This window comes from Neoarius graeffei, chromosome 3 (assembly GCF_027579695.1).
Source record: "Neoarius graeffei isolate fNeoGra1 chromosome 3, fNeoGra1.pri, whole genome shotgun sequence".
NCBI classification, from domain to species: domain Eukaryota; kingdom Metazoa; phylum Chordata; class Actinopteri; order Siluriformes; family Ariidae; genus Neoarius; species Neoarius graeffei.
The window spans coordinates 109,754,350-109,826,438 of NC_083571.1; the positions used below are offsets into that span (position 1 = coordinate 109,754,350).

The following is a 72,089-nucleotide window of genomic DNA, read 5'->3' on the forward strand; positions in this document are numbered from 1 at the left end:
TGCTCCTCGCTACATTGGCCCCTTCAAGGTGGTGCGCAGGGTGAACCCTGTCTCCTACCGGCTCCAGTTGCCCCGGACTCTGAGGATCAACCCCACTTTCCATGTTTCCCTGTTACGGCCCGTACTGACGTCTACGTATGCCCCTGCCCCTAGGAACCCCCCACCCCCCCGCATCTTCCAGGGGCAGACTGTGTTCACTGTGAATCGCCTGCTTGACTCCCACCGGGTCCGCGGCGGGTTGCAATATCTGGTGGACTGGGAGGGCTATGGTCCTGAGGAGCGCTGCTGGGTTCCTGCTCGGGATGTCCTTGATAAAGAACTATGTCGGGACTTCCATTCGGCCCATCCGGATCGCCCTGGGAACGTCAGGAGACGCTCCTAGAGGGGGGGGTCCTGTTAGGACTAGGACTGTTTTGGCCTCTAGAGGCCGCTGTTATTTCCTTTTCATGTCGTGTTTATTTTGGCCTCTAGAGGCCGCCACTGTTCCTGTGTTTTGTGTTTGTGTTAATTGCCTAATTATCTTCACCTGTGTCCTTAATTAGTTTGTCTATTTATACCCCTGAGTTCAGTCCTCTTGTCACGGAGTCTTTGTGCTGTTATGTTTATCTCCAGTTTCCTTTGTACTGTGTTTTTTGATCTTCTTAGCTTTTGAATTTTTGCACTTTGCTTTTCTTTTGGATTATACTCTTTGGTTTTTTTTTGTCTTTTGTTTTGCCCTGTATATAGTGTATATAGTTTAAATAAACCTTTTGATTATTTTTCTACTTCCGCCTCACGCCTCTGCATTTGAGTCATCCCCCTGGTGGCCTAGTGGGGGTTTGCTGGATTATCACACCAATGAACCAGGTTCGAATCCCAGCAAAACCCTAACACCGGCGAGGGCCTTTCTGTGTGGAGTTTGCATGTTCTCCCCGTGTCCGTGTGGGTTTCCTCCGGGTGCTCCGGTTTCCCCCACAGTCCAAAGTCATGCAGGTTAGGTTAATTGGTGACTCTAAATTGACCGTAGGTGTGAATGTGAGTGTGAATGGTTGTCTGTGTCTATGTGTCAGCCCTGTGATGACCTGGCGACTTGTCCAGGGTGTACCCCACCTTTCCCCCGTAGTCAGCTGGGATAGGCTCCAGCTTGCCTGCGACCCTGTAGAAGGATAAAGCGGCTAGAGATAATGAGATGAGATGTTATTTCATAGTTTTCAGTCTTCAGTCTTATTCTACGTTGTAGAAAACCTAACAACCTGTTTCCCCCCAAATCTGTCACTCTGAGTTACATGTCGGTCCTGGGATCGAGATGCTGACGTCTTCTGCTCCTCGGACCTGCCTGATCCATCCTGGTGCCCTGTGTCTGGTTGGAGTCTCATCGCATCGCTCCTGTGGAGGACAGCCCCATGTGGACAGTTGGGGGTCACGCTTGGAGGACGCTCTGGACTCTTGCAGTGATGCTTTTGTGGCTGGGGACTGCAGTTGACTTGCTGACTTTGGGACTGCGGTTGTCGTGAACGGTTTTGTGCTTGTGTTTCCGTTGGTGGGGGGTTTATAGCATCAACGAAGCTGTTATGTTAGGACTGTTAATGTTATAATCATGTTGTCTGTTGTTGCCCAAATGAGGATGGGTTCCCTTTTGAGTCTGGTTCCTCTCGAGGTTTCTTCCTCATGTCGTCTGAGGGAGTTTTTCCTTGCCACCCTCGCCACAGGCTTGCTCACTGGGGATAGATTAGGGATAAAATTAGCTCATATTTAAAGTCATTCAAATTTTGTAAAGCTGCTTTGTGACATTGTTTATTGTTAAAAGTGCTATACAAATAAACTTGGCTAGAAAAGAGTCAAAATACAGAAAAATCTACTGTATGAATGAGTAGAGTAGGGGTGTACAAACTTTTGACTGGTTTATATGTGTGTGTGTGTGTGTGTGTGTGTGTGTGTGATTAGCAGTTATTCCACTCAGTCTCATCGTACATGAGCTGACAGCCGATGAGGCGCATAGCTATAATCCATGAACGACGAGGTTGCAACTAGGGGAGAGAACACTCTTGACCAGGTCTACACAAACATTAAACAGGCATTCAGAGCTGTTCCCCACCCCCACCTGGGAAACTCGGGCCATCTCTCTGTTATGCTAATTCCAGCTTCACCACAAGGGCCAACAAAAAACCCTGGTTCACCAGGGAGGTACGTGAGCTCCTGAGAGCACGGAATACTGCTTTCAAGTCCGGGGACAAAGAAGCTCTTAGAACTGCTAGGGCCAACTTGAACCGGGGCGTGAGAGCAGCCAAGCATGCCTATGGACTGAAAATCCAATCACACTTCACTAACATAAAAGACCCCAGACGCCTATGGCAAGGCATCCAGTCAGTAACCGATGACAGGCCAACACCCCCACCGTGTGAGGACAGCACAGACTTCCTAAACTCACTTAACACCTTCAGCTGGTTTGAAGAAAACAACACCACCACACTAACAAAAGCCCCTCACTGCTCGGACAATGTAACACTTCACCTGGACCCTGCTGACGTGCGGAGGACCCTTCAATAGGTGAACCCCAGAAAAGCTGCTGGTCCTGACAATATACCTGGGCATGTGCTTAGAGACTGTGCTGATTCACTTAGAGATGTTCTCACAGATATCTTCAACACCTCTCTGAGCCAAGCCATCATACCAGCATGCTTCAAAGCCACCACCATCATACCGCTACCCAAGAAATCCCCAGCCACAACACTGAATGACTACCGGCCCATAGCACTCACTCCCATCATGATGAAGTGCTTTGAAAGGCTGGTCAAGGCCCATATAACATCCAGCCTACCCACCACATTTGACCCATTCCAGTTTGCATACCGTCCCAAACGCTCAACTGATGACGCCATAGCAACAGCACTTCACATCAGCCTGGCTCATCTGGAAAACAAAAGCAGTTACGTGCGGATGCTGTTCATCAACTTCAGCTCCGCCTTCAACACAGTCATCCCACAACACCTGGTGAATAAACACAGTGCTATAGGCATCAGCACCCCGCTATGCAACTGGCTACTGGACTTTCTCACCAACAGACCACAGACAGTAAGAATTGGCAAAAACTCCTCAGAGACCACCATCATGAACACTGGGGTCCCCCAGGGATGTGTGCTGAGTCCTCTGCTGTTCACACTGATGACCCATGACTGTTGTGCCAGACACAACTCGAACCACATCATCAAGTTTGCAGATGACACAACAGTGGTGGGCCTCATCAGCAACGACGACGACTCAGCCTACAGAGAGGAGGTACACCAACTCATCAACTGGTGTGACATCAACAATCTACACCTCAATGTCAATAAAATAAAGGAAATAACTGTGGAGTTCAGGAAAAATCACGTCTCACACACACCCCTCACCATCAATGGCAGTGCTGTGGAATCAGTGAAAAGCACCAAGTTTCTGGGGGTGCACATCACAGATGACCTGACATGGACAACTAACACCACCTCCCTTGTCAAGAAAGCACAGCAACGCCTCCACTTCTTATGCAGGATGAGGAGACCCGACCTGCCCCCTTCTGCACTCACCACCTTCTACAGGGGTGCCATTGAGAGCATCCTCACCAGCAGTCTGTCAGTCTGGTACGGCAGCTGCCCTGTTGCTGACCAGAAGGCCCTACAGAGGGTGGTGAGGACAGCAGAGAAGATCACCAGATCAGCCCAACCATCCATCCAGGACCTATACCCATCCCGCTGCCGCAAAAGAGCCATCAACATCATCAAAGACCCCACCCACCCTGCACACGAACTGTTTACCCTCTAGCGCTACAGCAGCATGTGTTGCAGGACTACCAGACTCAGCAACAGCTTTTTCCCACAGGCCATCAGACTGCTCAACTCACTCATGAAAACTCCAAGAACATCACCCCCCACACACACACACACGAAAGACCAGCAAACTGTCAAAACAGTAAACTCAGTGTCTACACAATGTTCTTTATATGCACATATGCCAATATTCTTTTTTGCACAAGAACATACCGGTACAAGTTTACAATATTTATTTATCTCCATGCTGCTATTCTGCACTTTGCACTTTACCATACTGCACCTTGTATTTTTGTACCCTTGTACTATTGCACTCCAGTAACATACCTCAAACTTGACTATATTTCTGGAACACTGTGAATATTCTGGGAACTGTATGCCCACTGTCTGTCTATATGATGTGTTAATTTGCTTATATGTTGATGTCTGTGTGCACTTTTATGTTTAGTTGTGTGTCAAATTTTTAATACTGCACATTTGGAGTTTGGGGAAATGCAATTTCAATCCTCTGTGTAATTAACTGTTACATGGTCTGATCAACAATAAAGTTCACTTTGACTTTGATTGAGTGGAATAACCATTTTATTCCATCCACATTCACTGGATTTTGAGAAACGGAGCATTTTAAAGATTTTTTTTTTCAAATTCAATAAATAAAAACTTCATACAAAACGTCCGACAAAATTATTTCCGCTTAGAATGTAAACAAACCGGTGAAAAGACAGGAGCAATTTGTGAAAAATGCAATAATAATAATAATTCTTGAAAAATAAAATAACAAGTGCTGCCAGGCAAAACAAACCTCACTCAGTAGCACTTATGATGAATATGAAGGAAGATATCGTGAAAAAATAGGTACCTTATGGATACATGTGGCTACTGCTTATAAATAAAATAGTTTTCTGATCTGGTGCGGCACGGTGGTGTAGTGGTTAGCGCTGTCGCCTCACAGCAAGAAGGTCCGGGTTCGAGCCCCGTGGCCGACGAGGGTCTTTCTGTGCAGAGTTTGCATGTTGTCCGCGTGGGTTTCCCCCACAGTCCAAAGACATGCAGGTTAGGTTAACCGGTGACTCTAAATTGACTGTAGATGTGAGTGCCACTGGTTGTCTGTGTCTATGTGTCAGCCCTGTGATGACCTGGCGACTTGTCCAGGGTGTACCCCGCCTTTCGCCCGTAGTCAGCTGGGATAGGATCCAGCTTGCCTGTGACCCTGTAGAACAGGATAAAGCGGCTAGAGATAATGAGATGAGTTTTCTGATCCCATGTCTATACAGCATATATATATTTACTCTATGAGGCAGTAGCCACAAAAATGAAGCGCAATCCAAAAATGAATGATTTAAAAATCACAGAAGTAAAATATACCAAGTGTCTGTACTTGATATTATTCTACTCTTACAGTTTTCAAAACCGAAACCTCCGAACCGAGGCTGACACACGCACGCTGTTGCCATGACCCAAACTCTTATTTCCCGGAAATGGCCCGGCGCTAGAGCTCAGTGGAACGCACTTTCCCTCTGTAACAAGCATAAACATGTCTGAAAGCGATTTCTTTAGTCTAGTCCATTTATTTTGAATGGTGAACCGAATTGTATACACTCACCGGCTATTTTAATCAGAACACGTCTATGCACATGCGCAGTGCGCGATCATTACACTCTTACAGCACGATGACATAGTGGTTAGCGCCTCTATATGAGGCAGTAGCCACAACAAAACCGATTTTGACTTTTTTGGTGACCTTGACCGGATGACCCTCAAAATGTTGGAGGTTCTATGTGAGACCAATGCCCATCTATCCTGAACGTTTCATGAAGATTGATCCAGCCGTTTTCCCATAATATTGTTAACAAAAAAACCCGACCAAAAGCGATACCTCACCCCCTGGTGGACTCTGTCCTGGGTGAGGTAAAGATACCTACTATACTTTTTTCATATTTTGTTGGGGTTTTGTTTTCAAGTAGAGTTTTTATTTCATCCTCCATTGGTTCAGCAACACGCGCTGCCATTTTTTTTCTCTACTGATGGTATATGAGCTGATAGCCTAGTAGTAGAGTAGCCAATCAGAGCACACGATTGCTCATATCCAGTGAATGTGGATAGAAAAATATGTGTACACACACACACACACACACACACACACACACACACACTCGCTCAGTGTTACCTCACCAGGCCCATTAGTAACCACTCAATCTGACTCAAGTAAGGATTATTTAAATGTGATAGTAAAACCTTGAATTAAAATAACATTACTATGTTTGAAAATAATATACATCTTTATCTGATGTACACAAGTAAATTGCTCTGCTCATGTACCCAGTATTTTTATTTTATTTATTTATTAGTTTAGGGCGGCACGGTGGTGTAGTGGTTAGCGCTGTCGCCTCACAGCAAGAAGGTCCTGGGTTCGAGCCCTGGGGCCGGCGAGGGCCTTTCTGTGTGGAGTTTGCATGTTCTCCCCGTGTCCGCGTGGGTTTCCTCCGGGTGCTCCGGTTTCCCCCACAGTCCAAAGACATGCAGGTTAGGTTAACTGGTGACTCTAAATTGACCGTAGGTGTGAATGTGAGTGTGAATGGTTGTCTGTGTCTATGTGTCAGCCCTGTGATGACCTGGCGACTTGTCCAGGGTGTACCCCGCCTTTCGCCCGTAGTCAGTTGGGATAGGCTCCAGCTTGCCTGCGACCCTATAGAAGGATAAAGCGGCTAGAGATAATGAGATGAGATGAGATGAGATGAGATTTATTAGTTTATTTGTCAGGGACAATGCAGCGCACATTATTACATACATAATATCACAGTCAATGCCATAACAACATTTGTAGATGTGTTGCGTAAAAGGTTTCTAGCCAATTGGCTAATTTGCAACCCCAGTCCCTGGTCAGGCCTTTCTAAAAAAAAATAGTCCAAATATAATTTTTAAAAGTGCAGCATAATGTGAGTTACACAGTAGCAGCAGATATATTGGATACCAATACATTACATCAACATCTCACAGAATCATGACCATATCACAAGAGCAGCGCACCGTATGCATGTGTGCAGTTGCCGTTGCTTTTTTTCTTTCTCCTTTCTTAATATAAACATATAACATTAAGAACGTCACAAAAACAGCACATCACACAACAACATAAACCCCAAACACCCAGCCGCTCACACCTGCTCACCCACACTCACCCCGACAGTGAGGGGCCCGGGCCGCTACGTATTTAGCTCCCATACCCAGACTCCACCCCACAGGGCGAGCCCCAGCAGCCATGCACGAACAGCCAGGCATCCAGCACAGATAACACACCACAACAAGAGCAACAGTGTGTATGCATGCACATGCACGCGCCTCTGCCCCTGCACCCATGGTCCTGCAGTGATTACATGTTTGGTTTTCTTTCAGCCAGTATTTCACCTTTCTATCAAATGTTTTCAGTTCAGTTTGTGTTTTTATTTCAGTTGGTAAATCATTCCAGAAATGGGTCCCTATCACTGAGAAACATGACTGGCCGAAAGTGGTTTTGCGCCTCTCTGCTATGCAGCCGCCTCCCACTGCTCCCCTTGTGGCCACTCTCCTTGTATTTGTTTTTGTCACAAAAGGACAGAGTACAGCGGGAGCTACATTCTCATCTCATCTCATCATCTCTAGCCACTTTATCCTGTTCTACAGGGTCGCAGGCAAGCTGGAGCCTATCCCAGCTGACTACGGGCGAAAGGTGGGGTACACCCTGGACAAGTCACCAGGTCATCACAGGGCTGACACATAGACACAGACAACCATTCACACTCACATTCACACCTACGGTCAATTTAGAGTCACCAGTTAACCTAACCTGCATGTCTTTGGACTGTGGGGGAAACCGGAGCACCCGGAGGAAACCCACGCGGACAGAACATGCAAACTCCACACAGAAAGGCCCTCGCCGGCCACGGGGCTTGAACCCAGACCTTCTTGCTGTGAGGTGACAGTGCTAACCACTACACCATTTTAAATTTGCACATTTAAAAATCAATTTAAGAAAAGAAAACTTAATAAAACTGTCAAAACTTAAAAGCTTGTATTTCTGTACAATCAGACAGTGGTGCCACATTGTTGGTTTCTGATCCATTATTTTCAGTGCCTGTTTGTATAATGATAAGATGCACAGCAAATTCCTCAGTGTTGAATTAACACTTTCAGAGTTAATTTGTGTCCAACTGGACCTATATAAACACAGTAAGGTGTTAAATCAACACTCTGGGTATTAATTCAACACTGGGGATTTTGCTGTGTGGGTTTGATTGTTGTCTGAGAGGCTTGGCCCCATGCAGTAACACAATAGGATAAGTGAGAAAGTATCATAACCAGGGCTTTGAACCGGTTCAAGGAACGAAAACGAAAACCGGGAACTTTTTCCATTTCACATGGAACAGAAACGAAACCAGAAACTTTATTATTTTTTATGTTCCGGAACAGAAACGCTTATTAAAAATAATGGTAACCGGTTAATACCGGTTTTTATTTCGTTCCTCAAAGTTTCTGTAGCCTACAAATAAAAAAGTCATTCTTCTCCTGCGCAAGTTTCTATGACCCGCTGGGGTTCACTTCCTGTGTGACGTTCGCTGACTGAATGGAGAGAGCGGGAGGGTGGACTACTATCACGTCTCCACATCTTAAATAAGAGGTAAATATTGCAGTCTATCGTTATTCAAAAACGTCAATTTCAAACACGATATCAATATATTTGTCCACGTTAATGAGAGGCTCGCGAACATTAAATGACGTTAACCTCTGTTAGCCTATCAATGCATAGGGCCTGACTAGCCTTTGGTAACACACTAAACGAATTATCTTTCATTTTTGGCACTTTTTCTGTTTGTGTAGATGGGAAGACATACTGAGAATCCAAATCGCCAACATTTGAAATAATAATTGTTTTGAATTATTTCTTGTCTTATTTAATGAAGGTTGTAATAGAATTAGCCTACATTTGGCTTAAGCTGGATGAGACAGAGACATAATTTTATAGCCATTTGTTAAACAGCTGACAGGGAACGTAATTAACCGTTCCTGGAACGAAATTTTTTTGTTCTAACCGGTTCGGGAATGTCTATTTAATGGTGGAACCCAAAACCGGAAATGTTAAAATTCCGTTTCTGTTCAGAACGAACCAATAGGAAAAAAATTCTGGTTCAAAGCCCTGATCATAACATGAAAAAACAGCAGAGCTGCCTTGACAGGTATGTGATGCCTTATCATTCTGAAACAGTTCAGGTTTGTCCGAACAGTCTTACAGAGTTTATTAAAGTGTTTATTGAATTTGAGTGGAGAATCCAAAATAATACCTAAAAATTTTAATTTGTCAACTTCCTCTATGGCCTCTTGGTCTATTTTGATAGTACATTTGGCTTTCCCTCTTATGGAGAAGAACATAGATACAGTCTTTTTGAATTTAAGTGTCAGATGGTTGTCTTTGGGCCACTGGGGATACATGATGCATAAATTACTGTGTCATCAGCATACATTTGACAGTTAGCTGACTGGCAGCATGTTGGTAAATCGTTTATATATAAACTAAAGAGCAGAGGCCCCAAGATGGAGCCCTGTGGGATACCCATTGTGGATTGTAGTGGCGTTGAGAGTTCAGTGTTTATTTTAACTCGTTGCTCTCTGTGCTCCAGATATGATGTGAACCAGCCAATAGCATGCTCAGAGAAGTTGAAGGTGATGAGTTTATTCAGGAGTATATTGTGGTTCACGGTATCAAAGGCCTTTTTGAGGTCTATAAACACAGTTCCCACAACATTACCCTTGTCCAGCTTACTCTTGATGTTCTCGGTAAGGTAGCAGTTAGCCATTTATGTAGAATACCCTGGTCTAAATCCAAACTGTTTGGAGTTGATAAGTTTGCTTTCAAGATGCTCAACAAGGTGTTCTATGATAATCTTTTCTAGAATTTTGGAAAGAGCAGGCAATGTTGATATTGGCCTATAGTTACATGCTTGATCCTTTGCACCTGCCTTGAAAATTGGGGTAATAAAAGACCCACCTAAAAATACAATATCAAGATGACCTACAGTGGTGCTTGAAAGTTTGTGAAACCTTTAGAATTTTCTATATTTCTGCATAAATATGACCTAAAACATCATCAGATTTTCACACAAGTCCTAAAAGTAGATAAAGAGAACCCAGTTAAACAAATGAGACAAAAATATTATACTTGGACATTTATTTATTGAGGAAAATGATCCAATATTACATATCTGTGAGTGGCAAAAGCATGTGAACCTCTAGGATTAGCAGTTAATTTGAAGGTGAAATTAGAGTCAGGTGTTTTCAATCAATGGGATGACAATCAGGTGTGAGTGGGCACCCTGTTTTATTTAAAGAACAGGGATCTATCAAAGTCTGATCGACCAAGAAAGATCACTCTAAGAGCAAGGCGTGTAATAGTCAGCAAGGTCACAAAGGACCCCAGGGTAACTTCTAAACAACTGGCTACGTTTACATTACGTCGAATCAGCGGATCATCAGATTAACGTTCTTAAAACGATTCGCGTTTACACTAAAACCGTTAGCCGTGCACACAGCAACACCAATACACGGATACGCTCGGCTCCGCAGGCATCCTGCGCTCCAAATCACTCCGCCCTGAACAGCGAGTGCCCTCTGGAGGGTGCGCACTCCGGCCCTGCGCAGCTCACACAGCGCGCGAGTGAAGTGCACAAGCCACGATTCGGGACTGAGCCGCTGTGTGTGTGATCCCAGCGCATATCACTTACTACTTGCAAGTGGAAGGATGGCAAGCCTAAAGACAATCATAACTACACAATGGGCAGTATTTGCATCAGTATTTGCAGTATTTTCATACTTTTATACTCTTTAATGAAAGGTGATACAAGGCGGAAGTCCGCGCCGTTTTTCAGCAGTCGCGTCACATGACCAACGCCAGCGAATCAGGAAGGTGGATGTCACAGTGACGTTGTCCAATGAGGACGCCAGCTAGAGCTCAGCACAGCGTATTCGCATATCTCAATGTTTACACAGCACCGGACCAGATATGATCTGGATTGAATACGTGGACGCTGGCGGATTCCCGTTTCCCGGCTTTTCCAGGTGGTTTAATGTAAACGGACAGTGCATCCGCAAAGAAAACGAGACAGATACGGTCTAATGTAAACGTAGCCTGAAGGCCTCTCTCACATTGGCTAATGTTAATGTTCATGACTCCCCCATTAGGAGAACACTGAACAACAATGGTGTGCATGGCAGGGTTGCAAGGAGAAAGCCACTGCTCTCCAAAAAGAACATGGCTGCTCGTCTGCAGTTTGCTGAAGATCACGTGGACAAGCCAGAAGGCTATTGGAAAAATGTTTTGTGGACGGATGAAACCAAAATAGAACTTTTTGGTTTAAATGAGAAGCGTCATGTTTGGAGAAAGGAAAGCACTGCATTCCGGCATAAGAACCTTATCCCATCTGTGAAACATGGTGGTGGTAGTATCATGGTTTGGGCATGTTTTGCTTCATCTGGGCCAGGATGGCTTGCCAACATTAATGGAACAATCAATTCTGAATTCTACCAGCGAATTCTAAAGGAAAATATCAGGACATCTGTCCATGAACTGAATCTCAAGAGAAGGTGGGTCATGCAGCAAGACAACGACCCTAAGCACACAAGTCGTTCTACCAAAGAATGGTTAAAGAAGAATAAAGTTAATGTTTTGAAATGGCCAAGTCAAAGTCCTGACCTTAATCCAGTGGAAATGTTGTGGAAGGACCTGAAGCGAGCAGTTCATGTGAGGAAACCCAACAACATCCCAGAGTTGAAGCTGTTCTGTACGGAGGAACAGGCTAAAATTCCTCCAAGCCAGTGTGCAGGACTGATCAACAGTTACCGCAAACGTTTAGTTGCAGTTATTGCTGCACAAGGGGGTCACACCAGATACTGAAAGCAAAGGTTCACATACTTTTGCCACTCACAGATATGTAATATTGGATCATTTTCCTCAATAAATAAATGACCAAGTATAATATTTTTGTCTCATTTGTTTAACTGGGTTCTCTTTATCTACTTTTAGGACTTGTGTGAAAATCTCATGATGTTTTAGGTCATATTTATGCAGAAATATTGAAAATTCTAAAGGGTTCACAAACTTTCAAGCACCACTGTATAATTTAATTCAAACAAACAAACCCAGATCAGTTCCCTGCGGAAACATCTAAACTACTACCAGCTGCCAAAACACACGCTGAGCTGGTCCAGCTGGGAGAGAACCTTTTCCAACTGGTTCAACTGCATAACAAAAGGAGCTTAATGGATAACACCAGCACAAATATCTAAAAACAACCCAACAAAAATCCTTTCCCAGCAATCCTAAAAAAGGTTTGATTACACTGATCAAATAGTATAGTGGTTTATGATTTTTATTTTGGGGCGGCACCGTGGTGTAGTGGTTAGCGCTGTCGCCTCACAGCAAGAAGGTCCGGGTTCGAGCCCCGTGGCCGGCGAGGGCCTTTCTGTGCGGAGTTTGCATGTTCTCCCCGTGTCCGCGTGGGTTTCCTCCGGGTGCTCCGGTTTCCCCCACAGTCCAAAGACATGCAGGTTAGGTTAACTGGTGACTCTAATGCCGCTTTTCCACTACCAACGCGGCTGAGTTGGGCTGAGTCGAGCTGAGTGGGGCTGTTGGAGTTGCATTTCGACTACAACCGCGCTGAACCGTGCTGGGTGGACACATTGGGTGGAGTTAGCGAAAGTGGGTGGACGTCAGGTGATGTCATTAGGCGGCGCAAACAGTGACATCAGTGATCTTTTAAGCAGTAGTCTCACGACCCGGATAGTAAACAATAAACATGGAGCACATGGAGTCGTTAGTGTTGCTGGTCTTGGTGCTGTGGTTTGTTGTCACCGACAACGCCAACAGATACTGGCAAGAGCGTATAGATGAGGCGAGGCGCATAAGGCTTCAGAAATTCTCGTAATTCGTAATTATTATTCTTCCGGGTTTACAGTGTTTACAGATCCCAGCGTGCTCGCGGGGCATGTGTGGGCATGTGAGGACACTCCTCCTCACCAATCAGTGCACAGGGGAGTGTCTGCTCACTCCCCTAGCCCCACTCGGCTCGGTTTGGCTCGCTTCAGCCCCACTCCAAAACTGTGCGAGTTTTGGGGGCTGAGCAGGGCTGAAGCGAGCTGAGTCGTGCTGTTCTTAGATAGTCGAAACGCGAGCCGTGCCGGGCTGAAGTGAGCTGAAGTGAGCTGAAAAAGGGTAGTGGAAAAGGGTCATAAATTGACCATAGGTGTGAATGTGAGTGTGAATGGTTGTCTGTGTCTATGTGTCAGCCCTGTGATGACCTGGCGACTTGTCCAGGGTGTACCCCGCCTTTCGCCCGTAGTCAGCTGGGATAGGCTCCAGCTTGCCTGCGACCCTGTAGAACAGGATAAAGCAGCTAGAGATAATGAGATGAGAGATTTTTATTTTGTTCACTTTTACACTTTAGATTGGTTTGTTTTAACTGCTGTAGATTGAATATACACTCAGTGTTATATTTATTATAAGAACAATAGTAATATTTTGCACCAATGCCATTCAGTTAGTTCAGAGATGCGACCCAAAACAAAACGAGGTCAAAAATGTTCCTGATCAAGAAACTATAACATTTATAACTTGTCCTTTCAGTCGGCACGTTTTAATGGGCTTTTAATAAATAACACACATCATGAAGCATGAAAGCATTGTAAAAGCCACCATGAGTGTAAAGTGTCCTTTCCAGAGATGAAACCACTTCCATATTGCTTGTGTTTCACTACTTTGCATATGAAACATCTAGAAAAAGGTGAGAAGGGAAATGAACTGAAAGCTCATACACATCCTGTGAATTGCACACAGTTAGTTCAAAAGGGCTGCCGTGTTAAAAATAACCTAACAGGATTAAAGTGTGAGCTGCGGTTTTCTGCCGTGTCAGGTGATTTTCACACGACTTCTCTCCCAGGTTTTTTGCTTCACTTGTGGGTTTTTATATGACAGACATTTCCGCACCTTTATAGTTGGGGTTTTTTCCCCCCCAGAAGCATGAAAAAAAATCACGTGGAGCCTTTTGAAAGATTTTCCATCACACTATTGTACAAAAAATACCCCTAAATAAATGCTGTTTGACATCCTGGACACTAGCAGTGTTCATCTGCTCATTAATTTAATTTTACTACTTGATTGCACTGCACTTTGAGCTACTATATGTAAGAAAAGTGCTTTATGAATCAAGTGCATCATCATCATCATCATCATCAAACCATTAAAGTCAGCATTTTCATTCAAGTGATAGTTCAAAGAAAAAATAATGAAATCTGATTTTTTTCCCTAACCACAAAAATTCAAGCAACCATGTATAAAGTTAGCGTATATCGTTTTTTATTCTATCCACATTCACTGAATATGAGCAATCGCACACTCTGATTGGCTACTCTACTACTAGGATATCAGCTCATATACCGTCTGTTAGGTTTATATAAGTATTATTCTTTATTTATTTATTTATTTATTTAATTTATTAAAATGGTGACAAAATTAAGGATTAATTTCTGTTCAGTTAAAATGACCTTCTGTCTCGGCTGGACAATGTTTGGGAACATTTTGCTTGTTTTGATATGAGATTTGCTTGTCTTTGTTTAGGTTTGTTCTTATTTTTGTTTACTTTCTTATAACATATCTTTGTTGAAAAATTCCGTATGTGCGTAAGCAATGACCTTTAAAATCTGTTTGTACCTTGCTATCATGTCATATGATCAGAAATATGTTATGTTATGATTATTTGACCTGCCCCAAGATCAAGCTGCTCACTTGCTCGCAAGTCAACCACACACACATACATCTGAACATTCCATCAAAACAGTGATGTAATTAAAATGTGACCTGCTCACACACACACACATACACATAGACACAGATATTAAAATGATGTCACTTACTCACACCCTCCCATAGAGACACACACACCCCTCTCTGAGGTCACATACAAAACACACACACACACACATTCAACAGACACAATAGCCGTTTAGAGAGATTATAATTTGTTATAAAAGGTGTTTGTAATCTTTCATCTTTGGCGAGAATACTGTGAATAAACAGCAGTTAAACCGATCTCTGGTTCTCTGTTTTTTTGTGGTGTTCCGTCCCAGACGTCTGGGTGGTACAAGGGCGGGGGTCCCGAGAAGTAAGTTGACCGATTGACCGTTTCCGACTGGGTGGACCCTAACACCGTCAGTAGAGAACATCTTTTTTTCAAGAATTATCGCATTTTTCACAAATTGCTACTGTTATTTCACCAGCTTGCTTACATTCTAAGCGGAAATGATTTTGTTGGACATTTTGTATAAAGTTTTTATTTATTGAGTTTGCAAAAAATAAAAATACTCCATTTCTCAAAATCCAGTGAATGTGGATAGAATAAAATGGTTATTCCACTCAATCTCATTGTACATGGCTTACAGTGGTGCTTGAAAGTTTGCGAACCCTTTAGAATTTTCTATATTTCTGCATAAATATGACCTAAAACATCAGATTTTCACACAAGTCCTAAAAGTAGATAAAGAGAACCCAGTTAAACAAATGAGACAAAAATATTATACTTGGTCATTTATTTATTGAGGAAAATGATCCAATATTACATGCGAGTCACGATATAAGGTTACTAAAACCGAAAACGTAATTGTATAACACGTTAATTAAGAAATAAAGCAAGTTTAAAAATGACTTCAGCTCACCTTTAACATCACAACATAATTCACTCTGTAAAAAATGTTAGATACTGAAATTAATTTCTGTTAATAAAAAAAAAAAGTTAGTGGCTAGGAACAACCACACCAACTGTGGTCAAATTCCTTCTCTCACTCTGTGTTCTCCAATCCTGGGGTTACGTTTGTGCCTATAGTCAGGTCATATACACGAAGGATGGCTACATCAAAGAAATTAATCTGCTGCCCCCTAGTGTTAGACAAATATAATTCAATTATAGTCACAGGAACAGGTTTGCCAGTCAATTTTTTCATGGAACCTATAACCTGTTGGGTTGTTGACTCCCAAAACCCCACCCCAGCCTAATGCCTACACATCCTTGCCATGAACAGATTACAGGGAGAGTGGTGAAATACGGGCCTAATAACTGTATTGCTGAGCATCAGCACATGAGTAGGTGCAATATTCCAGAACAATAAAGAACTGACTGACCAAACAAATACACGTGTGAGAGGTAAAAAACATTTGATGACATCACCAGTTATCCAAAGTGGAATATCTGAGTGATAATCTAATAAAGCTTATTTATTGTTCAACAGAAAGAAAAAAAACCCTCACAAGTAAGACAATTATCTACAAAACAGCAACAAACTCATAGCTGTACATTTCACATTCATCTTATCGTTCATACACACTGATACTACTGAGTCACAGAGGGCTTCACCAGGTTGCCTTTGCCGTGTTGGATGGTTGAACCGATGGATCACAACCAGTCCGACAGAAGGTGCTTTGCGCCGACCTGTGAAAACCCAGACAGACAAAGTCTTTTACACTATTGTTTATATTTTAGCATATCTGAATTACACTGTAGGTATATTTGGACAGAAGTAGCTTCGTATGAGTTGCTGGGGTTTAACATCCAGAAATCAATGAACAATTGCAGATTTTTAATCTTGTTAAATGGAGTCTAAAATCATGGCAATCATGGGCATCTGTGAGCTCATGTACAGTGGTGCTTGAAAGTTTGGGAACGCTTTAGAATTTTCCATATTTCTGCATAAATACGACCTAAAACAACATCAGATTTTCACACAAGTCCTAAAAGTAGATAAAGAGAACCCAGTTAAACAAATGAGACAAAAATATTGTACTTGGTCATTTATTTATTGAGGAAAATGATCCAATATTACATATCTGTGAGTGGCAAAAGTATGTGAACCTTTGCTTTCAGTATCTGGTGTGACCCCCTTGTGCAGCAATAACTGCAACTAAACGTTTGCGGTAACTGTTGATCAGTCCTGCACACCGGCTTGGAGGAATTTTAGCCTGTTCCTCCGTACAGAACAGCTTCAACTCTGGGATGTTGGTGGGTTTCCTGATATGAACTGCTCGCTTCAGGTCCTTCCACAACATTTCCATTGGATTAATGTCAGGACTTTGACTTGGCCATTCCAAAACATTAACTTTATTCTTCTTTAACCATTCTTTGGTAGAACGACTTGTGTGCTTAGGGTCGTTGTCTTGCTGCATGACCCACCTTCTCTTGAGATTCAGTTCATGGACAGAGGTCCTGACATTTTCTTTTAGAATTCGCTGGTATAATTCACAATTCATTGTTCCATCAATGACAGCAAGCCGTCCTGGCCCAGATGCAGCAAAACAGGCCCAAACCATGATACTACCACCATAATTTTTTAAAATTGTTTATTTTCATTCTACTTTTATATTTTGCATTGCATATGCACTTTATATAAATTTCTTTTTATATTAGTAAGCATAGTTTTGGTCGGGTAGTTGCAAAATAAGAATTTCATTACCCAATAATAATAAACCGCTGTGTCTGTTACTGTGTATATGACAAATAAACATCTTGAATCTTGAATCATGTTTCACAGATGGGATAAGGTTCTTATGCTGGAATGCAGTGTTTTCCTTTCTCCAAACGTAACGCTTGTCATTTAAACCAAAAAGTTCTATTTTGGTCTCATCCGTCCACAAAACATTTTTCCAATAGCCTTCTGGCTTGTCCACGTGATCTTTAGCAAACTGCAGACCAGCAGCAATGTTCTTTTTGGAGAGCAGTGGCTTTCTCCTTGCAACCCTGCCATGCACACCATTGTTGTTCAGTGTTCTCCTGATGGTGGACTCATGAACATTAGCCAATGTGAGAAAGGCCTTCAGTTGCTTAGAAGTTACCCTGGGGTCCTTTGTGACCTCGCTGACTATTACACGCCTTGCTCTTGGAGCGATCTTTTTTGGTCGACCACTCCTGGGGAGGGTAACAATGGTCTTGAATTTCCTCCATTTGTACACAATCTGTGACTGTGGATTGGTGGAGTCCAAACTCTTTAGAGATAGTTTTGTAACCTTTTCCAGCCTGATGAGCATCAACAACGCTTTTTCTGAGGTCCTCAGAAATCTCCTTTGTTCGTGCCATGATACACTTCCACAAACGTGTTGGTCGATCAGACTTTGATAGATCCCTGTTCTTTAAATAAAACAGGGTGCCCACTCACACCTGACTGTCGTCCCATTGATTGAAAACACCTGACTCTAAATTCACCTTCAAATTAACTGCTAACCCTAGAGGTTCACATACTTTTGCCACTCACAGATATGTAATATTGGATCATTTTCTTCAATAAATAAATGACCAAGTGTAATATTTTTCTCTCATCTCTGTAACTGGGATCTCTTTTAGGACTTGTGTGAAAATCTGATGATGTTTTAGGTCATATTTATGCAGAAATATAGAAAATTCTAAAGGGTTCACAAACTCTCAAGCACCACTGTATAGCCGATGAGGCACATAACACTGAGTTGGCAATCAGCTCATGTACAACTGGATTTTGTGGAATAATTGTTAAATCGCCTTCAGTTCAGGATCATGCATGCTACATGCTTAAATCATCACATGTTTACCTTCAATGTCATGTTGCGTTTCGTGTGCATGTACAGTGGGTGTTCAACACTTCAGGGTTCCTGGTTTGATCCTGAGCTACTGGCAGGGAGTTTTGGACATTCTCCCAGCGTCAGTGTGAGTTTCCTCCAGGTTCTTGGGTTTCCTCGAAACTCCTACCAGGAGGTGGTTTGGTGACACAGAATTGTGAATATGTGCATGATGCTTTGTGTCCCATTCAGGGTGTATTCCTGACTAGTGCCCAGTGTTCCGAGGATACCGTACCAAATATTTACCAAGTCAGTCAGAAGAAGAAAAATAAAATAGAAAAAGATCACCCAATATCATCACTGTATCTGTACCTGAGAGAGAACAAGTCCCAACCGTCAACAAGACCGATAACATGCATTATGTATCCCCTATCCCAGGCCTAATCATTTTTACAACACCTTTACAACATATCTAAAAGTCTAGATTGATATTAGGTTAATACCAACTATACGTAAGATCATGTCAATGCAACCTGTTGGAGTTGTAGCCTTGATTTGGTGCTGGTTTGTTCCAGTTGGAAACCTTTCCTGGTAGTTCTTACAGACCACACATTATAGAATATTATTTTTATCATAAAATTCATATGCATTCACGTCAATACAGTAATAATTAGAGAGAAAAAAAATTGGCAGCTTTTAACCCGTTTTAGCAAAAACCCATGAAGCTAAACTTGGCTATTCATATGATCTTAATTTCTTGATGACAATATTTTCGTTCTATGCCATGCGATTCTGTACCATTGTGACTCTATGCCATGCCATTTCCCCCCATTTCTGTGGAAGTACACCACCAAGACGGCTTCTACACTCTAAAAGTTGTTCTGAGTGATGACATGGTCATCAAGGATGACATTCTGAGAATTTTTTCTGATGAATTTGTTAAAAAAAAAAAATCAACATTTCAAGCATTAGAGAGGGCAGAGGTAGACGGCCTTTCAGATTTTAAGTATAGGTCATAAAAAGAATTTTCCCCCAACACCCAATTATTTTTGTTTAGTGGACCGAAAGCTACTAAAATCGAATCACAGACTTCCAATTTTATTTTTTTAAATAGAACAATGAATTGAGGGCCACGTGACCCTAAATTCTCCGCTATTTTTTCTGCTTCACCATGATCCAATTCAAGATACTACAACATGCATGACGTGGTGGGCTTTCCCTGTTCGCGCAAGGCATTGTGGGATACAAATTTGAAACAGGAGAGAAAAACGGAGGACGCGAGTGTGCGAATGAAATGTGAAAGACCGACTACAGTAACGGAAAGCAGGAAGAAAAAGACATTGTTATATACGAAAGAAAGGAAACATGGGACCAAACTAATAAATATCGGCGGTCAGCGAGCACCTCGGTGTGATCAGCTGTTCGTTTAGTGACAGAATGATTGAGCGTGCACTGACAGTTCCAAGGTAAACCTGTAGATGGCAGTAATGCAACACTGTGGATGCCAGCTGCTGTAAAACCCAAAAGGAGGTGGTAAATCCACGCATGCGCACACGGACTGACAGCATGAAGCGAGCGATTTCATGCACATTATATTGATCAAATTTCAGAGGGAACTAAATTTCACCGATTTTATGAAATCGAAAGGCCGTCTAGCTTTACAGGAGAACTGAAGGCAAATTTATCAAAATTCTATTTCTCATTTTACTAAACATAGGAATGCATTTTTGATCGCTATTTTGTCACTGCTACAGCAAGTTGAGTGTTTGAAATATGCTCTGTAATAAATATATATATCAGTCCATATGTCAGAGTAATAGCCGTAAATGAAAATTCGTTGAGACCTGTGTGATACATCGTAGGACAGAAGTAAAACATACAGCAGAAATCAAAAGTGACCGACGTCTGCCAACGTTGTCAAAAGACGCGCGCGCCCTCTTTCGAATGCTGATGTGATCAAGCCAGATGTTTTGTTTGTTTTGATAGCAACCAGGAAAGTTTGAAAAAAGTAGGCAGTAATCGTCATTTAAACTCGTTTTTGTGCAATATTTCATTTAGAAAACAGTTTTCAAAATGGCGGCACGGACACCTGGCTGACACGTCACGTTTCGAAGTCTCGCACAAGTCTTGTGAAGATCGCGCGGATAAGTGACGCCTGCCATGGACCAAACGAACTAAATTCAACACGGCTAAAAACCGAACAGGCCGATAAGTATAATATTTAATTGAAATTAGTTGTCAATACAAGTCACAATATAAGGTTACTAAAACCGAAAACATAATTGAATAACACGTTAATTAAGAAATAAAGCAAGTTTAAAAATGACTTCAGCTCTCCTTTAACATCACAACATAATTCATTCTGTAAAAAATGTTAGATAATGAAATTAATTTCTGTTAATTAAAAAAAAAAAGCTAGTGGCGAGGAACAACCACAACAACTGTGGTCAAATTCCTTCTCTCACTCCGTGTTCTCCAATCCTGGGGTTATGTTTGTGCCTATAGTCAGGTCATATACTAGTGCATCTCAAAAAATTAGAATATTGTGAAAAAGTTAAATATTTTCCATCAGTTATTTAAGAAAGTGAAAATGTTATATATTATAGACTCATTACACAAACTAAAATGTTTCAAGCATTTTTCTATTTTAATCAGTATGGCATACAGTACAAAAAAAAAACATCTCAAAATATTAGAATATTTCATTTCGAGTTTGAGTAAAACAGCATGAACACAGTGTATCTCTCGGTCTAATTCAGTACACACAACCACAATCATGAGGAAGACTGCTGACTTGACTGTTGTCCAGAAGATGATCACTGATGTCCTCCACAAGGAGGGTAAGCCACAAAAGGTCATTGCTGAAAAGGGTGGCTGGAAAAGGCGCACAAGCAACAGGGATGGCCGCAGTCTTGAGAGGATTGTCAAGAAAAGTTGATTCAAGAACTTGGGAGAGCTTCACGAGGAGTGGACTGAGGCTGGTGCCAGTGTATCAAGACCCATCACGAACAGACATCTTCAAGAAAGGGGATACAACTTTTGCATTCCTAATATCAAGCTACTCCTGAGCCAGAGACAATGTCAGAAGTGTCTTATCTGGGCTAAGGAGAGAAAGAAATGGACTGTTCCAAAGTCCTCTTTTCAGATGAAAGTACATTTTGCATTTAATTTGGAAATCACGGTTCTAGAGTCTGGAGGAAGAGTAGAGAGGCACAGAATCCAAGGTGTTTGAAGCCCAGTGTGAAGTTTCCACAGTCTGTGATGATTTGGGGTGCCATGTCATCTGCTGGTGTTGGTCCACTGTATTTTATCAAGTCCAAAGTCAACACAGCCATCTACCAGGAGATTTTAGAGCACTTCATGCTTCCATCTGCTGGCGAGCTTTTTGGAGATGCTGATTTCCTTTTCCAGCAGGACTTAGCACCTACCTACAGTGCCAAAACTACTACCAAATGGTTTGCTGATCATGGTATTACTGTGTTTGATTGGCCAGCCAACTTGCCTGACCTGAACCCCATAGAGAATCTATGGGGTATTGTCAAGAGGAAGATGAGAAACACCCGACCCAAAAATTCAGATATGCTGAAGGCCATTATCAAAGCAACCTGGGCTTCAATAACACCTCAGCAGTGCCACAGACTGATCACCTCCCTGCCACACTGCATTGATGCAGTAATTCATGGTAAAGGAGCCTCGACCAAGTATTGAGTGTATAAATGAATATACTTTTCAGAAGTTGGACATTTCTGTATTGTAAATCATTTTTTTGATTGATCTTCGGGAATATTCTAATAATTTGAGATACTGGATTTCTGATTTTCATGAGCTATAAGCCATAATCATCAAAATTAAAACAAAAAAGGCTTTAAATATTTCACTTTACATGTAATGAATATAGAATATATGAAAGTTTACCTTTATGAATTAAATTATGAAAAAAAAGGAACTTTTTCATGGTATTCTAATTTTTTTGAGATGCACTAGTACATGAAGGATGGCTACGTCAAAGAAATGAATCTGCTGCCCCCTAGTGTTAGACAAATATAATTCAATTATAGTCACAGGAACAGGTTTGCCAGTCAATTTTTTCATGGAACCTATAACCTGTTGGGTTGTTGTCTCCCAAAACCCCACCCCAGCCCAGCCTAATGCCTACACATCCTTGCCATGAACAGATTACAGGGAGAATGGTGAAATAAGGGCCTAATAACTGTATTGCTGAGCATCAGCACATGAGTAGGTGCAATATTCCAGAACAATAAAGAACTGACCGACCAAACAAATACACGTGTGAGATAAAAACCATTCGATGACATCACCAGTTATCCAAAGTGGAATATCTGAGTGATAATCTAATAAATCTTATTTATTGTTCAACAGAAAGAAAAAAAAAAAAAACTCACAAGTAAGACAATTATCTACAAAACAGCAACAAACTCATAGCTGTACATTTCACATTCATCTTATCGTTCATACACACTGATACTACTGAGTCACAGAGGGCTTCACCAGGTTGCCTTTGCCGTGTTGGATGGTTGAACCGATGGATCGCTGTCACTATCGTCCTGGATCACAACCAGTCCGACAGAAGGTGCTTTGCGCCGACCTGTGAAAACCCAGACAGACAAAGTCTTTTACACTATTGTTTATATTTTAGCATATCTGAATTACACTGTAGGTATATTTGGACAGAAGTAGCTTCGTATGAGTTGCTGGGGTCTAACATCCAGAAATCAATGAACAATTGCAGATTTTTAATCTTGTTAAATGGAGTCTAAAATCATGGCAATCATGGGCATCTGTGAGCTCATGTACAGTGGTGCTTGAAAGTTTAGGAACGCTTTAGAATTTTCTACATTTCTGCATAAATGTGACCTAAAACATCAGATTTTCACACAAGATCTAGGAGTAGATAAAGAGAACCCAGTTAAACAAATGAGACAAAAATATTATACTTGGTCATTTATTTATTGAGGAAAATGATCCAATATTACATATCTGTGAGTGGCAAAAGTATGTGAACCTTTGCTTTCAGTATCTGGTGTGACCCCCTTGTGCAGCAATAACTGCAACTAAACGTTTGCGGTTCCTGTTGCTCCGTCCTGCACACCGGCTTGGAGGAATTTTAGCCCGTTCCTCCGTACAGAACAACTTCAACTCTGGGATGTTGGTGGGTTTCATGACATGAACTGCTCGCTTCAGGTCCTTCCACAACATTTCCACTGGATTAAGGTCAGGACTTTGACTTAGCCATTCCAAAATTTTATTCTTCTTTAACCATTCTTTGGTAGAACGACTTGTGTGCTTAGGGTCGTTGTTTTGCTGCATGACCCACCTTCTCTTGAGATTCAGTTCATGGACAGATGTCCTGACATTTTCCTTTAGAATTCGCTGGTATAATTCAGAATTCATTGTTCCATCAATGATGGCAAGCCGTCCTGGCCCAGATGCAGCAAAACAGGCCCAAACCATGATACTACCACCACCATGTTTCACAGATGGGATAAGGTTCTTATGCTGGAATGCAGCGTTTTCATTTCTCCAAACATAACGCTAATCATTTAAACCAAAAAGTTCTATTTTGGTTTCATCCGTCCATAAAACATTTTTCCAATAGCCTTCTGGCTTGTCCACGTGATCTTTAGCAAACTGCAGACCAGCAGCAATGTTCTTTTTGGAGAGCAGCGGCTTTCTCCTTGCAACCCTGCCATGCACACCATTGTTGTTCAGTGTTCTCCTGATGGTGGACTCATGAACATTAGCCAATGTGAGAGAGGCCTTCAGTTGCTTAGAAGTTACCCTGGGGTCCTTTGTGACCTCACCGACTCTTACACGCCTTGCTCTTGGAGTGATCTTTGTTGGTCGACCACTCCTGGGGAGGGTAACAATGGTATTGAATTTCCTCCATTTGTACAAAATCTGTCTGACTGTGGATTGGTGGAGTCCAAACTCTTTAGAGGTGGTTTTATAACCTTTTCCAACCTGATGAGCAACAGCAACACTTTTCCTGAGGTCCTCAGAAATCTCCTTTGTTCATGCCATGATACACTTCCACAAACATGTGGTGTGAAGATCAGACTTTGATAGATCCCTGTTCTTTAAATAAAACAGGGTGCCCACGCACACCTGATTGTCATCCCATTGATTGAAAACACCTGACTCTAATTTCACCTTCAAATTAACTGCTAATCCTAGAGGTTCACATACTTTTGCCACTCACAGATATGTAATATTGGATCATTTTCCTCAATAAATAAATGACCAAGTATAATATTTTTGTCTCATTTGTTTAACTGGGTTCTCTTTATCTACTTTTAGGACTCGTGCAAAAATCTGATGTTTTACGTCATATTTATGCAGAAATATTGAAAATTCTAAGGGGTTCACAAACTTTCAAGCACCACTGTACAATGTTCGTATGTGGAAGAGGGCAGTTAGCACTTTTCTTCAAGTGTGTTGTCCTGCCCTGTGACACAGCAGTTCAAAAAGATGGAGAATATTTATATACACAGTCACAGACTGCTTTATTATGAATACCTGTTCATCTACTTATTCATGCAATTATCCAAATCAGCCAATCATGTGGCAGCAGTGCAATGCATAAACTCATGTAGATACAGGCCAGTAGCTTTGGGTTACGTTTACGTCAACCGTCAGAATGTGGAAAAGTGAGACGTCAGAAAGAGATCTTTGGTGCCAGATGAGCTGAACTGAATATTTCTATAACTGGTGTTCTCCTGGAATTTTCACACACACAGTCAGTACGTTTACATGCACGTCCAAATCGAGCTGCTGTCGGTAATCGAGCAAAGGGTCCCAGCAGGGGTGCCAGAGAAATCCAATCCTACATGCACAAGTGAAATCGGGCTATTGTGCAAGGTGCATTGTGCACCTGAGCCACACGTGACGCTACACGCCCCATCGTGTTGGTACACTTCCGGTTGTCGTCATGAAGAAGAGCTATAGTGTTGCCAGATACTGCTGACGTATTCCAGCCCAAAACATGTTCAAATCCGCTAAAATGCACTTAAAACCCCCAATCTGGCAACACTGGCAGTTCCGTGTTCAAGCTGTTAGGCTTGCTCTAACAGACTGTATGGCTACAAACTGTCCGGCGCAGACCACTGTTTTGTAAGACAACTTATTTTGCACAATAATATTTTTCTAAAGTCCATTTTTTGCTTACAAAAAAATATTTTTTTTTTGCTTACAATTTAACTTATGTCTTAATAAACACACAAAGTTCAACTGTTTTGCTTTTATTGACATTCTTCAGATGTTGGACACACACACAAATACAGTGACTTGTTTATGTACACAATTCACAGCTATGCAACAGCTGTACAGATGTATTTGGTGATACAGTAAGTGAGCTAAATTTTAACAGTGCAAACAATGCCACAAAAAGAAAAGATTCATGCCGTTGTCATGATTCGTTGTCATGCCGACCGAGGCTGTTGTGTTTCCCTTGTGGTCTCGTCACTCCCGGAAGGGGCAGTGCTGAAGTAAGTAGCTCGAATACGTAGCTCAATAGGGTATACATGCACTAAGTAGCTCGGCAGAAATCGCATAATCTAGGTCGTGTAGCTCGATTCCGAGAAATCAAGTTCGGTTCAATTTCAGCCGAATTAAGGTGTATACATGGCATTTTGAACTTCGATTTCAGTCGAGCAACGGCAGAAATTCGATTCTCTCTATGTGCATGTAAACGCACTGAGTGACACCAATGACCCAGTTCCACTGGCAGCCATACATGCCTATGTCCACCATGTTTGACAGATGAGGTATACTTTTGATCATAAGCGCTTCCTTTCCTTCTCCCCATCATCCTGGTACAAGTTAATCTTGGCTTCATCTGTCCAAAGAATTTTGTTCTGGGCCTGGGCAGGCTTCTAGAAAAGCCGAAGCTCATCTTTCTGTTCTTGAGTGTTACTCAAGGTTTCCATCTTGAGGTAAACCCTCTGCATTTACATTCAATAAAGGCGTCTTAGATTAGAGACTTGGACAATTATATCCCTCCCTCCTCGAGAGTGTTCTTGACTTGAAGAGATTTGTGAAGGGGTTCTCTTTTTCCCCACCAAGGAAATACTACAATGATCATCCACTTTAGCTGTCTTCTGTGGTCTTCCAGGCCTTTTGGTGTTGCCGAACTCACCAGTTTATTCCTTCTTTGTAAAATTATATTAAATGGTTGATCTGGCCACTCCTATGGTTTCTGCAATCTCTCCGATAGATCGGTTGTTTTTTTTTCACCCTAACGATTGCTTCCTTCACTTGCATGGACACCTTTTTGGACTGCATATTGAAATGAAAGTTCTCATTCTCATTATCTCTAGCCGCTTTATCCTTCTACAGGGTCGCAGGCAAGCTGGAGCCTATCCCAGCTGACTACGGGCGAAAGGCGGGGTACACCCTGGACAAGTCGCCAAGTCATCACAGGGCTGACACATAGACACAGACAACCATTCACACTCACATTCACACCTACGGTCAATTTAGAGTCACCAGTTAACCTAACCTGCATGTCTTTGGACTGTGGGGGAAACCGGAGCACCCGGAGGAAACCCACGCGGACACGGGGAGAACATGCAAACTCCGCACAGAAAGGCCCTCGCCGGCCACGGGGCTCGAACCCGGACCTTCTTGCTGTGAGGCGACAGCGCTAACCACTACACCACCGTGCCGCCCTGAAATGAAAGTTCCTTATGAAAACTGCTAAATGCAAATTCAACACTTGGAATGAACTCCAGACCTTTTCTCTCCTTTATTTATAATGAAAGAGGAAACAGGCCATAACTGGCCATGAAGCTGCACGTCAGACGATTGTCCAGTTACTTTTGAACCTGTGAAAATGGAGGTGCTATGTGTAAATAAAAAATGGCTGCAATTCCTAAACAGTTGAGGTGATATTTATGTTGCACACCATGAAGTGTAGAATTTCAGCTTTAATGCAATCACATCTTGATTGATTGATTTCAAATCAATTGTGGTGGTATACGGAGTTTAGCTATAAACAAACAAACGTAGGTTCTAAGCAGACTTGTAGCACTCGAGTCCGACTCGTACCCTAATTTTAAGGACTCGTAACTTGACTTGAGCACCGATGACTCAGATTCGTAAATTGGAGACGAGGACGCGGATTTTTTCTTTATTTTTTTGTAACATGCCATAATAATTTGGCATAAGATATTTATATCTATGATAATTTTTTATACTAATTTCATGCAAGAGAATGCACATTCACCAGTTCATACGTCATGTTCAGGAATAAACTAACGTTAATGGCGCTAAAATGGCCGGACAGAACGCCCCTAGGATTGTCCGCTTTGCTGATACAGACTTCTCGCGCAGTGGGAAAAAAACGCAGTTATGTGTTCCATAAGTAGAAGAACTATCGAGGAGACGACGGGGACGACCTCGAACTTCAATCGCCATTTGGCGAGACTCCACCCAGAGAAGGAAGTGACACGCCATGTTCATTGCTCTGTTGATAGTGGGCGGGGCTTGCTGAGCGATGAACAAGCTTTTTATCTGTAGCCTGTTAACTAAAATGGGGCAGTCGAGCAGAAACGTTAGTCCGACACAATAGCAGAGACGCTTTCACATAAAGGCAGCAACAGCCACTGTCACATGGTGCGGGCGGAGTCCTGTTCTCGGACCCGACTCGAAATTCTCTTTAAATGACTTGGACTTGAAAACTGGGGACTCGAGACTGGACTTGGACTTGAGGTTTACTGACTCAACTACAACATTGGTTCTAAGTCACATCACCCATTAGAGAAAGAGAGAAAAAAAGTCCATCAGAAGAGAAGAGTGCAATCCCACAGTCTAAATAAACGGGCTGTTAATGATCGATGTTATAAAAAAGCCTAATTTTATAGAAAGACAAACACACAGAATGACAGACATGCAGCCTTAAAAAAAACCTGCTATTCCCAAAAGAACATTTTCCAAATTTTTGACTGCCACCTTATTATTGTTGTTATTATTATTATTATCTCATCTCATCTCTCATTCTCATCTCATTATCTCTAGCCGCTTTATCCTTCTACAGGGTCGCAGGCAAGCTGGAGCCTATCCCAGCTGACTACGGGCGAAAGTACGGGGTATTATTATTATTATTATTATTTTTATTTATTGGTGAGTAGGCAACTTTCCTTTCTGTAGCTAATGTTGGATGGGGGATGCCACTCCTACCCATCCACCATGGTCTTCCAGACCTTATGGTGTTGCCGAGCTCACTAGTGCGTTCTTTCTTTTTAAGAAGCGTACCAAATGGTTGATCTGGCCACTCCTACAGTTTCTGTGGCAACCTTAATCTTAGTACCCGAATATCTCCTTTGGTACTGTTAAAGTTTCAAACAGAAGTGAAGCTACATGTTTGTTATCTATAAATTTTTTTTCCCGCCCTTCATGGGGACCAGCCAAATGTTCCACTTGTGTACAAGCTTCACAGAACTAGTAGAATTGCTTTTCATGCTTAAAGCTAGACTGCCTTTCAGATTTCTCAAGTGTAGGTTATAAAAAGATTTTTCCCCGACACCCAATTATTTTTCTTTAGTGGACTGAAAGCTACTGAATTCGAATCACAGACTTCCAACTGTATTAGGTTTTTATGCCTCCGTCACCGTAAGGTGCAGGAGGCATTATGTTTTCGGGTTGTCCGTCTGTCCGTGCGTCCATCCGTCCCGAAACCTTGTGAACACGATATCTCAAAGGCTAATGAAAGGAATTTCGCCAAACTTTCACCATTTGTGCGCTTTGGGACAAACATGAACTGATTAGATTTTGAGATCAAAAGGTCTAAGGTCAAGGTCACTGTGAGGTCAAATCAGGGATGAGAGTGGCTTGTGATGAAAAAATCTGAAAAATTAGCCAGGGGTCTGGGGGCCATAGGCCCCCGGTGGGGGCCCAGGGGGCGAAGCCCCCGGGAACTCATGGATTTTAGAGATTTTTTACCCTAAAAACCATTTATTTTATCATCAAAATTTTACAAATGTTGTTGAAATACCATACCCTGTTTGCTTACAAAATTGACACTTGTACAAAAGTAGAACTCTCTTTCAAGTACATACATTACTTAAACTTTCATTTGATAAAGATCAACTACACCTATGTAAAGGAAACATTGACATAGGCCTTTTGGGATAAATTCTGCATATACATTCCAGGTGAGCACCAACATGATACTTCAAATTTGCTGCTCTAAATCCAAACTAAGGTAACACATTCACTGCTATATTAAATAATGGTTTATCACTAGTATTTATATAAAATGTGCAAATTTGATAGAAGCTGTAGATTCTTACCTCATACATGTACAAGTCCCAAACTGTTTATATGATTTATGAATACATTTTTCCTTTGGTTCTATAAAGTGTTTGTCTATTTACAATATATACAACTATTTACAGTTTCATGGTGCAGAAAATTTCTTCTTTATTTTGAGCTTTTCAGCAAGAGCTAAAAGCTTGTTGGTCCTCTCCCTCTTTTTAGCCAACTCCTCTTGATTTTTCACATGCTCCAGCCTTGCTTTCTTTTGCTCCCTGTCTAACTCCTCCTTGGCCTTTCTCTTACTCTGCATGCTTCCATCGAAACTTGTTTTTCAGATCCGCATCTCTCTCACGCACTTTAGCTTCGTCGCGAGTCTCGATAACATTCGGCATTTTGATTGATACAAAACTGCATGCACGAGTATTGCTGCAGTGCTCCACACGTGCAAAGAACCAATCATGTAGCGCGGGAAGGCGGTTTAAGAAGGTGAATACGGATTGGTTGTCATTCAGCAAATGCCGATACAGGGGCCAATCACAACACATGAGACATTGGTTATACACCAAATACAAACTAACGGCAAACTAACGTCTTACGAGAAAGTACGATTATTCTGCCCCCGCTCGTGCCTGTGCTTCCCTGGTTGCGTGGCAACGAGCTACGCAGATAGCTAACAACTTCTTCAATAAACTTTCAGAGTCCGTTGGTGGATTTATGAAGAATTTACTGAAGATTTATCTGTAAAACTGACATACAAAGTGTATCTGGATTGAGCTATGTTTGGATTATAATCACACAACACAAGAAAGAGTAGGCTATGTACAGGACAAATGAAAGATGAGCAGTTAGCTTAAGGCTAACATCTATGGGAAACGTCATTTAGAAGCTAACGATTACCATTTGATACATTAACTGTAAAAAGATATTCTCGCTTATGTAGGAAGATTCATGTCAGATAATTTCTTCTTCTTATTATTATTATTATTATTACTACTGAGAGGCAGATTAACATAAATTACTTACAGGCAAATGCTTTCTGGCCATAAACACAGATCACAAAACCATTGGCCGTTCAGCTTCTGAGTAATGTAAATACCGTAAAATACCAAATAATAGCCCGGGCGATTATTTGTCTCAATCACGTAAGAGACCCGGCGCGTATTAGAGACTAGGCGGCTATTTGGAACAGGCGATTAATTCCTTCTTCACAAATACCTTCCCCAAAATCTACCTCAAAACGGGGAAAAAAAAAATCATTCTCAGATAGGCCTACTTTTAACCAGTATAACTTACAGTTTGTTTAGAGTTAGATTACAGATAGCACGGTGCCGACTTCGGGGAATTTTGAAGACGCAGAATGCATCTTCGCATGGCACAGTCGGGGTGGATAAAGGATAAATCACACACCTTTTCCTGTTAATGACTAGTTAAGCGCATGCTTTACAAAATAATCAAGAAACCACACCATTGTCTGTGCGCAGCACTGTGATTTAATTACTCTGCAAAGTTATGGTCACTTGCTATCACCCTCACCCATGCAGCCTCCACCCTTTGCGCTTCGCGATGTCTGTCAATCTGAAATTGTATGGAGGGCGCGACGTTGAAGCAACATAATTAGGGTGCGAAGTGTCAAACCAAAGGGTTTTTTCTTATGCTGAAAAATAAGTGACCTGCAGTGGCTACATACTGTCATCTTGCATCACATTTCTCTCCAAGACGTCTCCCTATTTGGCCGATATGAGCCTATTCCCCGAGTGAGTTGGTACGGTGGCTCGACCCCGTAGAAAACTTAAAGTTCGGATGAAAGTTAGTTGAATAGGTTACTGACTTGTAGGCCTACATGTTGCCTGCCTGACGCGTGCTTCTGCCCAACTTGCACGACAGATTACTTGTTGAAAAGGCCCCTTGGATTAGATTGGCCGCGAGCAGACTGAAATGCATGTTAGAACGCTCTCACCTTTTTTGTAAAGCGTCTTCCAGATCCGAATGGGTAAGGGCAAGTGAAATGGTATAAGGTCTTTAATAAAACTCAGTGTGTGCTTTGACGCATGCATTCGGCAATTTAGGTCGTTTAACAGAAGCAGCAGTCCAACCTTGGAAACCCACAGTCCTCAATGTCACCACACACGCTGGCTTTCGTTGGGTATACCCAAAGGGGTGGCTAAGACATCTGTCAAAAGTTACGGAGTTGCATTCCTCAAGAAATATTACGGTAGACCAAGATTATAACATTGAAATGGCATGTTTATTATCACGTAACAAAATGTTGTAAACAGTATTATAGAAATAATTTCATTCATTCATTCATTCATATTGTTTCGGTAGAAAACCATGCAATGCAAAATCGTTTAAACACCAGAAAACCAGAAAAGTGCTGGGCCTCAAGATTCTAGATAGAACATTCGGACGCTTTTTTTTTTTTTTTTAGACCCCGGCGAGTATTCGGAACCGGCCTTTATTTGTCACAACACACGCGTACATCCGGCCGTTAAAGGGAACTCGGCGGTTAATTGGAACTCGGCTATTATTTGGTATTTTACGGTAACTGAATACGTCTGAGTACGGCAACACCAAAGGCCCAAAAGGAATAGAAAACTGCGTTGCTATGGAAAAATATGACCACTAGAGGTCTCCCTTGGCAAGATACAAACATTTCTGGCCGCCCAGAAATAGTACCAGACCCGACCCCCCTAAAATTTTCTCAACGGATTTGCAACAATATAAAAGAGGTCCATTTTGACTGAAAAAAAAGCGGAATTCCGCCAAAAAGCGGAAAACTCTCATCCCTGTCAAATGTCTGTCCAAAAACCTTGTGAACACAATATCGCCAAGGCAGATGAAAGGAATTTCACCAAACTTTCACCATTTGTGCATTTGGGGACAAAGATAAACTGATTAGATTTTGAGGTCTAAGGTCAAGGTCACCGTAAGGTCAAATGTCTGTCCGAAAACCTTGTGAACACAATATCTCCAAGGCTAATACAAGTAATTTTACCAGGTCATGATTACTGTGAGGTCAAATGTCCATCCCCAAATCACAACTTAATAAGGTGTGTAGTCTACCGGGCGGAGGCATCCCCATCGACGCCGTTGGCGTCGAGTTCTATCTATTTTTTTTTTAAATAGAACAATTAAAAGAATTTATCTTCATGCGGCCCTAAATTCTCCGCTATTTTTTCCTGCTTCACCATGACGCAATTTAAGATACTACATCATGCATGACGTGGTGGGCTTTTCCTGTTCGCGCAAGGCATTGTGGGATACAAATTTGAAACATGAGAGAAAAACGGAGGACGCGAGTGTGCGAATGAAACGTGAAAAACCGACTACAGTAACGGAAAGCGAGAAGAAGAAAAGACGTGATGTTATATACGAAGAAAAGGAAACGCAAAAAATATCAAACTAATAAAAATCGGCGCTCAGCGAGCACCTCGGTGTGATCAGCTGTTCATTTAGCGACAGAATGATGGAACTGTCAGTGCACGCTCAAAGGTAAACCTGTAGATGGCAGTAATGCGACACTGTGGATGCCAGCTGCCGTAAAACCCAAAAAATGAAGGTAAACTTGCGCATGCGCACACGGACTTCCTCTGTCTGCTTGACTGCGTGAAGCGAGCAATTTCATGCACATTATTTGCTTTAATCCCCTCAAATTAAATAACTTCCCAGCCACAGAATGGCGTAGTTTTTTTTTTTTAGATGTTACAGAAATAAACATCTATCACAATGACCACATTTCAGAGAGAACTAAATTTCACCGATTTTATGAAATCGAAAGGCCGTCTAGCTTTTACTATTTAGTAATGACTAATGTAGTGTCGAGGCTGAATGGACTCCTCAGTAAAGGTGGACGTAAGTGTTGGATAACGTCGCTAAACAGCGTTTGCAGCATCGTGGGTGGAGAGGACGCACCTCTCACCTTTCCTCTGGCCGATAAGTGCTGTTCTCCTCTCCCTCATCACAGTGCTCAGGTTTTCCACCATACGGTCAATGCAGTTATCCAGCACCAGAGAGCGAGCCTGCGACACAATGGGCTGCCTGCAGATGGGACACTCGTCTCTGCGTCTCCGCCAGTCTTCGATACAGTGCTGACAGAAACTGTGAGCGCAACTCAGCGTCACTGCCTGAGAAAGGAGGAAAAATATACGCTGCTTAACATTTAATTGTACACAAGCTCTAAACACCATTGGGAAGTTTTTCAAGAGGACACGAGTGACGTGATTGACTCACTACGAATGGATATTTTAAAATCTGGATGACTAAACGCATTTACAGACAGACAGTCAGACAATCTATTCATGCGTGGACATAACACGCACATTTTAAAAGTATAGTACCCCATGATGGCCGTACCTCGATGAAGAGCTCTGAGCAGATGATGCATTGCAGTTCATTCTCCAGCACTTCCGTCATCTGTGTGACCACCTCTTCCTTCTGAGCTCTCGCCCGCTCTTTCTCTTCCTGCAGCATGCACAATCATTTATCAAACACGCTAAACTGCTGTACACCAAGCAGTAATGAGATTTGTAATGCACGCTGTTTAGAAATATTTATTTACATCTCCAGCAAATGATTGGCAGAAAAATAGCGAAGACAAATCAGATAGACAAATAAAATTAAATAAATATTTTGCTGTGTTTGGGAGGACTAGCACGACTACAACAGCGTTTAAAAAGAGGGAAAAAAAATTAAACAAACTCAGATACATGAGAAAGAAGTGATAACCATGAGCTTTCACTGTTAGATACAAAAAACAAAAAAGAGCTTCTTTTTTTGTCACATGAAATTTTTCAGGGATGTTAAAATCATACCACAAAGCTCGACATTAAGGACTGCCCGATTAGACCCCGAAGCCGCCGCCAGGCGCCGCTAAAACCGCCATTTAGAATTTGAGCCGCCGCCAGCCAATAATTTTGTAAGCCAATTTGAGCCGCTATCTAATAAAATTTGGCTGAGCCACTAAGAATTGTGTACATCAAATAATGGGTTTATCCACATCATGAGCTACAAGAAAAGTGACACAAACATGATCAACTGTACACACTAGTAGTAACACAATAGAGACGTATAGGCATACACTGTAGAGATTTAGAACTGATATCACAGCACAGAGAGCCACCACAAGCTTGCCGTTGTGACTACCTGTCTGGCTTCCCGCCCCTCACACCGTTACCACGATACACTGGGGAACCCGGGAACCCACCCAGAGCATCAATCGACTCCGATATCGACGAGATGGCTGCATTCTTTGCCGCTGCTGAGGGAAAGTGTAAAGGTATTTTTTTTTGTTTGTTTGCACGTCCAGGTTTTTCCGGGATTGTCCCGGTTTTTTTGTGGAAAATGTCCAGGAAAATGGAATAACCTTCCCGGGACACGTTTTGTCCTGGTTTTTTACTTCCTCACATTATCCCCCATTGAAATAAACACAAATCATTAATGTTTCTCGCAGCCACTTAACATATTAATAGTTTTCACGCAAGCGGGCATATTGTAGGCAGCTACTTGTGTGGCCTCATCGAATGTTTGCGCACGCAGCCAGTCGCCGTTGCTAGGTGATCGTTGTCAATACAACGGCGGCCGCGCGAAATCAAAGATACTGGAATACCGTAATACCAAACAATAGGTGAGAGTTCCCTTGGTCGGTGCGCGAGTAGGCTGGCTGTCTACTTCCTATGTTCTGATTCTGATAAAGGCTGGTTCTAAAGCCTGGGCCAATTTCATCAATAAATGAATCTCATCTCATCTCATTATCTCTAGCCGCTTTATCCTTCTACAGGGTCGCAGGCAAGCTGGAGCCTATCCCAGCTGACTACGGGCGAAAGGCGGGGTACACCCTGGACAACTCGCCAGGTCATCACAGGGCTGACACATAGACACAGACAACCATTCACACTCACATTCACACCTACGCTCAATTTAGAGTCACCAGTTAACCTAACCTGCATGTCTTTGGACTGTGGGGGAAACCGGAGCACCCGGAGGAAACCCACGCGGACACGGGGAGAACATGCAAACTCCGCACAGAAAGGCCCTCGCCGGCCCCGGGGCTCGAACCCAGGACCTTCTTGCTGTGAGGCGACAGCGCTAACCACTACACCACCGTGCCGCCCCAATAAATGAATCATTAAATAAATCATTAAATATATCAAAAAAGAATGCCTGAACACTGGCGTGAGAAATGAATAAATCAGTTGTCCCAATAACATAGCACCTCTCTCTTGTGATTAAAACAAAGGATTAGGGCTATTTGGTATGATACGGTAGTCTAACTTTTAAAGTTCAGTTCTCCAGAGAAAAGGCTAAAACAACAACAAAGCAGACTGAGAGAAATTATATTGATTATATTTGTATTATTTTGATTTGGAAACGGAATGGGAGGAGAGACAGACGATGAGGGAGTCGGACAGAATGAAGTAGAAGATCCGGTACCTGTCAAAAAGAAAAAAAAAAAAATTGTAAAAAAAAAATATTGGCGTCCAAATAAGATCATTCCTATATGAAATTATTTTTTGTAATAATATTTGTGGTAGTGCCCATTTAAGGGTTAAGAAGACAAAATGAATTTTAACTAAACGCCTAACTGCACCAGTTGAACTGTTTTATTTTTAAACGTGAACATTCACATAAGGCATAGTAGATGTGCGTGTCCGCAGCCCTCAACCCCCGCGCTCGTACGTGCGCGCAGGCGCGGCCGCCGACCGATGTGTCCCGGTTTTTTACAACTCAGATGTGGCAACCCTATTCACATACTTCGAGATTGATAAAAAAAAAAGTACTCCACCACTCTACTTTCATCATAGTAAGATAGCTGCCAGTCCTTCACTGGTCATTGCTAGTGAGAGTAGATAGCTAGATGCCTTCCTCGAACAATCCAGATTAGCTTATTATTAGCACTGAACTACAATCTTGCTAGATTTATATTTACAATGAAGTAAGAGACCAGGGGACCTGTGGTAATTTGCTATTTATTCCCCCCATTTGTTTGATCCGTTCGCCCGGATATATGCCACACAGTGACGTCCAGTATCAGCCATTTGTAGCCATAAACATTTTGGTGGCTGCAGCAGCCATTAAGGTTTTGGCTGAGTCAGCTAGCCAGCCAATAATTTCATCAGCCAGCCATTATCCTGAAAACAAACGGCTTCGGGGTCTATGCCCGATTGCCCGGGGCAAGTGAAACACGCATTCAGGTAAGTGGAATATATCCCCAACGTGCCCGACCGGGCAAGTTAGAATGAGCATATGTTACAATCTAGCACCACAAAAATGAGGCTTTTTGATCTTTTATTTCAGTTTCTAAAAGCGTCCCTGACTACGTATCCGGCATCATGTCTTGGCTGTTTTCTCCGTCTCGGTTTCATTTACTGCTTTACAAGTTATTTTATATCCCCCCGCTGTTGTCGTATGGTACACGTACTGCTTATAGACCCCTTGTGCATGACGTCACGCATCACGTGATAATTACAGCTGGGGTCAGACAGACACCGTCTTTTATGTAAGCAGCTTAATCTGTCTTCAGTGTGGTTAATTTTTGCGCTGTTTTTTCATCTTCAAACAGAAACGGATAAAAGGCATTACCGTCTCCCTGCTATCAAGAAAAATGCTAAATAAAAGCAAATGCTTCAAGAACAACGAGGAAATTAGTGGTTAAAGAACACGAAGAGGAGCTCAGCCTGAAAACTCCAGAGAAGTTCACGATTGTATTTAAAATATATTTTACAAAAACAGAAAGTCGGAAGTGAGGATGGAAGAGTTTGCTTAAGAATCTCGTTTTTTTTTTCTGCTCGCATTCGAGTTAGCACCTTCCTAAATAACTTGTAAAGCCGTAAATGAAACCGAGACGGAGAAAACAGCCAAGACATGATGCCGGATACGTAGTCAGGGACGCTTTTAGGAACTGAAATAAAAGATCAAAAAGCCTCATTTTTGTGGTGCTAGATTGTAACATATGCTCATTCTAACTTGCCCAGTCGGGCACGTTGGGGACATATTCCACTTACCCGAATGCGTGTTTCACTTGCCCCAGGCAATCGGGCAGTCCTTAATGTCGAGCCTTGTGGTATGATTTTAACATCCCTGAAAAATTCCATGTGACAAAAAAGAAGCTCTTTTTTTGTTTTTCATATCTAACAGTGAAAGCTCATGGTTATCACTTCTTTCTCATGTATCTGAGTTTGTTTAATTTTTTTTTCCTCTTTTTAAACGCTGTTGCAGTTGTGCTAGTGTTTGATTTTCTTACAGGTTCCTTATTCAACACAGAAAACCCAGATTGGTTTCAAACAACTCGGGCATTAAAAAAAAAAAAAAAAAAAAACCTCAACAAGGAGCAACATGCGTGATAAAGCCTGAAAGAACAGAACAGATTAAGAGCAGAGAGAGCTGGAGCTTTGTTTCTGTTATCAGAGGAACACAGTCCTGTGCAGAATATCTTTTTTTGTTACATCATCCACTTCTAGGTTTATTTATTAAAAAAAAAAAAAAAAAGGTCTTGGCACCCTATTATTTTCTTCATACAAACTTTGTTATAGATTTCTATTTTATGATTCCTACATTATCGAGTAATGAACCTACAGTCAGAGGAGTTCTACACAAAACACACACTGAACTTTACAACAGCTGCGTGCATGTGAAATGGAAATAAATCGACTAAGGCAGGAAAAATTAATTATTTTGGATAAAATTGTTGTTATTGTCCGTTACAAGTAAAAAGTAACCAATAACCAAACTTAATAAACGTAATCAATAACCAAACTTCAACTCGATGTCTGATCTTCATTTTATGTTGCAGTTCACAACTATTCTATGGTTTTCCTAAAAAAAAAAAGTAGTACTCGCGAAATAGGGGGCAAGTGGATATTAACCCCAACTTACCCCCCAGGGCAAGTGGGTTTAAAAGTTAATGTCGAGCCCTGCAATACAAGCTTTTTTTCATAGCCCTTTGCAGCTTTACATTTAAATCAGTCCTTACTCTTCATTTTCACCTCATTCGCCCCTTTCACATATCCCACAATCCACTGCGCGGTTGGGAACTTCCAGTGGCCGGGCCCAGGCTGCTGATAACGTTACTCAAAACCAATACTGGGCTATATAATCAGTTTCGATGTCCAAATATTACTACAGGTTTATATGGTCTCACAGATTCCCCCCCCCCAAGGAAACAGAAATTCCGTTTCTATTGTTACAATCACCTGGCTCAAGGGCAATGTAACATAAAAGGAAACCACACGCAGACGAAAAAATGTTCAGAATATTTATTAAATAAAGAATTAAGTAACGTGTATGCAAGATCAGTTGTGTGTATGTGTTGCAAAGAATGTCTAGGAGTGTTCAAACTAACACAAAATCGGCCAAAGGAGGAAGGGGAGGCCCCGCCAGAATGGACCACTGGTCTTTTTATACCCTGTCCAATTATAGACGCGCACCTGCGCTAGATCACCTAGTTGGACAGGGAAATAGGTTAACCAGGTAGGTGGCGCTACCAACAATAAGCAGAGCGTCACACTATGTTTCATCATACTTTGTGCAATGTCTATATGTCTGTATGTCAGGGCTCCCTTGTAAAAGAGGCTGAATGTCTCAATGGGACTCACCCTGGTAAAATAAAGGTCAAATAAAATAAATAAAAAAGAGTAATTCTGCTCGAAATGATTTACATTGATGACAAATTGCAAATTTGCAATTTACACAGTTAAAGTTCTTATCACGGGTAAATTCAGGAGCTAGATCAATGTAATTATCCTGTTTTATATTAAACTTTGGTCAAATATCTGTCATTCTGCATTCTCTGCAATTTTTTTTTACCTTGCGCAAGACCAGAAAAATTCAGTTGAAATCAAGCCATTTGAGGCGAATTGGTCCACCTCTGAAAAAACTTCGCATTTGGATTTCTGGGCAAACATTGATTTTCATGACGTCGCGTGCGGGACGCCTCCCTCTGAATCCTACGTCAGCGCTGGTTTGTTTATGAGAAAACGACCTGGTGGTTTTCTGCAAATTTCTTCAACGTTATCGCGTAATTATTAAAATGGTTAACAGATGTATCGTAGGAGGGTGTAGCAACACCAATCTTGATGGGATTAGTACTCATCGTTTCCCAAAAGACCGGACAATGAGAGAGAAATGGGAGCGCTTGGTCTACACAGGCTGTGCACTGAAACTGTGCAAAGCTCGCGCAGCCTGCTGGCGCTTCCGCAGGTGACGTCACGAATCTGGCTCCAGACTCCATTTAGCCCAGGAGTAATAGTGTTATACCCGGAACAAATTAGTAACAAGCTGAAAATTTCAGAATATGTTCAGAATACCTTTAGGAATAACATACTAAAAGTCCCCGGAAATCCCCCTTGTGCTCTCTGAGAAATTCAAGATGGCGTCCAAAATGGCCGCCAAATGGAGATCTGCCCATATCTCAGGCCCCCAAAAAAATATTGATGCAATTAAAAGGTCAGAATATATGTTTTGTAGGGTAGGAGAGTAAATTCCAACATGTGTATTAATTACATTGTGTATTAACATTATATAATAATGTACACATTATTATAACAGTATATTTGTGTATAGTGTGGATCCATTGGTTACTCGTTCACTCCGTATCATCCTATTCTGTTCACAAAACAACAAACACAATTACTAGGGGTTGGAGCACTTATTTTCATTAAGAGACCAGACCCTCTGAACATGAATGGGGAGATATCAATACTGGACTCTGTGAAAACTAATGGTCGCGAAGAGCATATGATTGAAATTGCCATGAAAAGTTGATTATACTTGAGTGTTAGGTTGGTTCTCATGACTCAGAAAAAGCTTTAAAATCCACTTTTCTCGTGGATTATTTTGACACTGCGCAGGCACAGTACTTCTATAACGGCAGGAGAGGGACAGCGGAGCACGAAGCTGCAAGATGATTGGAAAGCTGTTGGTTCAGATCGACATATGATTAGTTGTTGGCAGCGGAACAGGCGGGATATTTGCAGACCCGTACTGCCGTCAGAGACGGTTGATTAGAATGTTTGCTGCCATTACGAACTGTCAATTGAATTATTCATTTTTATTAATTTAAAGTTGTTTAAGAAAATAAATATGGCTTTTCCTTAAATACTTGTGTCACTGCAATGATTCTTTTAGTCATTGTAATTATTGTAATCTTTAAGCAAGTGTTTTTTTTTTAATATCGTCAAAATATCGTTATCGTTAAAATCCTAAAAACTATCGAGATATTATTTTTTGCCCATATCACCCACCCCTACGTTACAGTCCATGAAAAATAGGAAGTATAAGTATGAGAAGAAAACAGTAAATCAGAAAGCTGCGCACGTAAAGCCAATTGGCTGCGCGCCATTATCTGCTGCTGGCTGCACTTCACTGCACGCGCAAGGATTTCCATCAGTCCAACGTAAGTTACGTAATTGGCTTTACGTGCGCAGCTTTCTGATTTACTGTTTTCTTCTCATACTTATACTTCCTATGTTTCATGGACTGTAACGGCATTTGCTTATTTAGTAATTTTAATACAGAATTTACTTTGATGAAATTATAATGAGACACTCCAACGCCCCCCCCCCCCAAAAAACCACCTCATCGGATCTGCGCGATTCACACAAGTCCCCCAGACAGCCGTGAAAAAGGCAGCATCCGCCAAAAGGCGCATCGTTTGCATCCATGTACATATAAAAAAAAAAAAAAAACACGAACTTGGTCCAGAATATGCACTTTAATGTTGTTGGCCAGAGTTATAGTGCTGAGTAGTTGGAATATGTATTTGGTGTAAACAACGCACAGAGTGAAAGTGAAAGGGCTGTACGGGCGATAATATAACAATGATCAATTAAAAGCTTCTGTGCTGATGAAAAATACCATAGAACCAATAACTAGACATATAAAAGCAATCTAATAACTAGAGGTGTTGATGACTGATCGATCCCCGATCTAATCGATCCGTTTCAATTCGCGATTCAAAAATCGATTAAAATTTAATGAATCACGATTCACTAACAATACTTAATTTCATCCCAATAACCCTAGATGCACAGCAAATTTCGACAAAAGGCATAATTGAGATTAAAAATTCAGTCCGGTATCCGGAGCTGTACGTGGGCGCAGCCATGTTTGTGGTTTCTATAGCAACCTTGCAAGATCACGCGGTGCTTTGTGAACAGCATGGCAGACGACTCGGAATTCCTGAAGCCACCGGCTTTTAAAAGCCCAGTCTGGCGGCATTTCTTACTGCCTCATGACAAGTGTTGTGTAAGGGCCTCTGCATGCTCTTGCGACAAGGCTTTCGCAGATGGTTGTAATTTATCGTTGAGCGGGGAGTAATAGGCGTGTGCGATGTTATTCACCGCCACAACGCAAGGGGGCACGAAGTCGCTAGGAGTAGTTGGTGGGTGTGGTTAGTGGAGTGTTTATCCTCCGGTTACTTATAATGACTAGAACTGGAGTCGTTACTGTGTAATGTACTGCCAATTGATTTTTCTTTAATAAAAAAAAAAAAAAACGAGTCGTATAGATGTACGTACTTCCTCAATCAACCGCTCTTCGTGCTGCTCCATCTTCGCTCATGTTTTTAAAAATGGTGGTCATGAAAACAAAACCAAACCGGGAAAGTAGGGAAGCGGAAGTGTGTGTACAGCGGATGTAGAGTGGACCAATCAGAGCCCTCTTGTCTGCGACACTGTCTGTGAGGCTTCTGCGGTGGTCACAATTTTTGGGAGGTGCACGCAGAGCGTCTGCGAAGGTGGGGGGGGGCTACGCAGACGCTGTCTGCGACGCCATCTGCGAGGACTGGGTTGTCAGCATAAATTGGCCTTAAGCTGTGCGAGTCGAAGTTTCCTCATCATGGCAATAAATTATTGCCATCTCAGAACTTATTGAATCTCAGTGCCTTATGTATCTCTGGACAATGAATTGTGTCTCAAGAGATGGTATTCACTTTAACACAAGTGACTATTTTTGTGTTTTAAAAAGATTGAGACAAAAGTCATGAAGTTCCCATTGCTTTTCTGTTTCTTAGCGTTTTGAAAATTAAAATGTGCCAAAAATGACTGAACTGTGATACATTCAAAGCCAATGACGTGACTGGAGTCTGAATAAAGACGACAAAGGCAACACTACTTGTTTGTTTTTTATTGCGCTACATTTCTAGGTTAGCAGTTAACAGAATACGGACAATGATTTACATCAGTTATAAAAACAGAGGACGAAAAATGTGAATTGTGATTCAAATTGAATCGAAAGGTCAAAATCGTTATTCGAATTGTAGAGGAAAATTTAATTTTTTAGACAATTCTTACGACTTCAGTGATCTTTAGAAAGGCACAGTGGCTTGCAAAAGTATTCATCCCCCTTGGTGTTTGTCCTGTTTTGTCGCATTACAAGCTGGAATTAAAATGGATTTTTGGAGGGTTAGCACCATTTGATTTACACAACATGTCTACCACTTTAAAGGTGAAAATTGTTTTATTGTGACACAAGCAATAATTAAGATGAATAAACAGAAATCTGGAGTGTGCATAAGTATTCACCCCCTTTCATATGAAGCCCCTAAATAAGAGCTACTCCAACCAATTCACGTCATAAATCACATAATTAGTTGATTAAGATCCACCTGTGAGCAATCAAAGTGTCACATGATGTCTGTATAAATCAACCTGTTCTGGAAGGACCCTGACTCTGCAACACTACTAAGCAAGCAACATGAAAACCAAGGAGCCTCCAAACAGGTCAGAGACAAAGTTGTGGAGAAGTATAGATCAGGGTTGGGTTATAAAAAATATCCCAAACTCTGAATATCCCACAGAGCACCATTAAATCCATTATAGCAAAATGGAAAGAATATGGCACCACTACAAACCTGACAAGAGAAGGCCCCACCCACCAAAACTCACAGACCGGGCAAGGAGGGCATTAATCGGAGATGCAACAAAGACACCAAAGAGAACACTGAAGAAGCTGCAAAGATCCACAGTGGAGATGGGAGTATCTGTCCATAGGACCACTTTAAGCCGTACACTCCACAGAGTGGGGCTTTATGGAAAAGTGGCCAGAAAAAAAGTCACTGCTTAAGAAAGCATATTTGGAGTTTGCCCAACAGCATGTGGCAGACTCCCCAAACACAAGGAAGAAGATTCTCTGGTCAAATGAGACTAAAACTGATCTTTATGGCCATCATGGGAAATGCTATGTGTGGCACAAACCCAACACACTGAGAACACCATTCCTACAGTGAAGCATGGTGGTGGCAGCATCATGCTGTGGGGATGTTTTTCATCTGCAGGGACAGGAAAGCTGGTCTGGCCTGAAGGAAAGATGGATGGCACTAAATACAGGGCAATTCTGGAGGAAAACCTGTTTGAGTCGGCCAGAGGTTTGAGACTGGGACGAAGGTTCACGTTCCAGCAGGACAATGACCCTAAACATACTGCTAAAGCTACACTGGAGGGGTTTAAAGGGAAACATATAAATGTCTCGGAATGGCCTAGTCAAAGCCCAGACCTCAATCCAGTTGAGAATCTGTGGCATAACTTGAAGATTGCTGTACACCAACACAACCCATCTAACTTGAAGGAGTTGGAGCAGTTTTGCCTTGAGGAACGAGCAAAAATCCCAGTGGCTAGATGTGCTAAGCTAATAGAGACATACCCCAAGAGACTTGCAGGTGTAATTGCAGGAAAAGGCAGCTCTACAAAGTACTGATTTTTTTTTTTTTTTGGGGGGGGGGGGGGGGGGGGGTTTGAATACCTATGCACACTCCAGATTTCTGTCTTTTCATCTTAATTATTGTTTGTGTCACAATAAAACAACAATGTGCACGTTTAAAGTGGTAGGCATGTTGTGTAAATCAAATGGTGCTAACCCTACAAAAATCCATTTTAATTCCAGCTTGTAATGTGACAAACCAGGACAAACACCAAGGGGGATGAATACTTTTGCAAGACACTGTAAGCTGTAGACACATTGTGTAGGGGAAAAATGAGATTTTTTTGAGAATCTGTGCCTCTCAGATTCTTAGGTCAGACACTGTGTCTCATGTTTATATAAAATGAAGAATGTTGTTTGTGTTCTATTTTCTAGGTTATTGTAAACATGTATATGTGCCAGGACAATGTTTTACGACAGAGAGGGTGCCAAGGCTGGACACCCTGAGATTAATAAGATATCTGATATGCTATTGTTATTTTGACAAGTACATAACTATGGGTGTGAAAATGGAAAGTGCTTCTTCTGGGTGAAATTATTTCATTTGGAAAAGCTCTCTTGCAAGAGTACTTGAATAAATTCATATTTCTGTTTGTTTCTTCCTAACAGCCTCGAGTTTTATTACACTTTTCCACCACAGAATCAAATCATGAAAAAACTGAATCGTCAGACCTCTACTAATAACATCGCATTTCAGCTTGCATCCGATATTTGAACGTCTAAACTAGGGCTGTAACGATACACCCAACTCACGATTCGATTCGTATCGCGATTTTTGACCCACGATTCGATACGCCCATGATTTTTTTTAAATGTTTTTTTATAGTAAATTTGACTTATTAACATTTACTTACTTACATTAACTATTTAATAACAAATAATTCAGACCACTGCAGAGAATGAGTAATATGTATGCAAAAATGAACAAATGTATATCCAAAGATTGTTTTATTTCTCAAAATAATACTGTTGAACCGGAAGCTCTGTTTTTTTCGGTTCTGAAAAAGTCATTTTTCCAAATCGTGTAAATCCGTTAAGATTTTTTTTTGGGGGGGTGGCTCTCTCACTGTCTCACTCTCATAGGGCCAATGATTTTCTGTGATCGCGGAAAACAGATGGAAATTACGGAATTTTTATGGTGAAACATTGCTCGCCTGTCAAAATGTAACTGCCGCAGAAGGCTTCCGCCCAAGCAGACACGCCTTCAGTGTTGCCAGATATTGCTAATGTTTTCCACCCCAAAATATGTTCAAAACCAGCCAAAAAGCACCTAAACCTGCCCAATCTGGCAACACTGCATGCCTTTCCAGTCAAGTGATTGTGATTGGCTTGTGGCACACCTAGCCAGCCAATGAGCTGCTTGTTTACAGATTCGCTCCCCGCGTCGCAACCAGAATGGCGACCTCTTAAAAGAAATGAATGCTCTGCCAGTGGCGAGTGTGGACGTTGCGTGACTCGCAGAAGATTGTCGCAGGTCGGCGAAAAAACGACTTACTAATAGATATAAAAAAATAAAAGTAATTTAAGTAAGTTTAAAATGTAATTTAAATAAAAAGTATTCATAAATTGAAGTTTGGAAGCGCCTCTGTTTTTGGGCTGAGAAGTTTAAAAGGGTGTACCGCGATTCTGCCTTCTTGTATCGCGATACAGATCGTGGCTCTGCGTATCGCGATTTCGATACGCATATCGTTACAGCCCTAGTCTAAACTGATTATACAGACCGATATTGGTTTTTGTACCGTCATCAGCAGCCTGGGCCTGGCCACTGGAAGTTCCCAACCGCGCAGTGGATTGTGGGATATGCATAAGGGGTGAACAGCTGTAAATTGGCTTTATGGTTAAACCTGAACTAAATGTGAGGGAGAAATAAACATGAATCTTTTCCACAAGGAATAAATACCTTGGTAACTTCCAGCTCCTTGTCTTTGGCCTGAAGAACTTCTTGAAATCCCTCCCTTTCGTGTTTGAGCTCTTCTATTACTCTGCGGTGCTGAAGCAGAAGACAGACAGACACATACATTATGAGAGAAATGCAAAAATGAGATATACCGACAGTGGTGCTTGAAAGTTTGTGAACCCTTTAGAATTTTCTATATTTCTGCATAAATATGACCTAAAACATCATCAGATTTTCACACAAGTCCTAAAAGTAAATAAAGAGAACCCAGTTAAACAAATGAGACAGAAATATTATACTTGGTCATTTATTTACTGAGGAAAATGATCCAATATTACATATCTGTGAGTGGCAAAAGTATGTGAACCTCTAGGATTAGCAGTTAATTTGAAGGTGAAATTAGAGTCAGGTGTTTTCAATCAATGGGATGACAATCAGGTGTGAGTGGGCACCCTGTTTTATTTAAAGAACAGGGATCTATCAAAGTCTGATCTTCACAATACATGTTGGTGGAAGTGTATCATGGCACAAACAAAGGAGATTTCTGAGGACCTCAAAAAAAGCGTTGTTGATGCTCAGCAGGTTGGAAAAGGTTACAAAACCATCTCTAAAGAGTTTGGACTCCACCAATCCACAGACAGACAGATTTGTGTAAAAATGGAGGAAATTCAAGACCATTGTTACCCTCCCCAGGAGTGGTCAACCAACAAAGATCACTCCAAGAGCAAGGCGCGTAACAGTTGGCGAAGTCACAAAGGACCCCAGGGTAACTTCTAAGCAACTGAAGGCCTCTCTCACATTGGCTAATGTTAATGAGTCCACCATCAGGAGAACACTGAACAACAATGGTGTACATGGCAGAGTTGCAAGGAGAAAGTCACTGCTCTCCAAAAAGAACACTGCTGCTCGTCTGCAGTTTGCTAAAGATCACGTGGACAAGCCAGAAGGCTATTGGAAAAATGTTTTATGGACGGATGAGACCAAAATAGAACTTTTTGGTTTAAATGAGAAGCGTTACATTTGGAGAAAGGAAAACACTGCATTCCAGCATAAGAAGCTTATCCCATCTGTGAAACATGGTGGTGGTAGTATCATGGTTTGGGCCTGTTTTGCTGCATCTGGGCCAGGACGGCTTACCATCATTGATGGAACAATCAATTCTGAATTATACCAGCGAATTCGAAAGGAAAATGTCAGGACATCTGTCCATGAACTAAATCTCAAGAGAAGGCGGGTCATACAGCAAGACGACCCTAAGCACACAAGTAGTTCTACCAAAGAATGGTTAAAGAAGAATAAAGTGAATGTTTTGGAATGGCCAAGTCAAAGTCCTGACCTTAATCCAATCGAAATGTTGTGGAAGGACCTGAAGCAAGCAGTTCATGTGAGGAAACCCAACAGCCCAGAGTTGAAGCTGTTCTGTACGGAGGAATGGGCTAAAATTCCTCCAAGCCGGTGTGCAGGACTGATCAACAGGAACCGCAAACGTTTAGTTGCAGTTATTGCTGCACAAGGGGGTCAAACCAGATACTGAAAGCAAAGGTTCACATATTTTTGCCACTCACATATGTAATATTGGATCATTTTCCTCAATAAATAAATGACCAAGTATAATATTTTTGCCTCATTTGTTTAACTGGGTTCTCTTTATCTACTTTTAGGACTTGTGTGAAAACCTGACATTGTTTTAGGTCATATTTATGCAGAAATATAGAAAATTCTAAAGGGTTCACAAACTTTCAAGCACCACTGTAATGTGACATAATGCAGTCATTCAAGTCTGCATTAAAATTACGACGTTAAATAAAACAAAACGCCTCAACAAACACAGGTCAATAAGATTTTTTTTCCCCCCATGGAAAAAGCTTTGAACCCCCCCCCAATCTTCGATCCATATACATACAAACCTCTTACCTCTTTCAAAGCCTCCTCTAGTTGTTTTTTCAGGCCATCTTCTTTCTCCTGGCTTCTCTCCATCTTTGAAGAGACACACCACACAGTGCAATAATGCTAAATTAAGATCAGTATTTACTGATTCACACAAACTCCCTTACTCATGTTTTAGCTGTGTGACTAAAATCACAGCATCTTCTTGTTTTTACTTTTGAAACATGCTGAGGGTGTTGTTACCTCGCCCACTACGGAGTAAGCAGGGCGAGGTATTGTTTTCGGTCAGGTTTGTTTGTTTGTTTGCAACATTACGGGAAAACAGCTGGACCAATCTTCATGAAACTTTCAGGATAGATGGGCATTGGTCTCAAATAGAACCTCCAACATTTTGAGGGTCATCCGGTCAAGGAGACCAAAAAGGTCAACATCTGGTTTTTTTCCCCCCAATATCTTCCTTAATATTCATCATATTTACTTCAAACCAAATCCAAAGTGTTCATCTTTCAATTCTGCTTCCATTGATATGCTACATGATAGGGTATCTCTCAGTTTTCTTAGTGGTTGGGGATCAAATATCAGGGGTCAAGGTCACGGGGTTTCAGAGGCTCATAAGGCCAAGAAAAAATAATTGTTTGTTTCCTATTACATCTTGAAAAAAAAAATAGGGTAGGTAGGTAGGTCTTTTTATTTTATATCACACAAAATACCGGGTAGGTAGGTTTTTTTTTTTAATAAATTTTAGGTATGGGACAAACAGTGGCACATAGTGGGGAAGTGTCATTCTGTGACTCAACCATCCAGAACCAGGCCTAAGAAAACCAGTGAAGCTTGTGGAATATTGCGGAGGATGATAACGTTCGTAGAGTTCTTTTACAGTTGAAAACTTATAAAATGAACTTACTGTCTTACAATCTTCCGTGTGGTAGCAACCGATCACGGTAATCGAGAACACTTCGTTGGCCGCCATGATGCCTAGCGTTGTGTACAACACAAGCCGGAGTTTCCCGGAAAGAGGTCATGACGTCAGATTGAGGCCGTGAGAAATCAATGAGTGTTTCTTGTCCAATATATGCGTTTTAGAATTAGTCACTTGTCAGATCGACAATATTATGCAAATCGTAATGCAGATTTTTTTTTTCAAAATTTATTGTTGGTCGGCGAAAATACTTTTTTTTTTTTTAAACATCTAACAAAAAAGTCTAGGGTCGGGGCATTTTTTAAACGGTCGGTCAGGTAACCGGAAACAAACAATTATTTTTTCTTGGCCTAACTGAGAAATGGTTCAAGATAGACAGATACTTAATATTATTGACATATAGGAAGCCATATATAGGCTCTCATTTGGCACCATGACTTTTGACCATGAGTGACCCTGAAAGGTCAAACTCAAGGCCATGGGTTTTCAGAGGCTCATAACTTTAAAATAATTAACGATAGACAGATGTTTACCATTATCAACATATAAGAAGTCCCATATGGGCTGTCAGTCGCCACCATGAACTTTGACCTTGAATGACTTTGAAATGTCAAACTCAAGGTCATGGATTTTCATAGGATTACAACCTGACAGCTGATGATTGAGAAATATTACTGTTATCAACATATAGGTAGTCCCATATAGGCTTTCATTTAGCACCATGAATGCTGACCTTGAAAATATCAACCTGAAGGTCACGGATTCACCTTGTAAGGTGAATAGGCCAGACTGTCGGGCAAGGTTTGTTTTGCCTGGCAACACTTGTTTATTTTATTTGCTTGCGTTCAATTTTTTCCCCAAAATAAGGAACGTGTGTTATCTCAGGAGCACAAACAATGCCCACCTATCTCGATATGGATCAAAGATATTGTTGCACGCCAATCGGTTATATATCCTACAGACGACTTCACACATATAGACAGGATAAGGATTAAAAGCCTGCACATTAACCCACCGCCAGTCGTCTCTCCTCCTCACACACGGACCTCTCCAGGATCTCAATGCGCTGCCGTGCCAGTTCCTGCTGCGAGTTTAACTCGCCTCGTAGCAGCTTCATCTGCTCCTGCAGAACCTCCATTTCCTGCTGCTGCTCTAGACTTGAGCCCTCCTGCCCCTCTAACTCAGCCGCCCGCTTCTGTGTGGCGCCCATACGCTTCTTCAACGCTTTCAGGTTCTCACTGTAGCGTTTTAGGGTAGTCAGATGCTGGCTGCTGTCACTACACGAAGCGAAGCACCCAGATGGTTCACTAGGTCCAGCCTGATCAGGTTGTGTTGCTGCCATGGGACATGGCAGGCTGTGAGATTTATCCGTGTTGGACACGCGATAGCGCTTCGGTTTCGAGTCCGGTGTGCTGTTCGGCTCCGTCTCATCTGTCCCAAATTTTCGTTTTGATTTTTTTGGTCTGGATGTCAAAGCTTTGACTTCTGCTTCAGCTGTTTTTGTCAAGAAATCTTTGATTTTGTCTAGGCTGGAACGGAGAAGAACATACTCAAACTCAACTGGGTTGCCATCCAACGGGACGCCGAATCGCACAATATCACCCTGTTGCAGAACATGAGGTTTCCCCGGGGATATCCGATTACCATTCACCCACACGCCATTTAGACTCTGAGGCAGTGAAGGAAAGGAAAGAAAAGAGCAAATTATTCAAGTGAATAACAGCCGAGGAGAATGATTAAGGATAAAACACCACGGCCTGTGTTCATTAAAGTTGTGCTGATGTCTAATCTGATTGACAAATGAGCAGTTTATTTATTAATATAATCTTTGGTGTATCTGTATGATCAAACTCGTACACATTTGTGTAACATACTGTAACTTTTAATAACCTAAAAAACACTATTTTGAAGTTCAATAATCAAGAGCAAGTACAGTTGTAAAAGAAATAAAAATAATAAATAAGGTTTGAGGTTACTACATAATTTGATAAAACACGCCAGAAATCGAGCGTAGCGTCATTCTGGCAGGCCACGAAGTCAAGCTCAGCCCTCAATCCCAGCTACATCAACTGACTGCAGCTGATCTCAAGCCAGCCTACATCAGCGGTCAGCTCAAGGGATTCCCTCCTACGCATTCTACTGGCAAATCTCTCATATGGCCCTTTTCCACTACCCTTTTTCAGCTCACTTCAGCCCGACACGGCTCGCGTTTCGACTACCTCAGAGCGGCGCGACTCAGCTCGCTTCAGCCCTACTGAGCACCCAAAACTCGCACGGTTTTGGAGTGGGGCTGAAGCGAGCCAAACCGAGCCGAGTGGGGCTAGGGGCGTGAGGAGACACTCCCCTGTGCACTGATTGGTGAGGAGGAGTGTCCTCACATGCCCACACGCCCCGCGAGCACGCTGGGATCTGTAAACACCGTAAACCCGGAAGAAGAAGAATTACGAATTACGAGAATTTCTGAAGCCTTATGCGCCTCGCCTCATCTATACGCTCTTGCCAGTATCTGTTGGCGTTGTCGGTGACAACAAGCCACAGCACCAAGACCAGCAACACTAACGACTCCATGTCCTCCATGTTTATTGTTGACTATCCGGGTCGTGAGACTACCGCTTAAAAGATCACTGATGTCACTGTTTGCGCCGCCTAATGACATCACCTGACGTCCACCCACTTTCGCTAACCCCGCCCAATGTGTCCACCCACTTCCAGCCAGCACGGTTCAGCACGGTTGTAGTTGAAATGCAACTCCAACAGCCCCACTCAGCTCGACTCAGCCCAACTCAGCACGGCACGGCTCAGCCCAACTCAGCCGCGTTGGTAGTGGAAAAGCGGCAATAGAGCGCCTTAATTAAGCTGTTTTAACCTGCAAGCCATTTTGCAGCCCACCTCCACCCCCTTCATGCTGTCTGACTTTAAAGGGGAACTGAAGGCAAATTTTTCATCATCAAAATTCTATTTACCATTTTATTAAATATAGAAATGCATTTTCGATCACTATTTTGTCGCTGCTATAGTAAGTTATGAGTGTTTGAAATATGCTATGTAATGTATCAGTCCATATATCAAAGCAATGGCCGTAAACGAGATTCGCTGAGACCTGTGCGAGACATCGCAGGACGGAAGTAAAACGTACAGTGGAAATCAAAGTGACCGACATCTGCCAACGTTGTCAAAGGACGCGCGCCCTCTTTCGAATGCTGACGTAATCAAGCCGGGAGTTTTCCGTGTCCGAAATCGCTCTCTACTCACTATATAGTGTGGACGCCGTTTTGTAGTGCTGTCCGAAACCTTAGTGAGGATTGTGTGGGAAATGCGCTCAGTATAATATGGATTTGTCACAAAAATACACGCATGTATTTATTATTTTGAAAACCCACCAGCTGCCTGATCTGGCACGTTTTAATTCTGCGACAGTAATGACAAATACCAGCGCGACAGACTAGTCCTTATCCTGTCGTCTTTCCAACTTTTCTCTACTCCACGTTGGTTCGAAGTCGTATGGAATAATCTCCACATCACGTACGCGAGCGAGGCGGATGTATGTGCAGAAGTCTACAGTTAAAAAAATTAAAAAGTGCAGAATATATATACACAGCGACACAATATACACACACGTAAACAATCCAAAATGGCAGGTGAGATCAAAAACGAGTATACAGGCAAAAGGGTCGGTCGAGGCGCAAACGGTACATCAGAGGCTAAGCTAGGACAAGAACGAGAAACAGGAAATAATCAAGAAAATGGGTAGAAAGGCTCGGTAATACGTACATGCGTATTGTAATACTTCGCGATGCAAATGCATCAGTACAGTCCTTAAACAGGCAAAGACACAGTTCCTTCAGTGAGCTCAGGTGCGCCTTGTTCACGGCGCGCGTGCTGGAGTCCACTCGGTGTGCATGCAGCCCGAAGTGTGCCTTCAGGTGCGCGCGCCACAGTGAGCAGCACTGACACTCCATCAAGCTGGCAAACCTCAAAATTAACCTACAACCCTCCAACTTTTTTGGAATCGGGGTTGTAACTGTTTTGCAATAACTGGCAAATTACTGTGGTATAGGAGGAATAAAACAATTGGGATTGGTATATAATCAGCTTTGGGATTGCATCACACTAGGCTGGTGTTGATTATTTTCCTATAATGGCTTGTCCCAAAGTGTTTTATTTGTAACTTATAAGAGCAGCAGAGGTTAATAGTGCAGATACTGCAGGGATATTACAGTAAAAGTTGTAACAGTATTATAAAGTGAGCTCTGTGTGTGTGTGAGTGACAAGACCACTTTTTGAAGGTCTCAGTCTTGTTTCAGAATCACCCACATTTTTACTCAATCTTGTCTCCGTCTCGGATATAGAGGACTCTAGATTTTATTTTAAGACCACAACTGTGGGGATTTCACTAAATTGCCTGTGCATTGTCTGATTGATTTATTTTTTAACATCGTTTCTGTGATTGGATGTAAATATTTCCTGCTTCAAATGTGACCAGTAATGTGGCTCACTGCTAATTTGAAAATTTTCTTCCTGTTAAGAGCCGTCACCCGTCCCCACCCACTGGTCTGGTCCTGGTTTTGACCCGCCTTGGTCATGACTTGATCTCAACCCCTCTAAGTGTTGGTCTTGTTTGGGTCACGATACACTTTGGTCTTGGTCATGACTTGATCTCAACCCCTCAAAGTGTTGGTCAGGGGCGTCACTAGGCCTTTTTTACAGGGGCACGTGCCCCAGTAAAAATCAGCTGTGCCCCAGTAAGAAAATGTTGAAGGATTTTCGTAACAAACCAGTTTCTTTGGCAGATCATTTATCTACTGTAAGTTGTAGGACAGAGTGTGTTTCAAACTTCTATCGCCACTTCTTTCTAACTAATTAGGGCCCGAGCCCGAATGGGCGAAGGCCCTATTGTTCTTGTAAGAGTTCACTATTATTAGGGCCCGAGCCCGAATGGGCGAAGGCCCTATTGTTCTTGTAAGAGTTCACTATTATTATTCTTCCGTCGTCTTCTTTATTTTTCTCCGCTGTTGGGCCATTTTCGGGGCGCTTGCCATGGGCGAAAACGCACGAAATTTGGCACCACTTCCGAGAATTGCCACCGCTACTCAGAACCAAAAGCCCAAACTTGGCCGGGGCTCAGGGCCTCTATAGCGCCCCCTAAGTCGTTGTGATTTTGGCCTCCCGCATTAAGGTGCCTGGTTGCCATATAGTTTGTAGTAGTGGCATGCCATTTGGTACGCATATGTATCTCACTAAGCCGGACAAAAATGTAATGCCAATGCATTAGCCACGCCCAACAGGAAGTGAGGTAATTTCACTTTTGTGCGAAATGCATGGCCACGAAGACGGCGCAACTCCTCCTAGACCGTTCATAGGAATGTCACCAAAATTGATACACATCATCTACAGACATGGCTGACAAAAGTTACTAAATATGTTTCACGTAGGATCAACCGTTCAGAAGTTATACGTCAATCAATTTTCACTTCAAAATTTTACATGCTAAAAAATTCATAACAAATCTTCTAATTGCTCAAAACTGCTCATACTTCACACGCAAATCACTCATTGGGCTTCTGACATGTTACCCAATTTCTGTGATATTCCGCCACTGGGGGCGCTATTTTTGGGCAAAAAATCCAATCTTTCCTCAAATTTGGTCAAACTTCACGGCCACCCTCTTACTACCTCCCATGTCATGTATACCACATTTTGGGAATTTTCGTCCATGGGGGGCGCTGTTTTTGGCCGACGCAATTTCTCCAAAACGGGTTTTTGATAAATAATTCCATAATGCTTTTCCTTCACACCACTACCTTGTGCTAGTACGTTGCTGTTGTAGACACTTATTTTTCCAACTCATAATCGCTCATGTACAGCATAGCGCCACCTACTGACATGGGAAAAACCAAAAAATTTATTCTTCAAAAATTTATCTCATATCTTCTATTTACTCAATTGTCATCAAACTTCATACGCAAACTCTTCATAGCTCACCTGACATATACGCCAAATTTTGTGCACTTTCGCCCCTGGGGGTGCTGGTTATGGCACAAATGATATTGCAGCTTCTGATTTGTCAAACTTGGCAAGCAAACTCTTTACAAGACCCTTATTGGGGCGCTTGCCATGGTCGACAACGCACGAAATTTGGCTCCTTTTTCTTAGACTGCCACCGCTACTGAGAACCAGAAGCCCAGATCCAGGCGGGCCTCAGGGCCTCTATAGCGCCCCCTAACGTGTTGTGATTTTTGCCTCTCGCATTAAGGTGCCTGCTTGGCATATAGTTTCTAGTTATTATTATTCTTATTAGGGCCCGAGCACCGTACAGTGCGAGACCCTATTGTTTTTGAAGGATTATTATTATTATTATTATTATTATTATTATTATTATTAGGCCCCGAGCACCGTACAGTGCGAGACCCTATTGTTGCCATGTGTCCAATTCTGTGCTTTGTCGCCATTGTGGGAGTAATGTCTCTTGCCGCAGAAGCTGTGGAAGGTATTTCGCGGGGACGCATGCCCCCGCCCCCCTTGGCCGCTGGCGCGAGGGCCCGTCGAGGCCGCTTGCGGCTTTAATTTTCTGATTGGTCTGGGAGATTCTCATTGTAAACATAGCGTGCGTGCGGCATACCATGAGTCCATTTAGCCTACTGGAGAGATGAGCCTACTCTTTGGATGAGTCAGAGAACGGGCTCTGGATGAGTTAAGGTAGCGCGAAGTTTTTGCAACAAAACTAAGCAAACCATATTCTAACAAACCCATTACACTACATCGAATTAAACGATATTAAATTACTTTTCCAGATGGATATCAGACAATTCTTCTCACGAAGCAGAGACAGGGGCAGGGAAACAGTGACAGATGAGGAGGGTGAGAGAGGTAAGATTAAGGTTGTAGGCTATGTGCTAGTCAGTCATAACTAACCAGCTAATTTCGTGAATCGTGAGAGTTGAGGTGACACGTTTAGCATCAGCATGCATTAAAAGCCCAAATGCCAACGATAAATTTTTTGGGGACTGGGATGTGTTTTCCGTCTCGTTGACCTATTCTTCGCATAACTTCATCCACGAGAGCATGAGAATTATCCACTTTGCATAGATTGGGGACAGGAACGTTAAGGTGCATTGTGTGGGGGGGCATTTTGTGTGTGTGTGCCCCAGTAAAGCTTAATTCCTAGTGACGCCCCTGGTGTTGGTGTTGGTCTTGGTCGGGTTGTGATATACTTTGGTCTTGTTTCGGTTGTGATACACTTTGGTCTTAGTCATGACTTGATCTCAACCCCTCAAAGTTTTGGTCTTGTTTGGGTCGTGATACAATTTGGTCTTGGTCGGGTTGTAATACACTTTGGTCTTAGTCATGAATTGATCTCAACCCCTCAAAGTGTTGGTCTTGATCGGGTTGTGATATACTTTGGTCTTGTTTCGGTTGTGATACACTTGTCTTGGTCATGACTTGATCTCAACCCCTCAAAGTTTTGGTCTTGTTTGGGTTGCGATACACTTTGATCTTGGTCGGGTTGTGATGCACTTTGGTCTTGGTCATGACTTGATCTCAACCCCTCAAAGTTTTGGTCTTGTTTTGGTTGTAATACACTTTGGTCTTGGTCGGGTTGTGATACACTTTGGTCTTGGTCGGGCTGTGATACACTTTGGTCTTGGTCATGACTTGATCTCAACCCCTCAAAGTTTTGGTCTTGTTTGGGTTGTAATACACTTTGGTCTTGGTCGGGTTGTGATACACTTTGGTCTTGGTCGGGCTGTGATACACTTTGGTCTTGGTCGGGTTGCGATACACTTTGGTCTTGGTCGGGTTGCGATACACTTTGGTCTTGGTCGGGTTGCGATACACTTTGGTCTTGGTCGGGTTGTGATGCACTTTGGTCTTGTTTGGGTCGTGATACACTTTGGTCTTGGTCATGACTTGATCTCAACCCCTCAAAGTTTTGGTCTTGTTTGGGTTGTAATACACTTTGGTCTTGGTCGGGTTGTGATACACTTTGGTCTTGGTTGGGTTGTGATACACTTTGGTCTTGGTCGGGTTGTGATGCACTTTGGTCTTGTTTGGGTCGTGATACACTTTGGTCTTGGTCATGACTTGATCTCAACCCCTCAAAGTTTTGGTCTTGTTTGGGTTGTAATACACTTTGGTCTTGGTCGGGTTGTGATACACTTTGGTCTTGGTTGGGTTGTGATACACTTTGGTCTTGGTCGGGTTGTGATACACTTTGGTCTTGGTCGGGTTGTGATGCACTTTGGTCTTGGTCATGACTTGATCTCAACCCCTCAAAGTTTTGGTCTTGTTTGGGTTGCGATACACTTTGGTCTTGGTCGGGTTGTGATGCACTTTGGTCTTGTTTGGGTCGTGATACACTTTGGTCTTGGTCATGACTTGATCTCAACCCCTCAAAGTTTTGGTCTTGGTCGGGTTGTGATATACTTCGGTCTTGTTTCGGTTGTGATACACTTTGGTCTTGGTCATGACTTGATCTCAACCCCTCAAAGTCTTGGTCATAGTTTACGTGGTCTTGTCCACAACACTAGGTTGTGCTGGATCTAGAGCCTTTCCTGAGAACACTGTGTGTGTGTGTGTGTGTGTGTGTGTTGCTGTACCTCATTGTCAGTCACCGTCCACTGGCCGTGTTCTCTCTGTTTAAACATGCAGTGGTTTCTGGAGATCATTAATGGACAACTCACGGACAGAATCTGATGGGTGACATTCAGGCCACGTCCGATAGTAACCTTACACAAAGCAGAGACCATTTTATTAACTAAAAGATAGTCAGAAATGTGCCCAGATACAGCTTGCTAACTTCAAGAAACTCGCTAATAATAACAGCAATAATAAGCTAACATCCGTATCAACTTCAGCTAGCTATTAGCGTCCCTCTGTTTTCATTAGCTACCCGTAATAAATAACTAGTCTACAGACCAAAAATGGCTAACAGTGGGTAATATAATATGAAGTGAAATCCTTTCAGACAGTAAATATAAATAATATTAAATAAACTGGTAGCTACACAGCTACCTTCGACTCCAGTTAGCATGCTAGCTAGCTAGCTCAGCCAGTTACCTCAGTATTTTCGAAGAGCCGTAGCCAGCCGCTTTCTTTCCCAACTCGTTGTAAACACCATATTTTACCCTTCTGTGTGGCGTTTTCTTCTCCTTCCTCAGGCGATAAGGAAGAGACTCCCTTTGCAACCTCCTCCATTACTACCACGCCATAAAAATAGAATTAAATGGCCATTTCTTTCACATTTTGTTTTCCATTCCCGGTTGAAACTCGGGCGCCGCTCTGGCGGAGGAAAACAGCAAAATAAATTAAACAAGAGAAACAGCAACAAGAGAGAGCAGTACAGAGCTAAAACATGCCTAGTGCAGCAGGGATTCCCAACCTTTTCTGCTTCGAGGCCCATTTATTCATAGTTGTAAAGAGTCAGGGTCCATTACAAAAGATCCCCAGGTATTTTGGCTCATTTATTCCATCAGAGTCTAATAATCTGTTGTAAAGTGCATCAATGGGATGCGACATCACAGCCTGTTACAGATGGGAGCCCAGGAATTAAATAAATGCAAGAAAAACAAACTGCTTTTAACTGTAGGTTTTGTATTTAAAACTGTATGGATGTGCCAGAAGCCAAACCCATGCATGCAGGCAGGGCATTCTCAGTCAAAACGGATTAATGATCCAAAAGTGGAGTCTGGTCCATTAACACAAGAACTTATTGCCATGTTTGTGTTCAGCAAACAAGCAAGTTATTAAAACTAAGAAGTCCACTCAAAAGAATTGGATATAGAAACCACTCAATGGGATTAGCACAGGCTCCAACTTGGGAAATTGCAAAGAGGGAGATTCTCCCTCTCTGCGAGTAGCTCGGAGGGAGACAAGGTTGAGCGCCGTGTGTGTATATATAAAATGATGTCTCATCTCATCTCAAGCCGCTTTATCCTGTTCTACAGGGTCGCAGGCAAGCTGGAGCCTATCCCAGCTGACTACGGGCGAAAGGCGGGGTACACCCTGGACAAGTCGCCAGGTCATCACAGGGCTGACACATAGACACAGACAACCATTCACACTCACGGTCAATTTAGAGTCACCAGTTAACCTAACCTGCATGTCTTTGGACTGTGAGGGAAACCGGAGCACTCGGAGGAAACCCACGCGGGCACGGGGAGAACATGCAAACTCCACACAGAAAGGCCCTCGCCGGCCACGGGGCTCGAACCCGGACCTTCTTGTTGTGAGGCGACAGCGCTAACCACTACACCACCGTGCCGCCCTATAAAATGATGTGTATATATGATTTATTCACATTTCGTGCCAATTAAATCTTATTAATATAGGGTGACCAGATTTCCCTAGTCTGAAACCGGGACACTTTTGCGCGCAGCCATGCTCGCGCACGCACACCTTTTTTTTACGTAAACGTGACACTCAGAGAGGTGCTCTTATCATTTTGTTGAAGCTCACATTTATCAACATCTCACATAAAATAAAACAAACAGGCATTTTGTTATCTAGTAGCATAGTGGTATACAGATCAGTTAAATTATGGTCAGACAACAGATTTAGTAATGGCTGAGAATAGGCCAGGCTATGTCCATAGGCCAAATTTACACTGATTTATTTCACCTGTTTGTGAGAACACCAAGAAGAATGCATATGCACATGTAGGCTATATCTTTAAAATTGTATGCACTATAGCATGGACTTAAAAAGTAGATATGTGACCTCAACATAGCCTAGGTCAGAATCAACCTTACTAACCATTCCCCACAACTGAATGAATAAAGCAAGAAGATGTGTACAAAAGTGAACACTTTAATGGAAGGTGCAACAAGCTGTTCAACACAGCAATATGGCCAAACTGTCAGAATGGTATGTTAAACAGAAACAAAAAAGAGACAAGTGATTTGAGAATATACACTCAAACAAAACAGCAATAAAGGAGGAGAGGGGCGACAGCCCGAGGAAAGCCCCCACAGGAGCGCACAGCATTTGCAACATAGGCTACCCAACTCAGTACAAGAACAAAGCACAGGAACAAAGCTAAGGCGACTGTCAATTCACCCACCCTAAACAAAATGCATTAGCCTACGTATATTTACAAGAAGAGTGAATCTTTTCCAGTTTTAATGTGATCCTGTATATCGGTGTTACCACCGTGGGCTACGGAGAAGGAACACTTACAGTGTGTGCAGTAGGCTTAGTGTGCATTGTTCTGCACCTCTCGGAGGAAGGGGTAGGTGCCCTGTAAATCTTTGGAAAAGGTACATTTTCTTTTCGGCATAATTGCTGCAGCATTACTGCTGCTAGCTGCTAGACAAAGAACATTCGCGCCAGTTAACGTTCTGTTGTCTAGAATAATGTGGCTAAATAAACACCCATGCCACAGGGCCAGGGGGCAGTAACCAGGAAAGTTTGCGATTCCTGTCAATTCATCAAAATAGTAAATGCAGACATTTCTCCGCTAATGATTCCCACGCTGCTCAGTCGCAAACATCGCGAGTGATGAAAACCAGGACATATCCGTGTCCCGACAGACTTTTGTCGGGACTCGGGACACACAACCCCAAATCGGGACTGTCCCGGTAAAACCGGGACGTCTGGTCACCCTATATTAATAGTAACAGATCTAGATAAGGTGGCACGGTGGTGTAGTGGTTAGCGCTGCCGCCTCACAGCAAGAAGGTCCGGGTTCGAGCCCCGTGGCCAGTGATTGCCTTTCTGTGCAGAGTTTGCATGTTCTCCCCGTGTCCACGTGGGTTTCCTCCGGGTGCTCCGGTTTCCCCCACAGTCCAAAGACATGCAGGTTAGGTTAACTGGTGACTCTAAATTGACCGTAGGTGTGAATGTGAGTGTGAATGGTTGTTTGTGTCTATGTGTCAGCCCTGTGATGACCTGGCGACTTGTCCAGGGTGTACCCCGCCTTTCGCCTGTAGTCAGCTGGGATAGGCTCCAGCTTGCCTGCGACCCTGTAGAACAGGATAAAGCAGCTAGAGATAATGAGATGAGAGCTAGATAAATCCAGTGACTATAGACCAAAATTTAATATGCCTAAAGTCAATGTTAATGTCAATAATGACTATTATAAATTGCCAATGGTAGACCCTCTGATGATAATGTTCTTCTAATAAGATTCTATTTCTAAGTCTAAGTTAGTAAAAGTCAGGCAAAAAAAGTCAGACAAGTTTGTTAGAATCTAACGTCTGGTCTGGTGATCTAACCTTGTCAGTTATAGGGTTGTCTTGCTGTCCTCCAAAATAGTCTGCCATTCGTCCCTGGCAACCATCGTGAAGGGCAATCCGAACTTTATCTTGGTGATTTTCTGATATTTTTTCTTCGTAGTTTGGCTTTCGCTATTTCCAGGGGTTAAATTGGGATTGGTTATGTGGGGGGGCTCTGCCTCGTACCCGCCCCTGCTCCCGCCGCCCTGCCCCAATATACTTTTTGGAAAATAACCCTCTAATTTGATAACCATATCATACTGCACAGAGATATACACCTTATCTGTGTGTTGTAGGCCTATGTGTGTCTTGTAGTGCCCCCCTACACATTATGGCAGTTTGAATGTAGATTGGTTGGCCAATGTAACAGATTGTACAGGTTGTTGTACATTGGTTTGAAGGAAATGATTAGTGGGGGGTCTGGGGGTCCTCCCCCAGAAGTTTTTTATTATCATACATGTTATTTGCTGAATTCTGGTGCATTTTAATAAGTTGTTAGCTGACTTTACAGAGGTAGGTTGAGCAATATCATGTTAAATCTTGTCACATGCCTACAGGTGAAAAATGTGAAGGAGAAATGTTCAGTGAGAAAATTTGAAGGCTTGCACAATCTTAAACCAAAACAGTTGATTTATTTTGGAGGATAAATGTTAAATATGCCAAAACACTGTCAGTCAAATTGTCAATCAAATATATTCATGCAGTGAATGCAACCAAATACAAACAACACTATAACATTGGAAGCATTTATTATTATTGTTATTATTATGTATTCAATTATTTATTTGGCATGGGGTGCTTTTTGTATTGCTGCATTCAAATGATTGTGCTTCTATTTTGCTGCTATAATATGCTCATCTTATGTATGTTCTAGACAATACAAAAAGCACCACATGCCAAATAAATAATTGAATACATAATAATAACAATAATAATTACACTAATAATACACTAATAATATTAACAATAAATAATAATAAATTAACATTAAATTAAATATTAACAATAAATAATTAAACACTAATAATATTAACAATACAGTGAACATAATCATTATCATATTTTTTATTATTAAAAACAAAATATCAAATAATACTGAAGAGGGGAAAAAATAATACTGATCTAAATATGTTGTGTTTTTATTTTTAGACAGTATGTGTTTTGCTAAACACATACTGTCTAAAAATAAAAACACAACATATTTAGATCAGTATTATTTTTTCCCCTCTTCAGCATTATTTGATATTTTGGTTTTAATAATAAAAAATATGATAATGATTATCTCCCCCTGGCTAATTTCTGTCGATAACTGGGGACTATGGAAATTGAACTCGCCAAATGCACAGACAGTTCGTTCAAGCACCTCTGATGGATTAGGATCGTATGCAGGTAAAAGGGGAGACGGTGTACGGAGAAAATTATAAACAAGTCACAACGCTGAAACACAAGCCCAAAAACCCGCAAACCACGACTTCTGATTTTTTTTTAAAGCGAGCTCACAAAAAAAGAAACCCCAAAGTCGCTTATAAAAAGCGGAATTGGCAACCCACGCAGTGTTCCAGAAACCGGAATCTCTGATCGCAAGTTCTGTTCTAAATAGCTTTGACAGGTCGTCTTGTTATCAGGAAAACTATGATCTATCTCATAAAAGTCATGGGTTTATTGATTAATAAAACGATATTTAATTATTCAGAACTGAAAATCGTGAAAAGGGTTTGTTGCTTTTGATGTGTGCGTGATCATATGCCATCCGCTCCGAGCTTATGTGCCGGGGCTCAGCCCCGGACAGCCCCGGCCCAATTTAACCCCTGGCTATTTCCACCAATGGAACTTCATTTCATTGTCTCATTCAAGAGAACATAAAGTTAAAGACGAGCAGGCGATAAATGCAGACGAAATGCAGATGCAAAAAAAAAACAAACAAAATGGTTGAGTGTCACGGGTTTTCTCGTTCTCTCACGTGTATCATTAATAGTACCATCTGTATGCTTTATCGGTAACTGCTAAGACATTGGGTGGGCTCAAGTGTGTACCCCGCGGTGTACCAATCACCCACATTTTTACTGAGTCTTGTCTTGGTCATAGAGGACTCTGGATTTTATTTCAAGACCAGTCAAGACTACAACTGTGGGGATTTCACTAAATTGCCTGTGCATTGTCTGATTTATTTTTTAACATCGTTTCTGTGATTGGATGTACTGTAAACATTTCCTGCTTCAAATGCGACCAGTAATGTGGCTCATTGCTAATTTGAAATTTTTCTTCCTGTTAACAGCTGTCACCCCTCCCCACCCCACCCCACCCCACCCCACCCCACCCCCTTCACACCCACTGGTCTGGTCCTGGTCTTGACTCAGTCTTACCCTGCCTTGGCCTTGGTCTTGACGTGATCTCAACCCCTCAAACTTTTGGTCTTGTCTGGGTCTCGATACATTTTGGTCTTGATCATGACTTGATCTCAACCTCTCAAAGTCTTGGTCTTGTCTTGGTTTGGTCTTGGTCATGACTTGGTCTCAGTTTAGGTGGTCTTGACCACAACACTAGGTTGTGCTGGATCTAGAGCCTTTCCTGAGAACACTGGACATGAGGAATACATCCTGAATGGGATATCTGTCCATCACAGGGTACCATGAACATGGTACCTTGCTGTGGTGAGACAGCTGGCATGACCCAGTGACCCAGAGAACAATGCTGTCTGGAGCTTTAGCTCCTGGTAGCACCACCTTTGGCGGCAAGGTTGAAGGTGAGGGTCCAGATTATCCGGTCCAGATGCAACACTTCTGAATTTCCCATCATCCCAGGTCACCCTTATGTCATGGAACCAGTGTACAGAAGTCCCAAGCATGCTGGGATTATGGGTTTCACAACCATTTTTTCAGGATAATCAAATTTGCACGAATGGCTCCAGAATGTTTTTATCCAGAATAATGTGGCTTTCAAGGACAGGAATTCTAAGTCATTAAAGAAGAAAACATCCTGGACTTCTTCTCCGCTATGAGTTTTGCCAATGATCACACACACACACTAATTCCAACCTACTATTGAGTAGTCAGTACATCTACTGACGAAACCCACATGGACACAGGAAGAATATGCACAGAAACCACACAGACCTGTAACCTGAGCAGGATTGAACCAAGAACCCTGGTGTTGTGAGGTGGCAATGCTACTTACTGTGCGACCCCAAATTAATTTATACCGGTGGTAATTAAGGTTTCTTCCCATATTTGCATACACTGTAAAAAAAAATAGTTGAGAATACTTGAAATTTCAAGGCAACAGTCTAGTCTGCATTAAGAATTTTATGTTTTGCCAACGATGTGCCCATGATAATCCAAACCATGATAAAACTGTTATCTTTATTAAGAATTCTTAATTAAGTCAATTTTCAATTCCTCATTCTGCCAACATAGATTTCTCTTTTTGCTGAACAGTGGCATTCACAGTAGTGCAAAAAGGCAATTGAGATTATCACAAATTTTTTTTACCTCTATTTGGACAGGACAGTGTAGAGACAGGAAATGAGTGAGACAGGGAGGGATCGGGAAATGACCTCAGATCGGAACCGAACCCGGGTCCCCAGATTTATGGTATGGCGCCTTATCCACCTGAGCCACGACAATTTATCATTAAACTATACATGCCTTTTTTCATTGTTCTACACAATTACAAAACTTCAATATTGAAATAAAGTTTTTAAAACCCACATTGCAGGTATGGTGTCGTGGCTCAGGTGGATAAGGCACCATACCATAAACCTGGGGACCTGGGTTCAATTCCGACTCGAGGTCATTTCCTGTCTCTACACTGTCCTATCCAAATAAAGGTGAAAAAAGTCTGATAACCTCATTTGCCTTTTTGTACTACTGTGAATGCCACTGTTCAGCAAAAAGAGAAATCTATGTTGGCAGAATGAGGAATTGAAAATTGACTTAATTAAGAATTCTTAATAAAGATAACAGTTTTATCATAGTTTGGATTATCATGGGCACATCATTGGCAAAACATAAAATTCTTAATGCAGACTGTTGCCTTGAAATTTCAAGTATTCTCAACTATTCTTTTTTTACAGTGTATCCTCTGATTTCCTCCAAATCCAATATGTGGATTGGTGATGCTAATTTGTCTCTGTGAGTTGTGAATATTTGTGTATGTGATGAACTTGACTCCATCATGTATTCCCACCTTATACACATGGTTCCTGGGATGGAGTCCAGATACACCATTGCCCTGACCAGGATAGGGATGAATAAATGATGTATGATAGTGTTAATTAAATGCATAGCCAGCAAATAAGCATTGGCAGTGCTGGAATGAGAGTTAAGTATGCCTACAGTTTGGTTGTAAAGTCCCAAAAAAAGAAGAAGGGAAAAAAAAGGTAAGATAGTCAGTAAGGTAACATGATTATAAGGAAGTTACAATAACTGGTAAAATGTTATTGTTACTCCTTTAATTTTTGACAAATACATATAATTCAGTATATCTTTGTCTGTGCACACACTCTGATACATTTCGGAGAACTAGGAAAAAACAGCAAGGACAAGATGCAGATGTGCCATGGTAGAATCAAATTTTTCATCTCATCTCATTATCTCTAGCCGCTTTATCCTGTTCTACAGGGTTGCAGGCAAGCTGGAGCCTATCCCAGCTGACTACGGGCGAGAGGCGGGGTACACCCTGGCCAAGTCGCCAGGTCATCACAGGGCTGACACATAGACACAGACAACCATTCACACTCACATTCACACCTACGGTCAATTTAGAGTCACCAGTTAACCTAACCTGCATGTCTTTGGACTGTGGGGGAAACCAGAGCACCCGGAGGAAACCCACGTGGACACGGGAGAACATGCAAATTCCACACAGAAAGGCCCTCGCCGGCCACGGGGCTCGAACCCGGACCTTCTTGCTGTGAGGCGACAGCGCTAACCACTACACCACCGTGCCACCCCAATCAATTTTTTTTTTAAATTAGATTAGGTTGAACCATGGATAAAACGTGTGATGGAAAGCAGTCTGCTAAGCAAATGCTTAGGCTCATTAAAGACTTTTATATGATCCAGTGTTTCTGACAGATTTCCCTTTTTTGTTATGCAGAATCAGTACCCGGGGGACATTCTTGCAGATTATATTCATTCAAAGCAACAGTCTCATATTTTCTATGATGTTTATGTGTCGTAGAAGCCCAGTCCAGTCACAGTGACTGTGATGGTGATTTTAATGCAGTACCCAGGACAGCAAATGAAGGGGCTATTGATGGGTTAATTCAAGAAAACTGAGCATTAGAGATGGAACTATGCCACTTTTTTTTCTTTTCTGATACTGTAACCTTGAGTATTAGCTAATATTGATACTTATCTGATTTTTTTTCCATAAAAGCTTTAAAATGATCAAACTTTAAAATGATTTTTACCTCGCCCGCAATGGAGTAAACGGGCGAGGTATTGTAATCAGTGCGGTTTGTTTGTTTGTTTGTTAACAATCTAGCGTCTACGGTTGCACCGATTGTCTTCAAATTTTCAGGGTAGGTGGGCAATGGTGCGTAGATTACCTGATTAAATTTTGGGGGTAATCAGGTCAAGGTGAAGGTCACCGGAAAGGTCAACCTTTCGGTCAAAATAACATTTTCCATTATAACTCAAAAACGGTTGCAGATAGAGCATATATGAGCATATGGGAACTCCCATTTCCCATGGCCTTTCATTTGGCACCATGATCTTTGACCTTGAAAGGTCAAACTCAAGGTCACAGATTTTCAGAGGGCTGTAACTTGAAAACGGTTAATGGTAGACAGATATTTACCGTTATCAACTTATTGGAAGTGCCATATGGGCTTTCATTTGGCACCATGGCCTTTGACCTTGAATGACTTTGAAATGTCAAACTCAAGGTCATGGATTTTCATAGGACTATAATCTGACAGCTGATGATTGAGAAATATTACCATTATCAACATATAGGTATAAAATAAGTGCTGCCGGGCGAGATTTGTTTTGCCTGGCAACACTTGTTAAAACTGAAGCACTTCAGAAATACAGGAAAAAAATTCACAGCTAAAACATAACTTATACAAAACTGAAGCTTTCACACAAAAATCACTTACACTTCAAATACACTGAACAAAAATATAAACGCAGCACCTAAAGATTTTATTTATTTTGTATTCCGATACTGATTTTTTTTCTGCCCACATCAAATGATAGTATAGCATACCAGTAAACATTTTTTGAAAAAAAAAATGTCCCTCTACTCAAGTTCTGAGCAGTGCCCAGACTTGAGATAATCCATGATCCAGTCGGGTGTGACCATTGCAGACAAAAATTTCACTGAGTAATGCATGTCATGACCATCCTTTATGTGGGGCCAATAAAAGGCCACCCTAAAATGACAAAAATGTTCAAATGTCAAGATGCCACAGATGACCAGAATCAACCGGGAACGAGCCATTGGCATGCTGCAGGCTGGAATGTCCATCAGAGCTGTAGGGCGTCAATCCACGATTCCACGATAGTCCGCCTCCGACGACGATTTCAGCAGCATGGCACCACAGACAACATGCCACATGCACGCAGGCCACGTGTCACCACTCCAGCACAAGACCGGCATATCCATCTGACCCACCTGCGTGATCGGTGCCGGACTGCAACATGGACCGCAGATGAGACCATGGGGAGACACAATCGCAGGGTCAGCAGTCAAACTGTGAGAAACCGACTCAGAGAAGCTGGCCTCCATGCACGTAGACCTCATCGAGGATTGGACCTGACTGCTGGGCGACAACGTTCTCGTCTGGACTGGGCTCGGGCACATAGAAAATAAAAATGAAAATGAATTTCTATCTGAACATTTGTATTTCATAAAATATGGACCGCTGCGTTTATATTTTTGTTCAGTGTATAATAAGATATGAATATATATTTTTTTAAATCTTCACAAATAATACAATCAGGTTTCTTTATCCAAAAATGCACTGTTCCAAAAAAAAAATCTTTTCCATACCTGATTTTCAAGGATCAAATTCATTATTTTTTCTCCCTCTGATATATAATCCACTTTCCCCCCTGGGTATCGGATTGGTGCAATCTCTGCTGAGAACTTGTCACTAGCACTAAACCACTAGATGGAGAGGGCGAGTTGAGGATAAAATTATTGCATCTATCCTGTGGAAGTTTATTCTTTTAATAATTCTGTATTTGTAGTCTGCTTTTTGGTTGGAGTACCTGAACAGGTTTTCTTTCTAATTCCAAAAAAATGTTATTTTATTGTGCATTTACCTGGGTAATACAGAATACAGTGGCTGAAAGTGGAGCGAAGGTACACCAGACAACCATTAGAAGAGCTCGGCATAACTGAGGACTGTATGGGAGGGTCGCTAGAATTTAAAGCATCTGTTGCTCAGCTGTTTGAAAGCATGAGGGTGAGCCAGTGAAAATGCGTTTTTGTGGCTACTGCCTCATAGAGGCGAAGCCACTATGTCATCTTGTTGTAAGACTGTAAGAATGAGTGTAACAATAGCGCATGCGCATACACATAAGCATTACAATCACCAGAACGGCGAATCGTGATCTTGCGATGCGAACAGTTGATCTCGCATTATCAAAGGTACACAAGAAAGAGTATAAGAATGTAAAAATGAGTGTAACAATAGCAAAACTTCGTAACCAATCAGCACTTATCCTGATCAAGTTCTACTTCTTGATAAACGTTGGAACCAATCAGAACCAGAAACGAAATAAGAGAAACCTCGTTATAACTTCGTAGTATCGGAAGATAATTGGCAAGTAAAAAGATAAACAAAATTCACCTCATGGTTCGCCAAGGCTACTGATTTGATATCAAGTAAGTGGTGTTTATTTTAAGAAAATGTACCTTTTGATTATCACAGCTTTTGTTTGGTCCGTCTGAAAGGTCAAATGAAAGGTTTTGTAAGGTGTTTTTTTTTAGCTTTTTGGCAGATATTTATGCCAAAAATTCCAGCCATTCAACAAAAACTCGAGAAGGCAGCGAAGACAACATTGGAATCTTTTGAGCAATCTGTTAGGTTTGCAATTACAAAAGTCCCATGTGGGAATAAATCAGCTCCTTCGGGACATAACTGAGCCCTTTTGATGGATTATTGAGCCCCTTTGATGGATAATTGAGCCCTTTCGAGGGATTATTGAGCCCTTTGGGGATAATTGAGCCCTTTCGGGGGATTATTGAGTCCCCTCGGGGGATAAATAACGGAAAATATGAAAATTCTGTATTACAGGAAGCGTATCATCCTACTTGTAGGATAGATGAACCTCTTTTGACAATCATTGACTTGGTATTGCAGATGCGGTTAGGAGTCTCTGTGAGCCTCATGTCCAGATATCATCTCCAATCTAATGGCCAGGTAGAACGGGCCAACCAGGAAATAGTGTTTCTTCAGGATTTTCTGCATGCGGAACCAGGGGGACTGGGCCCGATTTATTCCGTGGGCCAAGTATGCACAGAACTCTCCGAAGCACTCAGCAACACAACTAACACCCTTTCAGTGCATACTGGGTTACCAAACCCCCACACCTCCCGTTCCCATGGGACGATGCACCTGCAAGGGTACAGGCAGTGGAAGAATGGTTCTCACGAACCTCCTCCCATATCACTTGGCTCCATCAATGCATCGAGTCAGTCAATGCCAAGCATAAGGAGTATACCGACAAGCACAGAAGCAGCAACCCAGAATTTTCTCCAGGTGACCGGGTATAGGTTTCCACTAGAGACCTCAAGGACCCTAATACATGCAGGAAGCTACAGGCACACTATATCAGACCTTACAAGATACTCCATTGTATACATGAGGCCTCCTACAGACTTGAGCGTCCACCTCACAGCCGCATAGCTCCCACATTTCATGTCTCATGCCTAAAACCTGCAATCCAAGGTCCTCCATCTGGGAACACTCCCACCCAAGATCAAACCCCCCAGCCTAGAAGGGGAACCCATCTACCAGGTAAACAAGATCCTAGACTCTAGACACAGAAGAGGACAACTAGAATACCTGGTAGATTAGGAAGGCTATGAACCAGAGGAACAAAGCTGGATGGGAGCCAAGGATATTTTGGACCCTCTCCTGACACAAGAGTCCCATATCCAGTACCCTGACAAGCCTGCACCAAGGGGGAGAGGGTGTCCAAGGAGCTCCTGGGGGGGCGGTGTTCTGTCAATAATGGCATTGAGAGAGACAGCTCTAATCAGACTACAAACACGTCTTCTCAAAACTACAACACCCAAGAACCACAGCACCCTTTATCACCTACTTATTAATTACACCCGTCTTTCGTTCACTAATCATCAGTTCTGCTACTTAAGCCTCTCTTAAAGTATCGTTTAGCATTTACTCCTGTTGTACCAAGCTGTTTTGTTTCTGCCTGGCTCTAGTTCTTCAACCCTTGTTCTCGGTTTCACCTCTTTATTCTCTAGTCCTGCTTGCATTGCTCTGTTTGTTGATCGCCTGCTCTTTGACTACAATTCTCGTCTAGTGATTTGGCTTCGTTTCCGGTTTGCTTCTCCTGCTCTCCCCTGTACATATATCTGTAAGTGCCTGCACCCTGACAGTAGCCACATGTACCCATAGGGTACCTATTTTTTTGTTGTTTGAGATACTGTATTTGGGGAAGTTTCAAAGAACCATATAGCCATGCCTCAACTAACATCCATATCTACAGTGATATATGGTGGTGGCAGCATCACGGTGATGCTTTTCATCCTCAACACCAAGATTCTTGTCAAAACTGAAGGGAGCATGGACATATAGGGGAATATTACAAGAGAACCTGCAGGAGTGGTTAAAAGCAAAAAGTATATTCTACAATGGAAAATTCAAAGTCCAGATCTGAGTTCCTTTGAGAATCTGTAGTACTGTTTGAAAACTGCAGTGAACAAATAACATCCAAGAAACCTGAGGAACCTCCAAAAAGGAGCAAATTTAAAAAAAAAAAATCAATTTCTAAAACTGGCAGGAGCTTAAAGCTGTTCCAGCAAAAAGTGATTCGACCAATTTCTAGTCTGAAGGGGTCAAACTTATGCAAGCAGCATTTTCAGTTTTTTTTAAAGATTTTAATGATTTGCTAGGAAATAATGCATTTTGACTTTGAAATTTTACTTTAGGAGCATTTTAAAAAATAAATAAATAAATAAAACTGTCTGGACCAGTCTGTATAAGTGTAATTTACAATCCAGGCAAATCTGATGACTCTTAAGAGGTTTGAATACTTTTGCAAAGCACTGTACATAATGGGGCGGCATGGTGGTGTAGTGGTTAGCACTGTCTCTTCACAGCATGAAGGTCCTGGGTTCAAGCCCATCGGCCGGCGAAGGCCTTTCTGTGTGGAGTTTGCATGTTTTCCCGGTGTCTGCGTGGGTTTCCTCCGGGTGCTCCAGTTTCCCTCACAGTCCAAAGACATGCAGGTTAGGCTAATTGGTGGCTCTAAATTGACCGTAGGTGTGACTGGTTTTGTCTCTGCGTCAGCCCTGCGATGACCTGGCGACTTGTCCAGGGTGTACCCCGCCTCTCACCCATAGTCAGCTGGGATAGGCTCCAGCTTGCCTGTGACCCTGTAGAACAGGATAAGTGGCTACAGATAATGGATGGATGTACATAATGGTTTTAGCAGTTTAGCTGCTCGACCGAAACTCGGTTCACTTTAGCTTTAGTGATGTAACTTCCTGTCATCACTAGTTCTTAGTTTCAGACCAACAGGATTTTGATGCCAAAACCAAACATTGTTGCGACTGAGAATCAAAGCTAAACAGTGTCTGAGATGCAGTCTTGAGGATCTGTTGACCTGTAGGTTTTCCCTGATCAACTAATTGGCTA

At 42.1% G+C, this 72,089-nt stretch overlaps 1 protein-coding gene across 2 annotated transcripts; it reads right to left on the reverse strand.

The window, feature by feature from the left end:
• Positions 1–18,981: 18,981 nt before the first annotated feature.
• rnf8 (ring finger protein 8, E3 ubiquitin protein ligase) lies at positions 18,982–58,316 on the reverse strand. Of its 2 annotated transcripts, none has more exons than XM_060917887.1 (8): positions 58,095–58,316; positions 57,635–57,763; positions 50,053–50,706; positions 48,146–48,208; positions 46,235–46,324; positions 33,997–34,104; positions 33,563–33,767; positions 18,982–22,975 (listed from the first exon to the last, which is right to left on the reverse strand). In XM_060917887.1, exons 1-8 carry the CDS (start codon positions 58,230–58,232, stop codon positions 22,875–22,877), a joined length of 1,488 nt encoding a protein of 495 aa, XP_060773870.1. In that variant the 5' UTR covers positions 58,233–58,316; the 3' UTR covers positions 18,982–22,874. The 2 variants fall into 2 exon arrangements, with proteins under 2 accessions (XP_060773870.1, XP_060773871.1); XM_060917888.1 differs by having other exon boundaries at positions 33,556–33,767.
• Positions 58,317–72,089: the final 13,773 nt, after the last annotated feature.

What these genes read in the sequence shown, in the direction of transcription:
- rnf8 (XM_060917887.1), bottom strand. Translation starts at nt 58,232, where the DNA reads ATGGAGGAGGTTGCAAAGGGAGTCTCTTCCTTATCGCCTGAGGAAGGA. An exon ending in AGGAGCTGGAAGTTACCAAG is followed by an intron (nt 34,105 to 46,234) that starts GTATTTATTCCT and finishes TGCATGCTGCAG; the next exon opens with GAAGAGAAAGAGCGGGCGAG. An exon ending in ACTTATCGGCCAGAGGAAAG is followed by an intron (nt 22,976 to 33,562) that starts GTGAGAGGTGCG and finishes GGGTTTTCACAG; the next exon opens with GTCGGCGCAAAGCACCTTCT.